At 45.1% G+C, this 61119-nt stretch overlaps 1 protein-coding gene across 1 annotated transcript; it reads right to left on the bottom strand.

Annotated features, from left to right (window-relative positions):
* Positions 1 to 4329: 4329 nt before the first annotated feature.
* DUS3L (dihydrouridine synthase 3 like) lies at positions 4330 to 57143 on the bottom strand (the record flags this gene model as incomplete). Its single annotated transcript, XM_082259277.1, has 13 exons — positions 4330 to 4591; positions 12226 to 12354; positions 21598 to 21786; positions 25665 to 25740; positions 28415 to 28511; positions 31020 to 31130; positions 31798 to 31863; positions 33937 to 34053; positions 36657 to 36809; positions 39983 to 40024; positions 48645 to 49163; positions 53946 to 54237; positions 57052 to 57143. The coding sequence occupies 13 exons, from the start codon at positions 57141 to 57143 to the stop codon at positions 4519 to 4521; spliced, it is 1956 nt and encodes a 651-aa protein (XP_082115403.1). The 3' UTR covers positions 4330 to 4518.
* Between the last annotated feature and the right edge of the window lie 3976 nt (positions 57144 to 61119).

Below are 61119 nucleotides of genomic sequence, written 5' to 3'. Positions count from 1 at the left end.
TGGTGCGCATTCAATCAGACAAGGCCACAGCTGTGGCTTATGCCAATCACCAGGGGGGCACAAGAAGTGTCCTGGCGGCTCTGGAGGTAGCTGGTGTTCTAAGGTGAGCAGAATGGTTCGTTCCAGCCCTCTCTGCCGTTCCTGGGGTGGAAAACTGGCAGGCGGATTACCTCAGTCGGCAGGCGTTGGACCAAGGGGAGTCCCTTCATTCGGAGGCGTTTCATCAGTTGTGTCTCCGGTGGGGCATTCTTGGATGTGTTGATGTACCGGCTCAACAGCAAGGTGCAGAGCTTTGTGGCTCAGTCACGGGATCCTCTGGAGAAAGCCACAGACGAGCTGGTGGCCCTGTGAGGTGAGGATTGTTTGATTTTTGCTTTTTCTCCTCTCAAGCTTCTGCCAAGACTTCTACGCAGGATCAAGGCAGAAGGGATTCCAGTCATCTTGGTAGCCCCGGACTGGCCTCACCAGGCTTGGTAAGCCAATCTGGTGCGGCTGGGCGCCGACGTTCCTTGGAAGCTTCCTCTCAGGGAGGATCTGCTGTCACAAGGACCAATCTTTCATCCTGCTTTACAGTCGCTGGCTTTGGCGGCTAGGCTGTTGAACGCCAGGTGCTACAAGAGGGAGGCTTGTCTGAGTCAGTGATTCCAACGCTGGTAAAAGCTAGGTAATCTACTTCTAGGAAGATCTACCATCATATGTGGAAGACATACATTGCAGGGTGCAAGTCTCTTGGAGTTCATTCTCGTTCTTTCTCGGTCGCTCGGATCTTGACCCTTCCTTCTGTTGCCTTTTGTTCTGTGTACCTGTGCATCCACCCCCATTATTTTAGTAGCATGTACCTATACACATCTAGATCTTTACACAAAAGAGGTAGTTCAATCAGCAATACACATTTATTGAATGGGTTACATAATATATATATATTATATATATATATATATATATATATATATACACACACACACACAAATTACACACTAAACAGTATTTACAACACATTGTTAGTACAGATCTCTTGGCTTTCAATGTTATTTACAAATTACCCACAATAGCCCTATTTACAATACCATGTACGTATTGAACATGGAGTTAAGTTACCTTTTCACTTCAGGCATGGTGCCTGCAGTGTGTATTCAAACACTAAAGAGAAAAAGCATGTATACATTCTAAGTGTGAGAGGTATAGTCTATATTTACCATCCCCAGTATTCATCCTAGTCTGCTTGCCAGAGAGTGATCTCTCTCCTCACCTATATTAATATAGACCCATCTCGCCTTGCTCAGAGCCATTCTGATTGGTGTACCCTATATTTAGCATAACTCAGCCTCTCGATAGCCCTCCTCTCTGGGTGGGGATTAATCATGCTAGGTCATCTCCTGGGCCAAATTGTCCATCCTTGGACAGCCAACCAACTTCATTACATATCTAAAGAGACAGTCTTTGAAGTAGAGGGCTAGATAAAGGAATGACCTGTCATGGAAGATTATCAATTATTTTCTGGCCCCGTAATGTCTGGGGAAAAGGAACATAATTACGGGGCTGTACTACCATTTGTTTATCAGTGTAAATAGCAGACCCCTCCTAGGTAGCCCAGGCATGCATTTCAAACATACTTATCCATTTGAAATCAATACTCAATATCTTGAAAAATAAATATTTACATCCATCTATTTACAATTATTATAGGAGATTTATACATAACTCCTCATCATCACAACACGGTAAGGGAGATTACGCCTAACCTAAGGCAACACTTCAATGGGGGGGTTGAGCAGAAACTAGCCTTGAGCACTATCAAGGGCCAGGTGTCAGGCTTCGCGGTCCTCTTCAACGGCCCTTGACCACACACTCCCTAGTGCGTACTTTTCTTCAGGGAGTTTGGCACTTGGCTCCTCTAGTGCAGTCTCCGTTACCGCCGTGGGACCTCAATTTGGTGCTCTTAGTCCTCCATAAGCCTCCCTTTGAGAATCTTCGGGAGATTCCCCTGCTTACGCTGTCCCAGAAGGTGGCCTTTTTGGTGGCTATCACCTCTGCGCGCAGGGTGTCGGACTTGGTGGCGTTATCCTGTTGTTCACCTTACTTGGTGGTTCACAGAGATAATGCGGTTCTTCGCCCCTGTCCGTCGTTCATTCCAAACGTTGTCTCTGATTTTCATTTGTATCAAGACACTGTGTTGCCTTCCCTGTGTCCCAGACCAAAACATTCAAAGGAAATTGCTTTGCATGCCTTGGATGTGGTCCTGACAATTATGGTGTACCTGGCAGCTACGGAGTCTTTTAGGAAATCAGACTATTTGTGTTCATGGATGGGCCTCGGAAAGGGTTGTCTGCTTCCTCTGCGACCATTTCCAGATGGATCAGACAGATGGTGATTCAGGCCTATTCCTTCAAGGGTCAGGTTCCTCCATTCCCTGTCAAGGTGCATTCTACTCGGGCGCTCAGTGCCTTCTGGGCCTTCCGTCACCAGGCGTCAGTAAAGCAGGTTTGCAAGGCGGCCACCTGGTTGTCGGTGTACACTTTCACAAAGATCTATAAAGTGGATGTGTTGGCATCTGTCGGTGCTTCCTTTGGCGGCAAAGTTTTGCAGGCTGCTGTTTAGAGGACCTGGTCCTCTGAGGTGTAATGTTCTTTTCAGGTGGGCTCCAGTGGTTTTGGTTGAGCTCCTGTTAACCTGGTTGGCTAAAGTTTAGCCTTGGGATATTCTTTTTCGCTTTTCCCACCCCTCATGTTTAACACTGCTTTGGAACGTCCCAATGGTTATGAAGATGAGGAGCTGTGTCCATCAATGAACGAAAGAGAAAAATGATTTACTGTAAAATCCATTTCTCTAATGTTTATTGACGAACACAACACTCACCCTTCTGTGGAGTTGTAGTTCTTCTGACACTGCTTGTAACAAAACTGAGTACCTATTGCAGAGAGAGGGAGTATACCCCCTGGGACTGCCCAAAGGCATAGCCAGACTTTTTTTTTCTGCCTAGTGCCCTACTCCTGTAGGGGACAGTATAACCCAATGATTAAGAAGATCTGGAGCTGTGTCCGTCAATGAACATTAGATAAATGGATTTTACAGTAAGTCAAAAATCCCAATTTTTTATTGGTCTTATGTAATATTCTGATTTTCAGAGATACTGAATTTTGGGTTTTCACTAGCTGTAAGCCGTAATCATCAAAATTAAAAAAGAAATGCTTGAATGTATGCGTTTCCTTTTTTTGAATTGAATTACTGAAATAAATTACATTTTTGATGATATTCTATTCTTTTTGGAATATATATATATATATATATATATATATATATATATATATATATATATAATAATAGTTTGTGGACTCTATAACTTTCCAACAGACTAAATATTATACACAGAGCCACTTGAAGACTGAGTCTGTACATTTTGACTATGTTGGACATTTGTTAACACAGCCAAGAACAGCACAGGCACCAAGATTGTGCCATCTGAGTTAGCATCCTACTCAAGATGCTGACCCCGCGCCCCCCCAGCATGATGCCCAAAGATGGCGCCGTCTATACACAAAAGCAGAGCAATTGTGATCTGTCACAATGTATATACCTGCAAGTGTTATACTTGCATATAACTTAACATGCATTTAAATTCTGATGCCTACTTTAAATTACTAGAAAAATTTATTTCAGTTATGTTGCCCTTTGAAATAGGCAACTATGCTTACTGAAAGCCTTTTAAAAAACAGCACTGTCCTGCACCCTTTTAAAAGAATCTTTCAGGTTCTTACCTGTAAATTACAGAGGCCATAGTTCACTCAGGTGAAATCTGATCTACCTATACGGTCCTAGTTGCTTTGGGAGGGGGTTGTCCCAAACCACAGAAACACAAAAAAGGCCGACTTCAGGAGTCCTGGGGAGAAGTTGACATAATTGGCAGTGGAGCTAAATGTGTTCTATTTAAAGCCACCTAAACAGAGGGCTGAGTCTGGAAAGCAGGCTTATCCGCAAACATTGTATCAGACATTTAACATACCAACCTGCATTGAAAATGCTTGTTTATCACTTAAAAAGAAAAAAAAAAAACCTAGAGATTTTAGAAGGACTTTAATTTTTTTTCTTGGGCTTACATACACTTCAAAGATATTTCCATTCCTAAACATACGGGAGTGAATTTACTAAGATAGAAACTGTGCACTTTGAAAGTGTAGTTGCACTTATTTAACCAGAGCTTAGTGCAAGTGGTAAAGCTTCAATTTGTAAAGAATACCCAATCAAGCGCAAAGAAAATAAACAGCATTTTTTTGCTTGCATGCGATTGAATGATGGAAATCAACAGGGCTTTACCACATTTACTAAGCCCTGTGGAAAACGAGTAACTGCACTAGCAAATTGCACAGTCTATTTGTCATTAATAAATCTACCGAACAGTCTCCAAATTCTGTACCCCAAGCTCGGTTTCAAAAGAACAAATCCAATGTACTTTACATTCAATAAATTTATTTAAAAAATAAAAATATCCATCCATTGGGCAAGTGTTTGAAATAAAAGAAGTCATTTGTAAGAATTTGCTTTGTGTTTTGGGAGGAAGGTGAAGTTTGAAGGAACGGGTCCCAGCAGCATTTCACTGCAGAAAAAAAAAAAAAACAGAAAGACACAATTATAAACTGGAAGACGTAATCTAGATGCACAGCGAGCATTTTTCAGAAATTTTATCCAGTCACCATACACAGTAATAAGGCCTGAGCCCCTCCCAACTTCTGTTCATCATGTACCAACTGCAAGGAAATCTCGAAGGATTTATGGGGGGCTGCCACTTCTCCGCTCTACTGAACATACCAGCTGCCTGGCTCTCTATTTGTGAGATCAGAACTACTCATCTGCTTACCTATTATAGGTGAATGATTCAGAAAGTATGTTAGTTTCTAGGTTACCCATCACACACATATGAGCTTGTTGGACATTCTATTCTGAAACCATGGGCATTATTATGCAATTGCCCCCCCCCCATGCCAGCCTCCAATCTCCTGGGAAAGATTTCTATTAAGATTTTGGAGTGTGTCTTTGGGAATTTATGCCCAATTAGCCAAAATAATATTTGTGAGGCCAGGTACTGATGTTGGATGAGAACATCTGCCTTACAATCAGTGTTCCAAGTTCACCCTAGCTTTGTGCCTTCTATAAATCATTTCAGAATTTTTCCTTCCGGCTATTTTATTAACTACTTAAGGACAAGTTAAAATCAGTATTTTTTGCTAGAAAATTACTTAGAACCCCCAAACATTATATATTTTTTTTAGCAGAGATCCTAGTCCACTGATGGCGAACCTTGGCACCCCAGATGTTTTATAACTACATTTCCCATGATGCTCAACTACACTGCAGAGTGCATGAGCATCATGGGAAATGTAGTTCCACAACATCTGGGGTGCCAAAGTTCTCCATCACTGTGCCTAGGGAATAAAAACGGAGATCGCTGCAATATTTTATGTGACACCTTATTTGCACAGCGGTCTTACAAACGCAATTATTTTGGAAAAAATACACTTTTTTTAAATAAAAAAAAAAACCCAGAAAACACTAAATTTAGCCTAAGTATTCTGTAGAAAGTAAAAGATGATATTACGCTGAGTAACTAGATACCCAACATGTCATGCTTTAAAATTGCGCACGCTCGTGGAATGGCGACAAACTACGGTACTTAAAAATCTCCATAGGCGACGTTTTCAGTTTTTTTACAGGTTACCTGTTTAGAGTTATAGAGGAGGTCTAGTGCTAGAATTGTTGCTCTCGCTCTAACGATCACGGCGATACCTCACATGCGGGGTTTGAACACGTTTTACATATGTGGGCGCAACTTACCTATGCGTTCGCTTCTGCGTGCGAGCTCGGAAGGACAGGGCGCTTTAAATTTTTTTTATTTTTTTCTTATTTATTTCACTTTTTATTTTTACATTGTCTTTTTTTTTTTTTTTTTGGATAATTTTTATTCCTAATACAAGGAATGTAAACATCCCATATAAATAAACAAGACAGGGCCTCTTTTTTTGTGCGAGATCTGGGGTCAAAAAGGCGGAGGCTCTCAATTTTACACGTAACCACTTCTGGACGGGAAAGATTTTCCCCCTTAATGACCAGGCCATTTTTTGTGATTCGGCACTGCGTTATTTTAACTGACAACTGTGCGTCTCTTCGGGATGCAGAACCAGGCATGATCAGGCTCTCACCTAACTACATTTGATGATGCAAGTTTCAGGCAAGGGATGCCCGAGTGTTCCCGTTTTGGTTTATATTTGCTCCCTTGAACACAAAATCTTTATCATTGTATGGCTATGCACCTGTTAATTGTTTGCTGAACCTGTAATGCTTGTTTGTTATTCTTTCTATAAAAAACTAATAAAACTTTTAATGTGTACCTAGGGGATGATTCTTACTGTGTGGGGGCCAGACTTGGTGGAAACAGGGCTCCAGTGTTCCGAAAAATAACAGGAACAAAGGAGCCCTGTATTAATCAGTGACAGATGAGCGGTGTCAGGGACTGACCGCCTTCTGTCAGTCCCTGCAGCCTTCTGTCAGTCCCTGCAGCCATCGCCGGGTTCCCGGCGGCCATCGCGGCCACCAGACCCGTTGCTTAGCTGCAGGGCTAGAAAGCCGGTGCGCACACGCGCCCCGCTCCTGCGAGCTGCCGTACCCATATGGCAGTTTGTGCAGGGGAGCCAGCCTACCGCAGTATATCTGCGGCGGCTGATCTTTAAGTGATTAAAAGCCCAAAAAAAAAAAAGGGATTTTTGACTTACCGTGAAATCCATTTTTCTGATGTTCATTGATGGACACAGCTCCTGTCATTCTTGACCATTGGGTTATGCTGCCCCCTACAGGAGTAGAACACTAGGCAGAAAAAACTTCTGACTACATCCATGTGCAGTCCCAGGGGGTATACTTCCTTTCCCTGCTATAGTCACTCAAACAGTGTTAGGAGAATAATAACTTGACAGAGGGGTGGGTGCTGTGTCCGTTAATAAACATAAGAGAAATTGATTTTACCGTAAGTCAAAAATTGTATTTTCTCTTTCGTTCATTGACAGACACAGCTCCTGTCATTCTTGACCATTGGGATGTCCCATTGCAGTGTCAAGCATGAGGGGTGGGAAACGGTAAATAAATTCCCAAGGCTAAACCTTAGCCAACCAGGCAACAGGGTCTCAACCAAAACAACCCTAGCCCACCTGAAAAAAACAATACACCCTCAAAGAGGACCAGGTCCTCTTAAACAGCAGCCTGCAAAACTTTGTGGCCAAAGTAAGCATCAGCAGATACCCACACATCCACTTTATAAAACTTTGTAAAAGTGTGCACCAACGTCCAAGTGGCTGCCTTGCAAACCTGTGTCACTGACGCTTTATGACGGAAGGCTAAGGAGGCACTAAGCGTCTCAGTAGAGTGCTGCTTGACCGGGAAAGGAAGAACCTGACCCCTGATGGAATAGGCCTGAAACACCCGTCTGTCTGATCCATCTGGAAATGATCGCAGAGGAAGCAGACAACCCTTTGCAAGGTCCATCCGTGAGCACAAATAATGAGTCTTTCTTCCTGAAAGACTCCGTAGCTGCCAGGTACACCCTAACTCCCCGATCCAAGGCATGCAACGCAATTTCCTTAGGATGTTTAGACTAGGGACACAGGGAAGCACCAACTTATCCTTGTGAACCCCCAAATAAGGTGAACGACAGGATAACGCCTGCAGTTTGGACACCCTGCGTGCAGAAGTGCTAGCCACCAAAAAAGGCCACCTTCTGGGACAGCATAAGCAGAGGAATCTCCCGAATATTTTCAAAGGGAGACTTCTGTAGAGCTGAAAGCACCAAAGTAAGATCCCAACGGGGTAACGGAGCCCGGACTGAAGGAACCGTATGCCGGACACCCTGAATAAAAGGTACGCACCAGGGAGTTTGTGGCCAAAGATCGTTGGAAAAAAAGATCCGAGCCACTGAAAATAACAGAAGATGAACCCCAAGCGATTCACACCACGCTATTTACGTCATCCACGGATGATGGCAGATCTTCCTAGAAGTAGATTTCCTAGCCTTCATCAACATAGGAATCATTGACTCAGACAAACCTCTAACTTTTAGCACCTGGTGTTCAACAGCCAAGCTGTCAAAGCCAGTGACTGTAAAGCAGGATGGAAGATTGGCCCTTGGGACAGCAGATCCTCCGTGAGAGGAAGCTTCCAAGGGACGTCGGCAACCAGCCGCACTAGATCAGCGTACCAGAGCCACTAAGATGAATGGAATCCCTTTTGCCTCGATCCTGCGTAGGAGTCTGGGCAGAAGATTGAGAGGAGGGAAGGCGTAGATCAGACGATACTGATCCCACGGGGCCACCAGCATGGCTGTGGCGTCTTCCACAGGATCCATTGACCGGGCCACAAACCTCTGCACTTTTCTGTTGAGCCGAGACGCCAACAGATCCACCTCAGGTGTGCCCCACCAGGAGAAAGCTGATGAAACACCTCCAGATGAAGGGACTAATCCCCTTTGTCCAACGCCTGCCAATTGAGGTAATCCGTCTGCCAATTTTCCACCAATTTTCCCACCTGGGATTGTGCATGCTCGGAGAGGGCTGGAACAAACCGTTCTTCCCACCTTAGAATGCCGGCTACCTCCAGAGCCGCCAGGGCCCTTCTTGTGCCCCCTTGGTGACTGACATAAGCACGGCCCTGGCACTGTCTGATTGAATGCACACTGGGCATTCCTGAAGATGATCCGTCCAATGATCCAGACACAGTCTGATCGCTTAGAGTTCCAGGACATTAATTCGGTAGTCTGGACTCTTCCAGCGCCCAGATCCCCTAAACAGATTGCTTGCAGAGGATGCCTCCCCAGCCGGACAGCCTGCAATGTGTAATTCAAATAGTGCAGCTTTGTGGACAGGACCAGGGCAGACTTCTGAAGATTCAGAATCGAGCCGAACTCCCGCAGAGTTCAAATTGTGATCTCCAGGTTCTCCACCAAAGCTGAATGGAGACTCCGCTCGCAGAAGGAGATCATCCAAGTAGCCCAGTACTGCGATCCCCCATTGGCGTAGCAAAGCTAACACCGGAGCCAACACTTTTGTGAGGACCCGAGGAGCAGAGGTGAGACCAAAGGGTAACGCCAAAAACTCATAATGCTCTTCTCCCTCAATAAAGCGGAGAAAATGCTGGTGACTGGCACATATTGGAATGTGAATATAGCCATCCTTAATATCTATAGAGGCCACCACCGCTAAAATGGACTCCAGTCTGAACTTCTGTACCCCCACAAAGCAGTTCTGCTCCTTGAGGTCCAGGATTGAACGCACCTCACCTTCCTTCCTGGGAACTGTAAACAGGTAAAAACCCTGAAAACAGGTAAAAACCCTGAGAACCGGGGCGATCACCCATTGAAAGAACAGATTTTGTACCGCCCCAAACAGACCCTGCAAGCGGTCCGTGGACAGGCGCAGGTTGGAAGGAAAAAACCTTGCCGGGGGGGGGGGGGGGAGCGAAACTCGATCTTGTAACAGGACCGAATGAATTCCTCGGACCCACTTGTCTTGCACCAGGGAGGTCCACGGGTCCAAAAACCAATGAAGACATCCCCCCACCCCCAATACGGGTGAGAGCACCTTCATGCAGAAGAAGCCTAGTCCGTGGGCCTGGAGAAGCCCGCTCCCGGCTTGCCAGACCAGGGTCATTTGGATCAACCAGAGGAAGCCCTGAAAGGCTTTGAGCCCCTGTCAGTCGACCCTGAGGGACGAAAAAAACTTCCTAAGAGCAGAGAAGGAAGGTCCACATCTATGACGAGGTTCCTTGCCCTTAGTAGCCTGCAGAAGAAATGTATGCTTCTGCCCTGTGAGACCTTGAATGAGGTCATCCAGGGTAGCTCCAAACAGGCGATCTCCTTGAAAGGGAAGCTCAGTTAAGGCCTTTTTAGAAGTCTGGTCCGCAGACCAGCATTTGAGCCAAAAGACATGCCAAAGAACCATTGCCAAAACAGGGAGGGGAGCCGCATCCAAAGAGGCATCACAGATAAACTGCAGCCCCTGGACCAGCTGGTTCACCAGCTCAGCAAAGGCAGGAGGGAGTTTAGTTTAGCGACAATTCTGTCAAAATAGTCAGGAAAAGGGAACACCTTTGCCGCTCTAGATGGCTTGTAAGTGCCAAAAGGTACCTGTGCCTCCATCGCAGCTTCAGCTGTGTCCTCCATCTTCAAGGTCTCACACACAGATACAATCAGTGCATCTACTAGCGCCTTTTCGTGCACGGTCGCAGACGTGGAGGAATCTTCCTCACAATCAGAAGATTTTGCTAGCCCGACGCCCGCAAGCCGCCTTCACCCGGGACACAAGAGAATCCAGGGCCGCCATCAGTGCATAGATGGATGGATGGTTGGGACCTGGAGGGGGTTCAGATGGGGAAACGTGCTCCAAAGACTCCATGAGTCACCAGACCAGTCACCCCACAAAAAGTGTAACACTGCAAAGGGACAACCCCCACTGCGCTGGCAGCACCACTCGGTCGTCAAGCACAAGGCACAGAGTGATCCTTAGCAGAGAGGGAGAGGACCCCACCATGACTCATCACCCGCCAACACAGGCACCTGCAATCACCAGGAGAATCTGCACTACACGCGCTGCGATCAGAAAGCTAAATGATCCAGGAGTCAGCACCAGGGGATAAGGAGAGGCTCCCACTGTGAAATAGCCACCCACGGGACTCCACTGTCATGGCCGCTGCTATTTGCAATGCAAACCACAAGAAAATGGCCACTGGACTACACAAACATGGCCGCCTCCTCTATCCCAAACCCCTCCAGGGGTAGAGGAGGGACAGTTACTCACCATACCAGGAACCAGGTGGGCACCGCTCCAGACAGATCCTCCTCTCCATCAATGGGGGGCTGTTGGCCAGGAGGAAAGTCCAGTGGGGCTATGTTGCAGCCGACCTAGCGCGGAGCTGAGGCCTGTGCACGCTCGCTGGCAAGACTGGGGTGACCACTGGATCGAGAATATCAAGCCTGTCGCCCAGTCCGGCAGTTGATAGCAGATCTCACAGGAAAAATCCAGGGAGGAAAACATTTTCTATCCAAAAAATTTTGCCAGGACCAAAGATCCCAGCAAGGAACTAGGTCTTTACTCCTAACTAGGCAGAAAAAAACTGAGAGACTATAGCAGGGAGAGGGAGAATACCCCCTGGTACTGCCCATGGGTGTAGCCAGAAGTTTTTTCTGCCTAGTGTCCTACTCCTGTAGGGAGCAGCATAACCCAATGGTCAAGAATGACAGGAGCTGTGTCTGTCAATGAACAAAAGAGAACAGGAATTTTACACTTACCCAAAAAAAAAAAAAAAAATTGGCCCTTTAAGACCGGTAGGACGGAAGTGACATCAAACATCTCTCCTTGGTCCTCCAAGGGCATAGAGTAGAGTGGGGGCCATCTTGCCCTCACTCGACTTCCCACCCATCGCTCAAGGGGATCGGATCATTTCCTCTTTTACCAACTGCTCTGGTAAGCGGGGAAACGACTGGAAAGTGGCGGGCACCTCTCCCACCGCATATAAAAGTAATCACGTGGTAATCCTGCCACCGGGACCACTTTTATTGGATGCCAAATTTCCCACTGTATAAAAACATACCAGGGTTATGGTAGCTAGCTGCTACCATAACCCTGGTAATTAATGTCACAGTAATTATATATATATATATATATATATATATATATATATATATATATATATATATATATATATATATATATATATATATACACACATACACACACACATACATATACACATACACAGTGGGCGGTAAGGAGGAAGAATAACATTTTGCATCTTGTGTGCAGCATTCCCAATGATGGGGCACTATTCCTCCCGCTAATACCAATGATGGGGCACTATTCCTCCCGCTAATACCAATGATGGGGCACTATTCCTCCCGCTAATACCAATGATGGGGCACTATTCCTCCCGCTAATACCAATGATGGGGCACTATCCCTCCTCTTACTGACAAGACACTATGTATTTTTTTTTTTTTATACTTTTACTGACCACCAAGCCCTGGGGATGTTCTACTCCCACTGGCCACAGTCTGGGCCCCCAATAGTCTGAAGGACAATAAACTGGCCCTTTGTTTGTAAAGTTTGGAGACCCAGACACCAATTTCACTATGGAAGGTACATTAGACTGTCAGATATGGGAACCAATGAAGCAGCTCAAACGCTCTAAAACTAATCACCTGATCTTTATCCAGTCTCCCACATTCTGGCTCGCCATTAATGTCTCCATGTAGTCTCTTCCCATATAGTAGGGCGGACGCTCATTGATCTTCTGAGGCAGACGTTCCAGTAAGCCAACAGGAATATACCTGTGTCCAAAAAAAAAAAACAGGCTTAAAAAATAACTTTTCAACAAGTACAACCAGTGAACTGCTTGTGCTAAATAACATATTATACAAGGCTGCTTTTCTAAAGCCAGAAATTAGAATAGTCTGAACCCATTCTGTTGGTCATACTCTGATATGGCAGCAGCTTTAGCGCTGGGCTGCTACATGTGTATGTGAAGTTGCCATTGCTGTTCTGTGCTGGAAGCACGCTCAATCGCACTGAGCACTGTGACTGCACTGTCACTCACAGCTACTTTTTGGGATCAGGTGCCAGTAGGACAGGCTGCCAACCACATGACCACTGTGACAGCCAATCACAGGGATCATATTAAAGCAAAATTCTGAGAAAGGCGCTGTCCCCCTAATGTAAACCAATAACTGCTCTCTGCTTCTATCTTCTGGCAAAATCAAGCTATTAACAAACTTATATAGTGAAATATAATAGTTGCGCTCAACCAAATAATAAATAAAATAAATCCTAACCAACTGTGCAATATCATGTGCCAACAGAAAATTATTAATGGGGTATTCCAATAGCCCAAGTGATTGGTGCTAATTAATAATAGAATCCACAAACATACATAATAAACATGAATCAATATAGTGCAAATAATTTGTGATAAATATCAAATCAGTCCCAACAAAAAATGAATAGAATTGAGTAAAACCACTGCAGACAGTCCAAAATGATAAAGGGCTGGAAAATCCTATATTAGTACTTCTTTTGATAGTAGAAACCTCCACCAAAAACCAGGGTCACCCAGTGAAGAAGGCTGCTTACAGATGAGGTGGACCCCTGAATTATAAGGGATCAGTAAAAGCCTTTTTCATAAATGAATGCCAGAATTAATGGTTGGTTTCCGCAATATTCATCCAGCCAAATCTTATATGGACCACCAATTAAGTATATACCATCTTTTTTTACAGCCTGAGAATGCCGCTGATATACACAGAACAGATGCAACAAACTCCACCTGAAAAAAGAGGCCTAACGATACAAATTACTCACTCCTACTTGTACAATGAAAAATCTGGTTTGCATTGGCTTAGACCAGCCATAAACGGGTTGAACCATTAATGGGCAGGCTGAATATGGCAAGTTGATCGATCGATCAACTTGGGTATAACCAGCCAGGTGAATTCTAGCTGCTATAGCCGCTAGTGAAAATCACGGTTTTCTCCAGGTTAGGATGGCTTCCCCGTCCGCCCCCGCGGGGTGAAGACAATTACCGATTCCCCTGTCAACGCTGCCTGGTTTCGGGAAAGAAATTTGCGCTGTGTACAGTTGGCCTTCGACTGTATGACTGATGGAAAATCCTTCCTATTCCGAGAGATGTTGAATTAACAGGCTATAGTTAAAGTTTAACGCAATGCAAATTTACCTTTGACTATTTGTTTAATCACAATATCACTGCTGATCTCAGGGTACAAAATATCCTTTCCGAGAAATGTTGACTTGATACCTTGCAATACTTGTTTTTTAATAGGATGTAGGTTTGCTTATGATAATTAGTTTAATCACAATTGTGTATGTCATTACAAATCACAAACAAGATATCGGGGGGCACACCCTATCACACATTTCTAAGGTTGCTGCTGCTATAAAGAACAATATACAAATTGAACCATAGAGAATAGCGCACGCATACACAAAAAAAAAGTTGCTTTCAAATCTTCCAAGGCTACTTGAAAACACCTGCTCCTAATAAGTAAATATGGGGGATTTAATGGCCATTTTGTGCTTAAGTGGAGTTCCACCCATTTTAATAAGTTTAGATGTACGTAATCCCCTTTGAAAATGCTTTTACCAATGTCAAATATTTTTAATTTTTTTGCAAGGAAATACCTTTTTTTCTTCTTCATTCATCCACATTTCTGGGTCCGGCCGCCTATAGGCGATTACGTCACTAGGAGATTCGCAAAGGCGGAACGGAACGTGGACTCAAAGCAATACATCCCGTAGAGCTCACTGATAGGAGGCGAGGCTGAGCGCGGACTCCAAGCAATCCATCCCTGAGTACAGCTGGTGCCGGTGTAATAATGCGAGATTTTATCACTAGGCGATTCGTAAGGGCTGCTGGGATACATCCTCTGCGAATCGCCTAGTGACGTTATCGCCTATAGGCAGCCGGACGCGGAAGTGCGGAAGAATAAAGAAAAAAAAAAAAAAAAAAAAAAAAAAAGGTATTTCCTTGCAAAAAAAGCATTTTTAAAAATGGATTTTTGTAAAATCTTACCGTAAAATCCTTTTCTCTTAGCTCATTGACAGACGTAGTCCTCGGTGATACAGCACCTTCGGGTTATGTTGCCTCCACAGGAGCAGGACTAGACAGGAAATTAAAATGCTCTGGCCACACCCTAGGGGCAGTCCCAGAGGGTATATCCTCTCTCTCTCTGCCTCAGCAAATCAGTTATGTCAAAAAGCAGTCTTTAGAGATTTTAACCCAACCCAACTCAAAAACAGAGGGGCGGGGACTACGTCTGTCAATGAGCTAAGAGAAAAGGATTTTACGGTAAGATTTTACAAAAATCCATTTTTCTCTATCGCTCATTGACAGACGTAGTCCTCGGTGATACAGCACCTTCGGGACGTCCCAGAGCAGTATCACAAATGAGGGGTGGGAAAATGGAAATCAAAATCCCAATCTAGAAGGCCCAACCGGTGCCAACTAGAAGTTTACAATGCTCATCCTTAATGATGAGACTCAACAAAAAAGAAATTTTTCAAACAGAAAAAAACTCTCGAGGTAGACCACCGGTCTCCTCAAATTGCGGCCTGCAAAACCTTGCGGCCAAATGAGGCATCCGCCAATGCCGTCACATCAATTTTATAGAATTTTGTAAAGGTATGTACCGACGACCAGGTGGCCGCCTTACATACCTGGACCACTGACGCCTGATGGCGAAAGGCCCAGGAAGTACTGAGCGCTCGAGTGGAGTGCGCCCTAACAGGGAACGGAGGACTCTGACCCTTAATAGAATAAGCCTGTACCACCGTCTGTCTAATCCATTTGGCAATGGTCGCGGCAGATGCAGGCAAACCCTTTCTGGGGCCATCCGTGATCACAAAAAGTGAATCCGTCTTACGGAATGATTCCGTAGCTTTCAGGTATACTCTGATTGCCCGAACCACATCCAAGGAATGCAACGCATGTTCCCGATGATGATTGGGCTGAGGACACAAGGAAGGTAGTACAATATCTTCATTCAGATGAAAATCTGAAACCACCTTAGGAAGAAAGGATGGCTTAGGATGAAGTACAACCTTATCCCTATGAATCACTAGGTATGGGGACTGGCATGATAATGCAGCCAGTTCTGACACCCTGCGAGCAGAAGTGATAGCCACCAAGAAGGCCACCTTCTGGGATAAAGTAAGCAAGGGAATCTCCCTGATGTTTTCAAAGGGAGGTTTCTGTAGAACCGTCAAAACTAAATTAAGATCCCAGGGCGGTAAGGGCGCGCGGACTGGAGGAGCCAGGTGCCGCACCCCCTGGATGAAATTCCGCACCAAGGACTTGGTAGCTAAAGGTTTTTGAAAGAAGATTGCTAATGCTGAAACTTGACCCTTGATGGTGCTCAAGGCTAGCTTCTGCTCAACCCCTTGTTGCAAAAAAGCCAATATTCGAGTCACCGAATAGGTACGTGGAGGAAATCCTAAAAATTCGCACCACGCAATATAAGTCTTCCATGTGTGATAATAGACCTTGCTGGAAGTCGCTTTCCTTGCTTTAATAAGGGTAGGAATGACTGAAGCTGACAAACCTCTGTCCTTCAGTACTTGGGTCTCAATGGCCAGGCCATTAAAACCAGCGACTGTAAAGCACGATGGTAAATTGGTCCTTGAGACCACAGACACTCCCTGAGGAACGTCTGCGACTAGCCTGTCCAAGTCGGCCAGGCCGGCTTGACGAGGCCAGCCTAGAATTTCTAGGACCACTGGTGCTGACTGGATCTGAACCAGGCGTCCCTAGAGCTATCTGGCCCCGACCATCCGAGAAAGTCTGGTCGTTTTCTGTTCCCACACATTTATCAGATACCTGATTGCTATCAGGAAGGGTGATCTTTTCTGGTTGAACCTCAGGGACCGAAGTCACCCGGCTAGAGGCTTCTTGGCCTGTCTGGTCAACCAGATCCGATTCCTGTGGGGAATTGAGACTAATCTTAGGAAAAGGTAAAGGAAAAGATCTATTCAGGGAACGGTGACTACCGCTCCCTGTAGTACTTAAATGTTGGAAGGGAAGAATCGCACCGGTAGTAGTAGTTGATGCTCGATCTAATGTCCTGAATACCGGTGAAAACGTCCCCCCACCCTCAAACCGGGTGGGGGCGCACCTTCAGGCTGTGTACTCCTTTGCTTCGGGTTTGGCTGAGTTGGTCCTCTGTTTGTCCGACCAGCCTTTCTTGAACCCTCCTGGAGGAGTCTTGCCTTTCCCGCTTGTTCCAGCCGGGCGTGCGAACCCTTTATGGGCGGTAAAGAAAGGTCCTCGCTTGTTGCGAGGTCCCTTAGCTTTAACAGCCTGTGGCAAAAAAGTGCTCTTGCCCCCAGTGGCATCCTTAATGATTTCATCTAGGGTGGCCCCAAATAGACGATTCCCCTGAAAGGGGAGATTCGTCAAGGTCTTTTTGGAACCTAGGTCAGCTGACCAGCATTTTAACCACAGCACACGTCTGAGGATTACCGCTGACATAGATGCATGCCCTAATAGGGGAGTAGTGTCCAAGGCTGCGTCACAGATAAACTGTAGCCCTTGTATAATCTGTTCCATCAAATCAGATGTTTCCTGGGGAATATCTTTTCCCCTAAGGTCTTGGCGTACCAATCTCGCCCATTCCGTAAGTGTCTGGGAAACTAGACCAATAACAATTACTGGTTCAAATGCTGACCCTATCAGAGAGAAGATAGTGCGGGACTCTGCTTCCATCTTTCGATCCACCGGATCCTTAAAGGACGAAGTGTCCTCCACTGGGATAACCGTGGCTTTATTCAGCCTGGAAATAGGTGGATCCACCACTGGTGGTACCGTCCATTTCTTAATGATGGATTCCTCAAACGGATAGCGTCTAGCAATACACTTGGAAATAGTAAAGGTACGTTTAGAATGCTCCCATTCTCCTTTAATCTTATTACCAAAACACTTGGGTACAGGAAAAACCATCACCGTTTTGATGGGCTTGTTAGTACCAAAAGGAATCTCTGTATCAGTTGCTTCTGCCGGTAAAACCTCAAGTTTTAAGGTTTCCTGCACTGCCACAACTAGTGCGTCCACCAATGCTTCTTCCTGAATTATAGCGGGAGAAGAAACATCCTCCTCACTGTCTGAGGGAGCTTTACCTGAGGTAACAGCCCTTGCAGAGGGACCCGCAACTGCAGTGACCATCTCTGAATCTGAGTCAGAGGTGTCAGATAATATAGGGGTAGGCTTCGCTTCCTTGACCCTCGTCCCTGACAGGCCGCCTCCAGGAGAGAGAGAGAGAGAGAAAGAGAGAGAGAAAGAAAGAGAGAGAGAAAGAAAGAGAGAGAGAAAGAAAGAGAGAGAGAAAGAAAGAGAGAGAGAAAGAAAGAGAGAGAGAAAGAAAGAGAGAGAGAAAGAGAGAAAGAGAGAGAGAGAAAGAAAGAGAGAGAGAAAGAGAGAAAGAGAGAGAGAAAGAGAGAAAGAGAGAGAGAAAGAGAGAAAGAGAGAGAGAGAAAGAGAGAAGAGAGAAAGAGAGAAAGAGAGAAAGAGAGAAAGAGAGAAAGAGAGAAAGAGAGAAAGAGAGAAAGAGAGAAAGAGAGAAAGAGAGAAAGAGAGAAAGAGAGAAAGAGAGAAAGAGAGAGAGAAAGAGAGAAAGAGAGAGAGAAAGAAAGAGAGAAAGAGAGAAAGAGAGAGAGAAAGAGAGAAAGAAAGAGAGAAAGAAAGAGAGAAAGAGAGAAAGAGAGAAAGAGAGAGAGAGAGAGAGAGAGAGAGAGAGAGAGAGAGAGAGAGAGAGAGAGACCCCCAGGCTCACCACTTGATGCTCAGAGTTTAACTGCAACAGGTTACAGCGCTGTCTTGACAAACAGGAAGTCTTTTGGCTGGCTGCCCAGGAAGAAAGGAGGCGGCTCCGCCCCTCTGCACGCCTTCCGGCGCCTCCCCTAGCTCCACGAGGTGTTTGGATCACTTCAAACATGGCCGCCCCCATGCTGGAGACACGAGGCTACGCCAAAATGGCGGCTCGTGCAATCCAGCAAAAAAAATGGCGGCGGCCTGTACCGAATAGCGGTGTGCTGCAGGGCACACAACACTATCTCTGCATGGGGATTTTTGGCGTGGTTGGCGGTACCGGCCCTGGCGGACCTCATGGCCGTTCGGAAGGCCTGCTATAGCTGGAGATTTGACTAGGAAGGCAGTCTACATGTCCGTGGCTTCTGACTGGTAGGTACCTTATTCTTATCACAGTAAGATTCCCAGACTGCCACTGATTACAATCTTTTAAACATGTATACAATTAGATTGTTAGCTCCCAAACCAAGCCTCCTGGCTTTTTGCACATAAAATCACACTCAAAGTAGGGGGATCTGTGCCATGTTATAGGATAGAGGGGGACTCTATCTTACCATACAGAGAGGGGCCCGCGTTCACCACAAGACCCGTCAGGGGAAAAGGGGGAACATACTACTCACCATACCGGAACCAGGCGGGCACCAACTCCTGACAGTACCCCTCTCCACCGGGGCGGGAGGGCTGTCGACCAATACGGACGCCGTGACTCATGGTCTTTGGCGTTTCAGCGAGACGTTTAACTCGCGGGGTCAGTCCCTTAATGGGACTTTGTCGCGGCCGACCCAGCACGGAGCTATGGCCTGCACGCGCTAGTAGGCTGAACTGGGGTGACCACCGGATCTCAACATCCAGCCCGTCGCCCAGTTCAGCTTTCTTGCTTGAAGATCTCACAGGAACACTGGAGAAAAAAGCTGTCTAAAAAATCTTTTTAAGAAAAAAATCTTGCCAGGACTGAAGATCCCAGCAAGGTATCTAGGTCCTTACTCCTAACTAGACAGAAAATAACTGATTTGCTGAGGCAGAGAGAGAGAGGATATACCCTCTGGGACTGCCCCTAGGGTGTGGCCAGAGCATTTTAATTTCCTGTCTAGTCCTGCTCCTGTGGAGGCAACATAACCCGAAGGTGCTGTATCACCGAGGACTACGTCTGTCAATGAGCGATAGAGAAAAGGGGATTACGTACATCTAAACTTATTAAAATGGGTGGAACTGCACTTTATGCCCACCACTGCGTCGAAGTACCTCATTTTCAGTGGGTCCTACACTATTCATAGAAAAGATAAATCCCACTTCTAAGCTAGCAAACTTCTCCCATGTAAGGAGTAAGATAAATCCCACTTCTAAAAACAAATGGTGCATACTTACTCCTTACATGGGAGAAGTTTGCTAGCTGCAGATTCCTATGCTAAAACTGCAATATAAAAAGGGACCTCTCCTATAACCATTTACAGGTGGACAATGATAACGAGGTACTGGTGTGGGACAGTGGGGTTTTCCACCCAGAAGTCTGGTCAGGACTAAACCTGTAACAAACTTCTCCCATGTAAGGAGTGAGTATGCCCCATGATTTTCAGAAGTCGGATTATCTTTTCTATGAATAGTGTAAGACCCACTAAAAAATGGGGTACTTTGACGCAGTGGTGGGCTTAAGCACAATATGGCCATATGGTGTGGCTAAATCCCCATATTTACTTATTAAGAGCAGGTGTTTAAGTAGCCTTGCAAGATTTGAAAGCAACTTTGTGCATGTGTGCGCTATTCTCAATGGTTCAATTACAAATTACAAGACATGATGTGCTTTGTCAAACTGTTTATTCCAAATGTCAACCTTTATATAAACAAAAAAAACAAATATATACAAAATGAAACATGTTAAACTTACCTACTTTGTGCAATGGTATTGCACAAAGTGGCCCCGACCCTCCTCTTCTGGGGTCCCCTGCTGGCACTTTCTGCTTCTCCTCTTCTGTGATTGCCCCAACAGCAAGCCGGCTGCTGTGTGGGCACTTATGCGGGTGCGCTCCCGAGCTGGGCTGTCTGTTTATAGACCAAACAGCATGTCCCCGCCCCCCACTCTCTCCTCAGAGCATTTGATTGAAAGCCAATGGCTCACACTGCTGCCTCAGTCCCCATAGTCGAGGTTCAAGAGAGAGAAGAGATGCAGCCGAGCACAGCACTGGACCAACTGAGGACAGGAATGCATTAAGGTAAGAAATGTTTTAGCTTTAGAACCACTTTAAGCATCTCTTTACTAAAATGATCACACGATACCAGATGCAGGAAGATTATAATTACTGGAGTTGAAAGCTAAACTGTTCTGTTCAGTCATTGTCAAAACAAGATGGTTAGGTATCAAACCTCTTATACAGTTAAAGCAAACATGAAATAAAAAAAATACATAAAGTTGCCCTTGCGGGCCGATTTCCTGACAATGCTTGTTATCCTGACCACTGCGTTTAGCATTTCCTGAATCACCGACAGGGAAGCAGCCAGAACAGGCAGAATTTCTGACTTGCATATTTTGTTTGAGGTCAATGCTGCAAAAACTATTGGACACCAATGAATCAGTATGACAGCCGGGCCTCCAACCCTTTCTTTAGGAATTCAGCAATGGTGGCATTTGGATTTCTAACATGTCAGGTTTCCTCTATATATTACATCTTGGTCACTTAGGCCCCTTTCACATTTGTACGACCTGAAAGTCGCACGACTGACACAGCTTTGACGCAACTTGAAGCAATGCCTGTGTAATCTTGACATCAAAGTCGGACCAAAGTAGTACAGGTACTACTTTGAAGTCTCTGCGACTTGAAGACGCACATATATGAACAGTACTCATTGGGTGCGATTTTGCATTCCCAAGTCGCACAAGTGTGAAAGAGGCCTTACCTGCTCCCGATTGGACAATAAAGAAGCATTCCTCACTCTGCTTTCTCCCTCAGTCATCAGGCACCAAGTAATAAACTGACAGCACAGTGTAATGAAACAGAACCCAAATGGCTGACACATCTAGCCCTCCACTTGTGCTGGGGGTTCCAGAAAGCTAAAGAAGTAATCTAAATAAAAGTAAAAAAAAATCTAAACAAACAGAATGACATCTCTTAAGTAATACATAGGAGAGTTAAAGGAATTATTTTTTTTTTTGCCTTGATCTGATCTTTAACATACCAATGGATGCATAAATTGTACATCTCTTTCTTACCTGCAGAGGAAGGAGAGCCACTCCAGCATAAACCGCCTTGTCTTCTCCACCCCTGGTGTGTCCGAGCCCCAGTGCTCCAGGCCGTGGTTGGTGAATTCTCGGAGAACATCAAATCTCTCAGAGGAGGAAATGTCCCAGTGCCTCTGCTCTTTAATCTCTGTGAATAGCCAAGGCTTTACCAGCGCACCCCTGCAACCAAGACAGAAGATAGTCTGAGAAAAGACCGCACATGGACTGGTCATGTCTCCTCACACATTTATCTATCTGCTCTGAAAAAAATTAAGTTCACCTTTTCTGCACTAAATCCTCTGCAGTTAAAAAAAAAGAAATGTAAATAAAATAAAAACTAAAAATTATGAAGCACCTCCCCCCTAATGCTCATACGCAAATGCGAATGCGTAGGTAGGTCGTGCATGCATATGTAAATGGTGATTGCATCACACGTGAGGTATTGTCACGAATGTCAGAGTGAGAACTGCAAGAATCTATACTGGAAACCTAGAAGGGCTTTTAAAGCGTCGCCTGTGGAGATTTTTAGGTACTGTAGTTTTTACATACCATTGTATGTATAATATATGTACCATTTTACAGGCATGTGAAATTAAAAATCTTGACAAGTTTGGTATCTACTTGGTGCAACATCAGCTTTTATATTTTACCAAAATATTGGATATTGTATTGTGTCTGCGTGCACTATAAATGCATTTAAGTGTATTTTTTTCCTGAAAATTAGAATTTGATGAACGGCTTAGCAGATATCGTAACATAACAAATTGCTGAAACCATAATTTTATTCTCCAGGGCCGCTGCTTTCAGAAAATATATAATGTTTGCTGGTCCCAAGTCATTTTCTAGCAATAAATAGGATTTTTGTATTTGCTGTAAAATCCATTTCTCAGAGTTCATTGACGGACACAGCGTTCTATATTCAGAACCGTAGTAGAACATTTTGCAGAAAAAAAGACTTGGCTACGCCTATAGGCAGTCCTAGCTGGAATTCCTTTTTATACTTTGTTGTATGTGGTGACACTACAGAATTAGCTGCAGATTTCTGGTGCTCCATTGATCTTCTTCTTTTCGCTCCTCATTTCCGTCTCCTTCTCTCTATTTGGTAGCGCATAGGTTTATCCTTATATATAACCTAGCTGGAATATATCCCCCTCTCTATAGGCCTTCAGTTTAATAACAAGCAGTGTCAGAAGTAGTAAAACTCCATAGAAGGGTGGGTGCGGTGTCCGTCAATTTTACGGTAAGTACAAAAATCCTATTTTCCCTTTCATTCATTGACGGACACAGCACTCCATATTCGGAACCATAGGAACATCCCCAAGCAGTACCAAACATAAGGGGTGGGACAATAAAAAATCCCAAGGCTAAAACTCTAGAGCCAACCAGGTAACAGGAGCTCAAAAAAAAAACATCTGGAGCCCAACCTGAATACATCCCCACAGAGGGAACAGACCATCTAAACAGCAGCCTGCAACTGCGGCCAAATGAAGCATCTGCAGATGCCAACACATCCACTTCGTAGAGTTTTGTGAAAGTGTGCACCGATGACCAAGTGATCACGTTGCAAACCTGCACCACTGACGCCTGAGGACAGAAGGCCCAAGAAGCACTAAGCGCCCAAGTAGAGTGCGCCGTTACAAGGAAAGGTGGAACCTGACCCCTGATAGAATAGGCCTGAGTCACTGTCTGATCCATCTGGAAATGGTCGCAGAAGAAGCACATGGCCCTTTTCTCAGCCAGTTTGTGATGACAAAGATTGAGTCTGACCTCCGGAAAGACTCCGTGGCTGCCAGATACACCTGATATTGCACGAACCACATCCAAGGCATGCAAAGCAAATTCCTTGGGATGAGTGGGCCTGGGACACAGGGAAGGCAACACAATGTCTTCACTTAAAATGGAAGTCAGAGACCAACTTAGGTAGGAACGATGGGCTTGGACGAAGAACCACCTTATCTTTGTGGACCACCAGATAGGGCGTACGACAAGATAGCGCCGCCAATTCTAAAACCCTGCGAGCAGAGGTGATGGCAACCAAAAAACTACCTTCTGAGACAGCTGTAGCATTGCCCCCTTGAGGACTGCCAGATTTCACACTAGTGGGTCCCCCTGAGTTACCATTAGCAACCTTGACATGCACAGTCTCTCACTTCTCCTTGGCTCACTCCAATAATCAGTCGAGGGGTAGGTAGTTTTTGTGTTTTATTATAAATTAGGATTGGGAGAAGGGAATAGTGGGATACTCTGAATGACCTATGTAGAATATTGGAGGACTTCTATCTCTCGGTACAGCTAGGCTGTTGCCACTAGGGTGAATTTAGCTTTGTCTCTTTCCTAAGATGACTTGATGAACTAAGGTTATCTTCAGTACACTCTGCTCAGTATCCTCTTTCTTGATTGCCGACACCCATCCACTGACTATCCTACTCTTGGGGTGTCCCCCCTCAGGTCAGGCCCCTTGACACAAGCCCCTGTACTCACGATACTGTTTTTCTAGGGTCTCCAGGGTTCAGCTCCAATCCTCTGGCCCTCAGGACGACCTCCTGAGACCACATGCCACTGCTACAGAGGAGGAGGCAACCGCCACCCTCCCTCCAGGACTCTGTTCTCCAGCCAAAGACCCCGCAGCACATGTGCTCCTGGTTTTTATACAGTATCCCAGAATGCACCGAGGTGACCTGCCCTCTGCCAATCACCAGGACTGTACAAAAGCCTATGCATGCATTTGTCAGGTTTCCTCCCACTGTCCAACATGCCTCCCTATTGGACCAGTGTGAAATACTCTCTAGACATAATGAATCGCATACTGAGCACAATAAGCAGACCTCACTAACTGATTCTGCACCCTGGTAGGCAGAGAACAATATAGATTTACCTGCAGCCCCTCTGGTAAACAGACAAGGCTCAAAAACATTATCACTAGCACCTACCTAGGAGGGTGCTACACAGCGTAAGCAGGGGAATCTCCCGAATGTATTCAAAAGGAGGCTTCTGTAAAACAGAGCACCAAGTTCAAATCCCATGGCGGCAGAGGAGACCGCACCGGCGGAGTCAGGTGTCGTACCCCTTGAATCGATAGTACGCACCGTTGAGCACCCACATGCAAGTTCGGGGGGGGGGGGGGGGGGGCTGCCCTTATTCTATCCAGATTGGATTATTTCGTTCTGACTCCAAATTCAGCTCTGGCCAGAGTGTTTCTTCAAAACGCCAGAAGTTGCATGCTGCGATTCATCTATTGCTTCAGTTATACCAATGTCTTTTCTTTTCCAATAGTTTTTATTGGTAAGTTTTGCAAAATGCATACAAAGAAGAAACTTCTGCAGTGTCTATTCAGTAACATACCAAAAACCAGGGAACATGTAGCAAAAAGGAATTAGACCACATAGAATTCCATAGTGAAGTAGCATAGTGCATGCAGATCACGTTCCTGGCCTTGCACACTCTTGTACTGTCGAGCAATTTGGGGGTTGAAGGTAGCAGCCTCCTCCCTTAGAAAAAGAAGTAAATAGGGTAGACTGTGCGACCATACTGCTCGGATCCAAGGCACACGGACCACGTGTGGGCTCTAGGTGTTTCCTGAAAGATATATGATCCAGGGCTCCCAAGTTTTTTCAAACAGGCGTAATTTATCATTCAAAATGGCTGAGAGTTTCTCATTGACCATTATCGAGGAAAGTTTTATACGAATTTTCTTAAACTCTTGCTGCACACTTAATGCATGGGCTCTGAGCAGCATTAAGAGTGCTTAGAGCACGCTCCCAGTACATTGACTGAGCTGTCAAAGACAGCTCTTAGTCTGTACTAATGTACAGGAGTTGGCGGGACAGTCTCCTAATCAAGTGACCATTGTGACACCCAGTCACAGTGGTAATGGTGATTGTCCGATCCTTCCCCCTGGGAGCACAGATCCAAGTAGGGGACATTTGTATTGTAAATTTCCTGACACTATCCCATACTCAGCCATGAATACATATTAAACCTTTGACATAATCTACTTTGTGAACTGTAGAATTTTGTGATGTACGGAGGTTCTTCAAACCTTTCTTTTGGATACTCACCTTGCCAGCATAATTCCTGAAACCCCAGTCTGCATCGCTCGATTAGCATCCTCAAAGGAGAATATATCCCCATTTCCTGTAAAAGCAAGCACTGATATTAAGAGCTTACAGTGGAATCCCCTCTTCAATCAATGAAAAGCCCAAATTCTGGCTGTTATATACTCCTCCTCCCAATCCGCTACAAGATGTCCTTCATTATCCTGGTTGAAGGACACTCTTCCTCCCAGGATGCAGTGCTTGGGCCCCAGCAGCCAATCGCCAGGCCTAAAGACTATCATGTTTGGGAGGAGAAAAGGTCAATAAACCTGTGTAAATAGTCGATAAATGGCACAAAGCTTACAAATGGATTGGACTCAGAGCTTCAACAAATGAACGGATGGGAGGGGAGAATCATTTGGGCAATGTCTGACAAAACAACACGCCTTATACAGGGTATTAGGAGTTAAAGATTCCCTTTAAAGTCCAACTAAAGTCGAAACAAAGTTATTATTTGCAGTGGGACTGTGCACCCACTGCAAGGAATATTTGCTCGTTTGTGCCTAAGAGAACAATAAAAGGAAATATACTTACCTGATCCTCCGCTCCTCCCCACAGCTAGACCTTTCCCTGGTTCTGCACCCCTGTGTTCTAGCAGTCTAGGGTCCTGCCATCAGGACCAGAGTAGAGTCCATAGCCCGGCTCTGGATGGGGGGGATGCCAAAGGAAGTCCAATGCAGAACTGTGGGGGGAAGTGCCAACTGCCGGGAGAGCTGAGGATCAGGAAATTAAAATGGTTTCTCCTCTTCCCTGAACGAAACAAACTATTAACCCTTGCATTGCAGAGGCACAACCCCACTGCAAGGAATCTTTTTTTTCTGCTCAGAGTTGAGCTTTAAAGTAAAAGTCTATTCAACTGCTAAGCTTAAACCTACTCCCACCCCTATTCTAAGCCCTATGCTAACTACTCTGCAAAGTAATGTGTATATTTTCCTAATTTAAGGGTGCTCCAGTCTGGTCACATAATCTCTGGCCTCAGGGGAGAGGAGAGAGCAGCGACAATGGCTGCAAAGCCAGTGTGATGACATTACCCATAGACTTGCTATGAGGCATCCAATGTCTGCTGTCCTCCTCGACAATGAAGCAGGCGCTGGGACTGGTTCACATGACCAGACTGCCCTCAGAATAGGTAAGTATCGAAATCTTTCCTTTACAGAGTAGTTAGCGCTGGGCTTAAAATGGGGGTGGGAGTAGGTTTAAGCTTAGGTAGCTTTTGAAAAGAAAGAAAGAGGAGGCGCAAACACCTAGTGCATTACCCGTGGTCAATTTGCAAATTGTTTAATAAAAAAATGCCAAATGCATACTCACAGACGTAGAGATAAAAACATGTTATAAGAATCCACCATGTGTGAACTGGGACACGTCCTTCAGTCAGGACCGCTAACGCGTTTCGGGGGTCAGGCCCCCTTCCTCAGAGCTGGTCTTACCACATGCAGATCACAAATATATATGAGACAGCTCTAATTGCATCAGTTCAATCCCCTTCCCTCCCTCCTCCCCTCAGGGGAAAGAGGGCGGGACCATCCAGTGCTTCTAATATAGGCTCTCTCAGCCTAGAAAGAAAATTAAATTAAATTAACCCCTTACTCATCTTTGTCAGAAAGATCATGGTATACCCATCAGGAGCTCTGCACCCTGAGGAGTGCCTAAGTGGGCAGATTAATCAAGAGTGAAAACGTTAGAATGACTGTTGTTACTGGTGTGTGTGTGTTTTCAGAGGGGGCACTTGTCAGCAGCAAGCTGAATGGTTTACAACATTCAAGGGGATTGCATACATTGCGTACATACCCCAATCAACATCAACAATCCCGGAAGTGTGGTGACACGGGTCCCAGGGCACAGAATGGCGGGTGAGCGTCCTGAGACCCGGAACAAACGGCGATCCCGAATAGGAAGCTGTGGACACATGGACACAACAAGGGGAAACAGTTACAATACCGATGCCGCTGCAACATGGAGCAGGAAGACATGGGCCAGCAATCACAGCGGGGTATGTACGCAATGTATGCAATCCCCTTGAATGTTGTAAACCATTCAGCTTACTGCTGACAAGTGCCCCCTCTGAAAACACACACACACCAGTAACAACAGTCATTCTAACGTTTTCACTCTTGATTAATCTGCCCACTTAGGCACTCCTCAGGGTGCAGAGCTCCTGATGGGTATACCATGATCTTTCTGACAAAGATGAGTAAGGGGTTAATTTAATTTAATTTTCTTTCTAGGCTGAGAGAGCCTATATTAGAAGCACTGGATGGTCCCGCCCTCTTTCCCCTGAGGGGAGGAGGGAGGGAAGGGGATTGAACTGATGCAATTAGAGCTGTCTCATATATATTTGTGATCTGCATGTGGTAAGACCAGCTCTGAGGAAGGGGGCCTGACCCCCGAAACGCGTTAGCGGTCCTGACTGAAGGACGTGTCCCAGTTCACACATGGTGGATTCTTATAACATGTTTTTATCTCTACGTCTGTGAGTATGCATTTGGCATTTTTTTATTAAACAATTTGCAAATTGACCACGGGTAATGCACTAGGTGTTTGCGCCTCCTCTTTCTTTCTTTTCTATGTACCCGTATTGGAGTTCCCTGCCTGAGGAGAGCAGCACGCCAGTCTTCCCATTCGGAGTGAGCGCTGGGCTGAATTTTTGTACTTAGGTAGCTTTTGACCAGACTTCTACTTTAAGGGTAGCAAGAACTCTTGTGTTTATCACTTACCAAATAAAGGGAGTGGATCTGCAATCTTAGCACAACGGCTAATATATTCCCAATCTGCAAGCTTTGTATAGCGCTGCTCTCGGGATCTGCCATGAAGCTAAAAGGAAAGAATACAAAAGAATTAAATGTGACATGCACCCCGAGGTTGAACAGGATTTTCAGCGCTTGGATCAGGAAAAACTTATTTGGCATCCCCTCTAGCTGTCAAAAGTTAAAAACCTAACTATTGTTTTATAGATAATTGAATTTCGGGGTTCTTTGTGTACATCTTCCAGATCTGTGCAGTAATCCAGTGTGAATAAGGAGCTTCTTGTAATAAAGACCGGCCACTGCTGCTCTCTAACCTTGTGCAGGGTGACTGGTCTTGTCTCCGCCCCCTCCTGCAGTTTTCTAGCAAAAATGTGCCCACAGGAGCTTTAAACGCCATAATGTGTTACTATCCATACTGAAAATTTACCTTGGAATCCTACTAGTTAGCCATTTTTAAGTTAATGTGTGTAATATGAAATGTAACCACACTAAGTGTTCCACAATCAATGAATCAATAAATAATGGAAAAAAGTTCTCACTAATCATTTGTTATAATAGATTAATCTTCAGTGATATAAAATCAATTAGAAAAATAAATAAAATAAAAAATGTATCAAAAGTTGTGCTAGTAAATGGCACAATGAATTCATAGTTTACCCGCCACTAAAGGTAAAACACCTAATCTCCACTGCACTGTCGGCTCCGGCTGTTTTACTGAGCCGCGAACACACGGGCAGTGTGGGATGATGTCACCTTCCAGTCCACAACTTAGATGGACCTGCACAGCCTGTCTGTTTGCGGCTCCGTGACGCAGCCGGAGTCGACAGTGCGGTATAGATGAAGTGTGTTTACCTTGGTGTCAGGCTGACACTCTGAAATTATAAGTGCAATACTTTTTATGGTTTAATAAATTACAGAAACTGTTTTACACTAGAGGCGTAGGAGAAGAAAAGCAGCGCCACTTCAGTGTAGATTAAAAGGTTATTTATTACATAAAAACAATGTAGTAACTCACACAGAGGAAATAGTTGATCAGCAAATGGGGATGGTTCGTCTGTAGGGATGTTAGGGAAGTACACTGTGGCAGCCGTGGTCCTGGCTGTGCCGGTGGAGTCTGACACTTCCTGTGTTTCTAGCAGAATTCAGAATCCAGGCTTACATCCAATAGTGGCAGGGGGGGGGTGCTTGCGTTCGGAGCATGCGTTCTCCTTCCTCAGGCATCGCTCTGTGTGAGGTACTACATTGTTTTTATGTAATAAATAACCTTTTAATCTACAATGAGGTGGCGCTGCTTTTCATCTCCTACCCCTTTTTTGTCTGTTGCAGAGTCCCTCTAGCTCTGTATGAAGCCTGTACTTGACTCTTTCACTGGCACAGGTCTAATGTTGTGTATATGTACCTTTACACTAGAGGTGCCTTTCTTCTCCCCTCTATGTCTGTGTGAGAGAAAGGGACACGATTGGATGAAGAATTTTTACTCTTTGTGCTGGAAAGGATTTTCCATTTGACTAGAGAATTGTTACATAGAAAGACAGTGTGATTGGTTTTGTATAATTCCGTGAGCAACTACTGTATGTAGAAGGACATTATGTTAATGCTGCTTGCACTGATCACTCCCCTTAAAATGTAAGTGCTGAAATACTATATATATATATATATATATATATATATATATATATATATATATATATATATATATATATAGTAAGTGCTGTGCATTCAATTACTGCTGTGAGAAAACAAATTGTGATAGCTGTGACCAAAAAAAATTAATGTGAAATGAATATATAAATACTACTTTAAACCTCAATGTGTATAAAATCCGTGTTATATGCTGAATTCTAATGATATTCAGTGAACCATTCAATTCTATAAAATTAAAACATAGATTCCCAAATGTACAAAATAGTGAGGTTTAGAAATATAACTGCATAACAGCTTCACTCTGTTCTCATCATAAATAAAATATTTATAGTGTGCTGATATCAAAATACAAAGCAAAAAATATATAGCAAAAAAAATAATTCTGAAGCAAAAAAATCCAATGTGTGCCTGAGTCCGTGATTGTAGTTTTGGTTTTAGACTTTGAGGATTACATTTTCCTGTTGGTGCGTACACCCAGTTTAGGGAGAGGTCATATGGTGGTCACCTAAGAATCTGGACAGCACCTTTTGGATTTTACAACATGAGTGGATTCACCTGCTATAAGGAATGCATGAGCACTTTATACGTATGAACTTTATAAATTTGTTGTAAAATTAGATTATATATATAAATATATTTACACCATTTTTGATTAATTTGAATTGTTTTCTATAATTGATTTTATATCACTCAAGATTAATTACAAACAAATGACTGCTGAGCACTTTTTTCATTTATAATATTGTAGTACACTTTCATATTACACATATACCTTTTGGTCACTAGTAACTGCAGCTTATATTTTTTTCATTCACATTTACCAGTTAGCGCAGATTTCCCCATTTATGTATCATTTCTAAGTTTAATTCCACTTTAAAGGTATGAAACAAAAAAAAAAAACACATCACTGTATTAGAACATCTGAACTCACAGTGACCAGAGAAACTCCCCATTCCCTCAAGTCTGGGATAAGCTTATGAGCCAGATTGACTTTCTCCTGGACTCCAGTTCTGATCTTCACAGTCAGTGGAACGTCTAGAACCTAGAGATATGACAGTGGAAAATATTAGATTGTCAACGATGTTTCATCCTAGCTATAAGAATTAGGTGTTAAGCCCCGTACACACGTACCGATCGTCGGCGAACGATCGGCCGTCTTTTGTCCAGGGCTGTCGGTGTCTGTTGAAAAGTGCAAAAGACAGCACAAGAATTTTGTCCGCCGACTACAGCCAACTGCAGAAGTGATGTCATGTGATGGTTAACTTTCCCTGTGTTTTTCCTTTTCTGAGCATGCCCAGTATTGCAAATCTGCGGTCTGTCGGCCGAAATCTGTACTGACTGGCGAACAATCGGCCGCTCTGGTGTCGGCATACTAAAATTTTAATGCTTGCATGAGAGATTCTTGTCGGCAGAATGTACGCTGACGGCTGTCGGAGGCATCATACTAACAAGCCGACAATCGGCAGATCGGTCGTCGGCCGGCGCTTTTCGGCCGACGATCGGTACGTGTGTACGGGCCTTTACTCTATTGTCTGCGTCACAGTCTGTGATCGCTCAGGTATCCAAGCTTCAGAGCTGCAACGCATATATACTATGTGGCCAAACGTTTGTGGACATCGGACCATTACACCAAATATAAGCTTCTTGGACATCCCATTCCAAAACCATGAGACAGATATTGTGCAGATATTCTTCCTCTGTGAACTTACTGAATTCATTCCTTTCACAATCTGTTCAAATTTATTACTTCTTGTCATTAATCCGCAACCACCACCCTAAAAAAAAAAAAAAAAAGGAATGAATGACATTAGCAGAAAAGCATAATCCACTTACCCCAGTATACAGCACATAGCTATTACACACATAGCACAAGTACACGTTATACCAGCACACAACATATGCAACACACACCACAAAAAAGCACACATATCATCTGCCCGCCTCTCCACCTTGGCCAATCAGAGAAAGCTTTACATTCATTGCTAAAAAATATAAAGCTTCGTCTTAAAGAGGAAGTAAAACCAGTGATTTTTTTTTTGTTACCTGAAAATTGAAGGCATAATGTGCTAGTATGCATCGCATATCAGCACATTTTATGACACTGTTAAATATTTATTCCAAATTCATCATTCGGCACTTATTGGAATGATATTATATTCACAGCAAGCTTGCAAAATATATGTGATTTTATGATTAATCATAGTATTATGTGTGAATGACCTTGATCCGGTGATTAACGATGGAGTTCTTCATCTGAGCTGAGACAGTAAAATGTCAGATAATTCTGGAGTATGTAGCTAGTTGGAAGATGACATATAAGGTATCTGTGGGATAGTATGTCATGGAAGTCAAGAATAGGATTCATGTGTAATACTAGGAATAGCATATATTAGTTTAAATAATGTTAGTTAAGGACTAAAGTAATCCCAGTCATAATTAATCGTATTTGTATGTATTTACTTAAAGTTATACAAGTCGTATAAGTTGGTTATATGTGTTAATTTTGTTATATGGTTTACATGACATCAGCCACATTAGACGTACAAGAATAGGGTGTTACATGTGGGCTTGTCAATAAAAGTAGTTCAAGACTAATCAGCTTTTTGGTCATATACATATTAGGAATTATGACTTTATGGGCTTAGTACCTCCTCTTGTATAGAATAACTGACGTTAGCAGAAGTTATGATGCCATACAAGGCTTGGAGTATTGGAAGTTCATGACGTATACATGTAAGATAAATTGCCACGCGGTTCGCACACTCACACAGACTAGAGCACACAGACACTCAGACTAGCGAAGATCACACACATTACTTCTGCTCCACACAAATCTATTGATAGTCCTTTTTTTTACAACCTAAGCAGGTGTTTTGCTCTCTGAAACCTAGCAAACGTCATTTCCTGCTTCTTCCCAGACGAGAAAAGATTAACACGGAAGAAGGACACACACAGAGGAACACACATGGCTATATTGCCATGAATTCACGCTGAACACATCTTTTCCATGAAATATTGTTTTATTCTTCATATTTTTTGACCTACACTGAACTGAACTGTTATACCTTCTACATTGTATTGTTGATGCCAAGTGTGTTTGAATAAAATCACACTTTGTTTTAAAGTCAGTCTGGCTATCAATGCTAATCAAATCGAAACGCCTAAAGAACTATAGAATATTAGAGATATATTCTATATTTTACAGACACTTACCTCCAAACGAAGCCCTCGTTGTCCCCACTGGAGGCTGCATCCATCTTCACTTGGTTTTCCTTTCGGGTCTGCGGACTCCGGCTGTACTACTGGCCGGAGCCGTGTGATGTCACTCACATGCGGCACAAGGCTCTGAAGAAACGGCATGGGCAGCCATTCCTTCAAAGCGCATCGGCACAGTATACAGTAAATATCTTCTAAACAGTGCAAGTTTAGGAGATATTTACAGTACCTATATGTAAGCCTTACCTATAGGTACAAGTTAGAGAGGGGGGTTTACAACCACTTTAAAGGCTGAGAAGCATTAGAAGGGCTCGGGGTGTCCCAGCAGGCTACATAACCTAGTTATGGTAATAGTTCATTTGGGCCAGCATGGCCCAAACTAATTATTTAGGGTTAGGAAACATGGACTTAGGCTTTACAGGTTCTCACTGGATGAGTGATCTGTAATATGAAATAATATTGCCGATTCTGGTACCATACCTTTTGCAAGGATAATTCAAACTATGCAGCAGAGATTTTATCACATCCCTCCTTTTTTTGCAATACAGTTTACCACCACCAGTTTGGATGATGCATTAAAGTAATAAGCACACCTTGCTAGTATTAATAAAGTTATACCAGAAAAAGTTTACCTTCTTGTACACCAAATCTATCGGACATCCGACATTGATATCCACAAAGTCCACATCGATAGTCCTGTTCAGCAGCTCAGCACATTTGGTCATGGTGTCAGGAAAAGCGCCCTCTAGCTGCAATGATATTGTATGATAAAATAGAAGTTATATTTTAGAAACCTAAAAATAAGAGGACACAAACTCAATACTAGGTCTATGGGTTCATGTCATCGGTCGTTCTAGTCAAAAGCTGCATCTTCTGATTAAATGGAAAATGTAGCACTTTCCAAGAAAGTGCAGCATTTTACCTGCTTTGCCTGCAGTTCATATGCACTTTAACATGGCATGCTACATTTTAAGAAACAGGTCAAACACAGCCTCTGACCTGTCAATGGGATTTTGCTGATCTGCATTTGGCATGTGTTCCAAATGCACGTCAAATGCAGGAAAACAACACCCACTGACATGGACTCTAAAGCCTCGTACACGCAACGATTATCGGCCGACCGATCGGCCGTCTTTTGTCCAGTGTTGTTGTGTTGGTTGAAATGTGCTCTAGACTGCACATGAATTTTCTCGGCCAACAAAAACCAACTTCAGAAGTGATGTCATGTGCTGGTTAACTTTCCGTGTGTTTTTTGTCTGCCGAAATCTGTACTGACTGACGAACAATCGGCCGTTCTGTTGACGACCAACAAAAATTTTATAGTCTGCACACCAGATTTTGTTCGGCCGAAAAGTCGGAGTCGGTTGTCGGAAGCATCATACTAACAAGCCGACAATCGGCCGATCGGACGTTGGCCGAAAATTCACGGCCAACAATCGTTGCGTGTGTACGAGGCTTAAGACTTGCCATAGAATGAAAATGGCATCGGGACACACGTTGTTCCCAGCCACAGAGCAGAAAACCTTTCAAACAGTGCAGAGCTCCAAAAGCTTACAAGATCAGCTTCAGACGTCCCTTTCTTGAAACCATGGCAATGTTGTTTGTGTACAGTACTTCCCAGAATTTTTGTTTCCCTGCTCACGTGATCGTCTCACTCAACCCTAACACTTATGTGCCTTTCACAAATGTCTGCACAGAACTTGAATCCAAACTACAGGCATCCAGTGCAACAGGAGTTTCATCTCTGTAAACTCCTTCAATCAGCTAACATGTAAAGGGATGCTGGGGTGGCGGTTTTCTTATTACACGAAGGCTGATCAGGTCAATATAGTGAGACAGTAGTGTTCATTTCATTGATAAAAATATTTTTATCAAATAAATAACACTATTTTAGTTGACTAAAATAGGAATAAAACTAAAAATGGCATTTTAGTCAAAAGATGGACTCAAACTAAATCAAAATTTGAATTAACACTGTTGTACCACATAAGAATAAGTAGTGGACATCTACTAAGCTGCTAAAAAGAAAAAAAAAAAAAAACTGAGCCTGAGGCAGCCTGGATCCTCCTCTTCACAGGTCTCTCTTCGCTACTCCTGGCCTCTCTCTCCTGTCGAGTGCCCCAACAGCAAGGAGCTTGCTATGGAGGCACCCGAGCCGAGCTGCAGCTCCGTGTGTCCATTCAGCCATTCGGCCTGCCACCGCTCTCCCCTGATTGACTAACTGACTTTGGTTGACCATAGCGGAAGCCAATAGCGCTGCTGCTCTGTCTCAGCCAATAAGGAGGGAGAGTCCTGGACGGCCGAGGAACTTGTGGACATCGCTATATAGATATGGGGCTCAGGAAAGTATTAGGGGGTGCTGGGGAGGCTGCTACACACAGAAGGTGTTTGATCCTATTGAATAGAATGCATTAAGATAAAAAAACATTCTGCCTTTACAACTCCTTTAATTTTGGTAATATGTGCAATGGCATTAAAGCCAATACAGTTTTTTTGGTTCTCTTTATATTCTAAAGCTGCACTTCTTTTTGACGAACAGCAATACTTTTGTTTTTGAAGCTTGCATTTATTTATAAATACTTTATACATCACAATGGCAGTGTCTGTAGAGCATGTTCAAACCTTAAGTGCCGGGTCACACTTGTGCGATGCGGGAAGGCTGCGAATTCGCAGCCTGTTCCCGCATCGCAAACGCACATCTGGCAGTTCACACTGCCATATGCGATACGCAGGGGGTGTCAATTAAAAGTTAACGACACCCCCAGATCAGATCGCATATCGCAGTGCGATCTGAAAGTTTGCATAGAATCGGATCGCACAAGTGTGGAACCACCATGCGATCCGATTCTGCTGCGGACCAAAAAAAAAGGGTCCTGTGCGTGTTTGGTGCGATTGCGGTGCGAATTCAGCCATACAAAGTGTATGGCTGAATTAGCACCGCACAGAGATTGCATGTCATTTTAGGAGCAGTGCGCTTCAAATTACATGCGATCTCTGTCATCGCAGAAATGTGAACCGGCATTAATACCAGAAATAATATCGTTATTCGATTTTTTACTCCAGGAATATATAAGGAGTATGGCAATTCTTGAGAAATGCTTAAATACGCATTACAATTTAACTAAACCCATTCGATTTTAGTCGACTAAAATACGACTAAAACTAAAATAGAATTTTAGTCAAAAGACTACGACTAAAATTAAATCGAAATTTGACGTAAAAATAACATGGGTAGGCAGACCCTTTCACAGAAGTCACTTTTTAATTCTAAAATTAGATGGCCTGCTGATTGGCAGCACTGAATTTTGGAGTATTTGTCTCACGTCAGTATTATTAGTTCACCATAACAGACCTGTATTCCAAAGAGGTCCTCGCTGTGATGCCTCTTCACCAGCGCCCATTCAGAGGAGTGACCCTGGAGGAGGTTTGTACACATGGCCATCTCTCCGCATGTGATGTCTGCTCCAAGCCGCTTGCATATTCTTCTATATGGGAGATTGCCGCACTGTAAGGTGAACACAGGAGACAAGCAGGTCAGTATTACAAGTCAATCTCACTGACACAAATTAAAGGCTCAGGTCAACTCTGTACAACAAAATGATATATTAGCTTACAATGAACTTGTGTTCTTCCCCATGCAGGGCAAAGACACAGGTTTTTCTAATTGTCACCCTACCCCCAAAGCAAATACTTAGCTGCCCTATCCTTTCCCACTGCAGGTGTGAAGAGAGAAGCTCTATGTAAGGGCTTATCCAGACAGATACTGAGGCCCGTCCTCCATGTTTAGCCACTTTTTGCTGTGTCTGCACAGACACAGTCCTGTCAAAATCTGACATGCATGCAGGAGTGGGTGCACAGATCTGCATTGGGATCCATGTACCCACATGTCAAATTTAGACATGCAATTGTATCCCTGCAGCCGCTGAGTCTGCATCCACTTCTAAGGGCTGCCTGCGTCCAGTGAGATGGATGCAAACAAATCAAAAAGGGGCGCAGCATAGTGGACAGGTCTCAGCGCCCGTCTGAATGAGCCTTAAAGCGGTAGTAAACGCATACAAAAAAAAAAAAAAAACCTGCAAGACAAAAGGCATAATGAGCTAGTATGCATTCCATACTAGCTCATTATGAAACACTTACCTTAGAACGAAGCCCCGACACGGACCCCCGAACACCGCTGTGGGAGCTGACATGATCCCTCGGCGTCTCTTCCGGGTTCGGCAGCTCCAGTGCTGTGATTGGCCGGAGCTGCGATGACATCACTCCCGCGCATGTGCACGGGAGTCATTTTCTGGCAGTTCCCGGCAAGGAATTCTGAAAGTCCCCCCCGGACCTTCAGAGCGCATGCGCCACACGAGTCAGCGGCTGCATGCAAAGCAAATATCTCCTAAACCGTGTAGGTTTAGGAGATATTAATTGTACCTACAGGTAAGCCTTATTATAGGCTTACCTGTAGTTAAAAGTCAAAAAAAGCGGTATAATACCACTTAAAGCGTTACGTCTCATGTGGGTAAACGGCAAAAATGTTAAAGCAAGGAACAATCAAATATCTTTGACACTTATTTAAAAGCTTGTTTCCAGGAGATGCAATGGGGCCACACTGGCAGCTTTTTCCAGAGCAGCCCTACTGCACAGACAAGACAAAATGCTTTCTTTCCTATGCCATCAGATCACGCTACATACAGTACTTTTTTCCAGCGTGGGGGGCTGCAATGCTGTACTGAACTGTCACTCATAACATTTCAATAAAGTTCTGTGGGGGAAAAAAAGTAAACAGTGTGATGCACAGGAATCATTCATCAGCACATACCAGCAGCTGTGCGCTCAGTGTGGCTCACATGTGAGCAGGCCCCTAATCATTACCCGGACAAGTTTTAATTTACTATTTTTCCCGCATTTGGCTCTGAATCTCAGTATTTCGAACCTGTACAGTCAGGCCCCTTTCACACATACGGACCGTTCTTCATTTCATCAGCTCAGTTACGTCAAAATAGATTAAGTATTCATCCATTTTTCATAGGTTTTTTTTTGTTTTACATCCACTACCAATGCAAAAACGGATGAAAAAACGGACCGTTTGACAGTTTACATCTGCTTGTTGTCCGATCTGTTTTTTTTTTAACAGAAGAAAAATAGGGCTTTCATCCATTCAAAAAAACAGATATTGACAGAAGCGGATGAAAATGGATGTAATCGGGTGATCATCCGTTTTTCCATAGGAATGCATTGATGTCCCTTTTTCATCCGTCAACAGATGGATGAAACACGGACAAACGGTCCGTATGTGTGAAAGAGGCCTTAGACAGTTTTGTGTGTGGTCAGCTTTCTCCAAAGTCTGTAGGATAAATAGCTCCTATTGCCTGTAGCATTCCTTATTCAATAATGCACTGGGAGAATGGAGTGACAATCTGACAGCTACATTTACAGAATAAACCCACTCTATTTCTCTATTACCATAAATAAAGCATTGTTCACTTCCACTGACACCAATGATGGGGCACTATTCCTTCCACTGACACCAATGATGGGGCACTATTCCTTCCACTGACACCAATGATGGGGCACTATTCCTCCCACTGACACCAATGATGGGGCACTATTCCTCCCACTGACACCAATGATGGGGCACTATTCCTCCCACTGACACCAATGATGGGGCACTATTCCTCCCACTGACACCAATGATGGGGCACTATTCCTCCCACTGACACCAATGATGGGGCACTATTCCTCCCACTGACACCAATGATGGGGCACTATTCCTCCCACTGACACCAATGATGGGGCACTATTCCTTCCACTGACACCAATGATGGGGCACTATTCCTTCCACTGACACCAATGATGGGCCACTATTCCTTCCACTGACACCAATGGTGGGGCACTATTCGTTCAACTAACACCAATGATGGGGCACTATTCCTTCCACTGACACCAATGATGGGGCACTATTCCTTCCACTGACACCAATGATGGGGCACTATTCCTTCCACTGACACCAATGATGGGGCACTATTCCTTCCACTGACACCCAATGATGGGGCACTATTCCTTCCACTAACACCAATGATGGGGCACTATTCGTTCCACTGACACGAATAATGGGGCACTATTCCCCCCACTGACACCAACGATAGGACACGATTTCTTTAATACCAAAAATAGGGCATTGTTCACTCCCACTGATGCCTGGACATTTTCTACTCTCACTGGCCACTCTGACCCCCCTAAAGTCTGAAGGACAGTAAACTGGACATTTGTTTGGGGACCTCAGCTTTATAGCAATCGGATGAACAGTCTGGTACTTTGGACAAGAGGTTGGGCATGGATCTAAGAAATCCATCCATTCACCACTGACAGCACAGCTGATATCAGACTGTAAATTGGAGATCATACATTGTGAGTCAGTCAGGATCCAGATGCAGAATGCGGTCCGTCTAATGTTTTCAGGCACTGGGCGCAAAAGTGGAAGGTGGTCAGGAAGCTGATCGGATTAAAAGAAGTGATGTTTACTGTCTGTCTCATGTGAAACAGAAAGCTGCCCCGGGGTATCCTTTGATTTTTTAAATATTCTTCTGCTCTGTGCCACAGAAATGACAGATGTAAGCTGTGTGATCGCAAGGGTCAGTGAGAAACTATTAGACAACTTTTCAAACCAAAGCCGCATGTTGGCATACTCACTGTGGTTAATGGTGCAAGGTACAGTTTATTTCGGAAATCAATCTGGAGGGAAACAAAAATCACAAACTTATTAAGAGGACAGTAAAACAGAACTGTACCAATAACCAGCACACACAGTATATACCTACAATAACTGGTAGGGTTTAGTTAATGGCAGAGACAGGATTACTCAGGCTCTAAGTTCTTTCTACTAAGGGAGGTACTTATCTAATGCTGGCCATACATGTATAGATTTCGTTTGTAAACTTTCATTTTAAGAAAACTAGTTTGATTTTCTTATCGTTAGCGGGGTCCGTTTTCCGCTGCAGCGATGGGAAAATTCGAAGGAGCAGGAAGGAAAACTTTACTTGATCTAACAAATTTTTGTGCAGTGTATGTGGTTATCGCTCAGAAATTACATTCATTTTAAAATGGAATGTTAAATGCAAAAGACAATTTTCAAACGACATTTGTCCATTAATCAAATGTTTAAAGAATTTTCCTATAAATGTTCCCACAAACAGTCTCATCCAAAAATCTATACGTGTATGGCCAGCATTAGTCTTCATTCACGCTGGAACTCCTGTGTTTAGCTTTTCTAAATGCAAGAGAAAGTGATCTGAGAAGTACCAACGTTTATGCTTCCTGGATCACTTTTTACGGTGTTTATATGTTCCAGCTTTTTACCCGTGTATACATAAGCTTAGAGTATGGATTCTTGTCCTGGACCTACAGAATTCTATTTTATTTAACCACTTGCCGACCGCCGCCCGACTATATACGGCGGCGGTCAGCCCCTCCCAGGCAAAGTGATGTACCGGTACATCACTAGCCTGAGAGCGAATAGCAGGCGAGTACGCGCCGCCGGAGGCGCGCTCCCGCCCCCGCTCGTACCCGACGAAGCCGGCGCGTGTGACCGGCGGACCCGATGTCCGTCAGTCACTCGCAATCGTCGGGCAGAGAGGGAGAAAGGCAGGCGGCTAGTGTAAACAAAGCCGCCTGTCATTCTCTCCTGTGTAAAAGCACTGATCACTTGGTCCTGCTATGTAGGACCGTTGATCTGTGCTATTACACCACTAGCCACAGCCAATGACAGTAAGAAACACGCCCCTAGGGACACACTTAACCCCTCTCTCTCCAATAAAGTTAACCCCTTCCCTCCCAGTGTCATTTTTACAGTAACAGTGCATATGTATAGCACTGATTACTGCAGTAATGTCACTGGTAACCCCAAAAGTGTCAAAAATGTCAGTCAAGGGTCCGTTCTGTCCACTGCAATGTCGCAGTCCCGCAAAAAAAAAAAAAAAAAAAAACCGAAGATCGCCGCCATTACGCGTTAAAAAAAAAAAAAAACAACAAAAATGACAAAAATCTTTCCCTTAGTTAGTAAACGTGATAACTTTTGCGCAAACCAATCAAAATGCGCTTATTGTGATTTTTTTTACCAATAATAGGTAGCAGAAAACAAATTGGCCTAAAATGTTAAAAAATTTTGATTTTTACATTTTTTTTTGGGGGGGGGGGGGAATTTCATATAAAAAAAATGTAAAAAATATTGTTATTTTTGCAAAATTGTCGCTCTTTTTTTGTTTATAGCGCGTGATAAAAAAAAAAAAAAAAAAAAAAAAAAAAAAAAAAAATCGCACAGGTGATCAAATACCACCAAAAGAAAGCTCTGTTTGTGGAAAAAAAAAAGGACGTCAAATTTGTTTAGGTACAGCGTCGCACGACCGCGCAATTGTCCGTTAAAGTCACGCAGTGCCGAATCGCAAAATACCCCCTGGTCAGGAAGGGGGTAAAATCTTCCGGGGCTTAAGTGGTTAACCACTTCAATACCGGGTACTTTCACCCCCGACCTGCCCAGGCCAATTTTCAGCTATTAGTGCTGTTGCACTTTCAATGACAATTATGCAGTCATGCAACGTTGTACCCAAACAAAAATCTTTACCATTTTTTACCAATTTTGGTGGTATTTAATCACCACTGGGGTTTTTTATTTTTTGCTAAACAAATAAAAAAAAAAAAGACCAAAATTTTGAAAAAAAAAAAGTTCTTCGTTTCGGTTAAATCGTTTTGTAAACAAGTAATTTTTCTCCTTCAATGATGTGCGCTCATGAGGCTGCACTGACGGGCACTGATAGACGGTACTGAAAAGCCAAGATTTGCAGCACTGGTGAGCACTGACAGGTATTACAGATGGGGAAGATCTCCCCTGTGAGGAAAGCTGCTTAGCGCTTATCCTCAGGCGCTGTCAGTGTGAGGAGAGGAAAGCCGAGAACCGGCATTTCCTATTTACACAGTGATCAGCTGTGATTGGACACAGCGAATCACATGGTAAAGAGCCTACGTCAGATTCTTTACTGAGAACGGTGATGTGACGCGTCCGGGGAACACACCACACCATGGATCACCGCGCGCCCCATTCTGAAGGACGTCATATGACGTCCAGTCAGAACAATAAAGCCCCCGCCCGGCCGTCATTCTGCTAAAGGCCAGACGGGAAGGTGTTAAATGTAGGTAAACTGACCACACCTAAGCACAGGTAAATGAAACAAACAAGATACACCTGTGCTCAAATCCAGAATTTCTAACCACAGATCAACACAGTGTGAATGGCTCCATTGAAAAATGATAACACACATATAGAAATATAATCTAAATGCAGGTTTGATAGTACCAGTGTGAATGAGGACCAAAAGCAAAGAAAAATTATAGGAGTATTGACATATTTTTAAAACCTATACAAATCATGTCTTAGCAGTGTTCTGCAAAAAATAAAAAATAAAAGTAGTAAGGAAGGCTTAGGAAGAAGGGGGAGATTTATGAATGGACACTCAGCCTAAAGGCCCTCATTGATGGCTCACATTTCATCATAGATACATAGTTGGTAAGGTTGAATAAATATGCCAGTCTACTGCGTTCAGTGTATGCGTACATGTGTGCGCACACGCACGCACCAGCATGAGAAAATCCATAGATTCCTCCAGTGTGGATGGAAGAATCTTCACTATATTTGGGCAGCTATGGCCCTGGCGGCTGCGGGTGCTGCTGAACATTGACTGCACTTGATAGTTTGCAATCATTGTTTAAGCCGGTCATTTTTTGCCTGCCTTGTTGAGCCGGATGGTACTTGTAGGGTGACCCATGGCTTAAGTTTCGTCCAGATCAGCAGGAATTGGCTGAAACTGGAGCCATCTATTGGGACCTTTAGACCAGTGGTTGTCGACCTCATGGAACACTAAACTCACAATTTTGAATCCCACTGGCGATTACCATGAAGTTTACATGCCTTATATACACAGTGCTCCGGCTCTCTGCCCCCCTCCCCCTGGGTCACACTGCTGCCTTATATACATAGTGCTCCGGCTCTCTGCCCCCCTCCCGCTGGGTCACACTGCTGCCTTATATACACAGTGCTCCGGCTCTCTGCCCCCCTCCCCCTGGGTCACACTGCTGCCTTATATACATAGTGCTCCGGCTCTCTGCCCCCCTCCCGCTGGGTCACACTGCTGCCTTATATACACAGTGCTCCGGCTCTCTGCCCCCCTCCCGCTGGGTCACACTGCTGCCTTATATACACAGTGCTCCGGCTCTCTGCCCCCCTCCCGCTGGGTCACACTGCTGCCTTATATACACAGTGCTCCGGCTCTCTGCCCCCCTCCCGCTGGGTCACACTGCTGCCTTATATACACAGTGCTCCGGCTCTCTGCCCCCCTCCCGCTGGGTCACACTGCTGCCTTATATACACAGTGCTCCGGCTCTCTGCCCCCCTCCCCCAGGGTCACACTGCTGCCTTATATACACAGTGCTCCGGCTCTCTGCCCCCCTCCCCCTTGGTCACACTGCTGCCTTATATACACAGTGCTCCGGCTCTCTGCCCCCCTCCCGCTGGGTCACACTGCTGCCTTATATACACAGTGCTCCGGCTCTCTGCCCCCCTCCCGCTGGGTCACACTGCTGCCTTATATACACAGTGCTCCGGCTCTCTGCCCCCCCTCCCGCTGGGTCACACTGCTGCCTTATATACACAGTGCTCCGGCTCTCTGCCCCCCTCCCCCTGGGTCACACTGCTGCCTTATATACACAGTGCTCCGGCTCTCTGCCCCCCTCCCGCTGGGTCACACTGCTGCCTTATATACACAGTGCTCCGGCTCTCTGCCCCCCTCCCGCTGGGTCACACTGCTGCCTTATATACACAGTGCTCCGGCTCTCTGCCCCCCTCCCGCTGGGTCACACTGCTGCCTTATATACACAGTGCTCCGGCTCTCTGCCCCCCTCCCGCTGGGTCACACTGCTGCCTTATATACACAGTGCTCCGGCTCTCTGCCCCCCTCCCGCTGGGTCACACTGCTGCCTTATATACACAGTGCTCCGGCTCTCTGCCCCCCTCCCCCAGGGTCACACTGCTGCCTTATATACACAGTGCTCCGGCTCTCTGCCCCCCTCCCCCTTGGTCACACTGCTGCCTTATATACACAGTGCTCCGGCTCTCTGCCCCCCTCCCGCTGGGTCACACTGCTGCCTTATATACACAGTGCTCCGGCTCTCTGCCCCCCTCCCGCTGGGTCACACTGCTGCCTTATATATACAGTGCTCCGGCTCTCTGCCCCCCTCCCCCTGGGTCACACTGCTGCCTTATATACACAGTGCTCCGGCTCTCTGCCCCCCTCCCGCTGGGTCACACTGCTGCCTTATATACACAGTGCTCCGGCTCTCTGCCCCCCTCCCGCTGGGTCACACTGCTGCCTTATATACACAGTGCTCCGGCTCTCTGCCCCCCTCCCCCTGGGTCACACTGCTGCCTTATATACACAGTGCTCCAGCTCTCTGCCCCCCTCCCCCTGGGTCACACTGCTGCCTTATATACACAGTGCTCCGGCTCTCTGCCCCCCCCCCCCTGGGTCACACTGCTGCCTTATATACACAGTGCTCCGGCTCTCTGCCCCGCTCCCCCTGGGTCACACTGCTGCCTTATATACACAGTGCTCCGGCTCTCTGCCCCCCTCCCCCTGGGTCACACTGCTGCCTTATATACACAGTGCTCCGGCTCTCTGCCCCCCTCCCCCTGGGTCACACTGCTGCCTTATATACACAGTGCTCCGGCTCTCTGCCCCCCTCCCCCTGGGTCACACTGCTGCCTTATATACACAGTGCTCCGGCTCTCTGCCCCCCCCCCCCCCGGGTCACACTGCTGCCTTATATACACAGTGCTCCGGCTCTCTGCCCCGCTCCCCCCGGGTCACACTGCTGCCTTATATACACAGTGCTCCGGCTCTCTGCCCCCCTCCCCCTGGGTCACACTGCTGCCTTATATACACAGTGCTCCGGCTCTCTGCCCCCCTCCCCCTGGGTCACACTGCTGCCTTATATACACAGTGCTCCGGCTCTCTGCCCCGCTCCCCCCGGGTCACACTGCTGCCTTATATACACAGTGCTCCGGCTCTCTGCCCCCCTCCCCCTGGGTCACACTGCTGCCTTATATACACAGTGCTCCGGCTCTCTGCCCCCCTCCCCCTGGGTCACACTGCTGCCTTATATACACAGTGCTCCGGCTCTCTGCCCCCCCCCCCTGGGTCACACTGCTGCCTTATATACACAGTGCTCCGGCTCTCTGCCCCGCTCCCCCTGGGTCACACTGCTGCCTTATATACACAGTGCTCCGGCTCTCTGCCCCCCTCCCCCTGGGTCACACTGCTGCCTTATATACACAGTGCTCCGGCTCTCTGCCCCCCTCCCCCTGGGTCACACTGCTGCCTTATATACACAGTGCTCCGGCTCTCTGCCCCCCTCCCGCTGGGTCACACTGCTGCCTTATATACACAGTGCTCCGGCTCTCTGCCCCCCCCCCCCTGGGTCACACTGCTGCCTTATATACACAGTGCTGCGGCTCTCTGCCCCGCTCCCCCTGGGTCACACTGCTGCCTTATATACACAGTGCTCCGGCTCTCTGCCCCCCCCCCCCCCGGGTCACACTGCTGCCTTATATACACAGTGCTCCGGCTCTCTGCCCCCCTCCCCCTGGGTCACACTGCTGCCTTATATACACAGTGCTCCGGCTCTCTGCCCCCCTCCCCCTGGGTCACACTGCTGCCTTATATACACAGTGCTCCGGCTCTCTGCCCCCCTCCCGCTGGGTCACACTGCTGCCTTATATACACAGTGCTCCGGCTCTCTGCCCCCCCCCCCCCCCTGGGTCACACTGCTGCCTTATATACACAGTGCTCCGGCTCTCTGCCCCCCCCCCCCCTGGGTCACACTGCTGCCTTATATACACAGTGCTCCGGCTCTCTGCCCCGCTCCCCCTGGGTCACACTGCTGCCTTATATACACAGTGCTCCGGCTCTCTGCCCCCCCCCCCCGGGTCACACTGCTGCCTTATATACACAGTGCTCCGGCTCTCTGCCCCCCTCCCCCTGGGTCACACTGCTGCCTTATATACACAGTGCTCCGGCTCTCTGCCCCGCTCCCCCTGGGTCACACTGCTGCCTTATATACACAGTGTTCCGGCTCTCTGCCCCGCTCCCCCTGGGTCACACTGCTGCCTTATATACACAGTGCTCCGGCTCTCTGCCCCCCTCCCCCTGGGTCACACTGCTGCCTTATATACACAGTGCTCCTGCTCTCTGCCCCCCTCCCCCTGGGTCACACTGCTGCCTTATATACACAGTGCTCTGGCTCTCTGCCCCCCTCTGCTCCCCCTACCCCCACACTCTGCATCACACTGCTGCCTTACACAGACTCATCATTGGATCTCACCTCCTTATCCAGGATGTGGATATTATGTGCTCAAGCTCTCTGCTTCCTCACACAGTCTTATCAGCGCTGCCATTTGAAGTGCCCGCCTTCCCTTCTCACTCTCTGCAATACTCCCAGCACCTCCTTCTGAGTTTACAGGAGCCAGAACTACAGAACAGACATTGGATATCTGACTGTCAGCAGGCATTGGGAACCCTGGGAACATTGGGGAGGTAAACATCTGCTACAATGCTTATTTACAGTAGAACTCCTGGGGATCATCAAAATTTTCCCGTGTACAACTAGTTGGTGACCGCTGCTTTAGAGTACCAAATAATGCACTACTAGACTGGCAGCTACTAAGGCCTTCAGCTTTGGGTTGGGGCAGGGTAAGGGGTTGTCAGAATAAGTGTGCACTTTACATATACACCTTCATAACTGGAAGAAACAAGTACAGAATCTCCTTATCCCTTCCTTCTCCATAGCATTAGAAGTATTGCTTTACTTCAGATGCTCTTTAAAGCATAACTCTATATAAAGATCATTATTAAACTCAGGTATCCATTCATTTAAAAAATGATTTTTTTTTTTTTTTTTTTTGGTTGCAATAACTATTCCTAATTGTAATTATTAGTGAACTATATAGAATAGATTACAGCCAAAAAGGTCAAAGAAATAGTAATGAAGATATTATCAACCCATTACATATAGCAGACTTATAGCATATAATCAGAATTGGTCATACATCATATACAGTCACAGTATGCAGATGCCAACTAATTATTATATATTTCCTTCCTGTAATCCCCAGCAAACAGGGACTACGACTGAAGAAAGCAGGCCATCAGTGGGAGCCATTCAGGATCTACTCAACTGTACTGTGCCCCTGATCTAACAGAGACAAAATGGAGCACAGTGGTGATCTCAGCAGTGGAGTGATGATCCTTCATTGTCCAGTCAGCAGACTGAGAGCTGGAGGTGACAAAGCTGTACTGTTTAAAGAGGTTGTAAACCCATACGAAATTTTTTTTTTTTTTTTTCGACCTGAAAGAGAACACATAATGAGCTAGTGTGCATCGCATACTAGCTCATTATGAAATACTTACCTTAGAACGAGCCCCCGCCGTGCCGTCCGCTTAGCTGTATGACGGGCGACATGTCCAGTCGCCCGTCTTCTGGGATCGCGGCATCCGGCCATCTGATTGGCTGGAGCCGCGGTGACGTCACTCCCGCGCACGTGCGCGGGAGCCGACAGTCACGGCACAGAGCTCTGAAGAAACAGCACCAGCGGCCGTTCCTTCAGAGCGCATGCGCCAGTGACGTCAGTGCCTGCATGTAAGGTAAATATCTCCTAAACGGTACATGTTTAGGAGATATTTACAGTACCTATAGGTAAGCCTTATCATAGGCTTACCTATAGGTAAAAGTGTCAGAGGAGGGTTTACTTCCTCTTTAAGTCCGGGCCATAGATGGTGGGAATTTCTTTCCTGCAACCACATGTTGCTGGAAATAAATTCGTACAATTCCCCCATCAACACAGACAGTGCTGACAGGGGAATCCCTGCTGCGGAGCAATTGTCTGGGAGAAGACCGTGATTATTGCTAGTGGCTAAAGCAGGCGCTAGCAATAGCAGGCTGTTTGTACCCAAGCTGACTGATCAATCAACTTGGCACATTTAGCCCGCCCACACATGGTTCGAATCTCGGCCGGTTCAGTCTATGGTCGGTTTAAGATGGGCAAAAGTGAGGTCACTGACCTGGCTCTGCTGTCTGGATCACAGAACTGGCTGCACAGAATAAAAATCTTTTAAGTGGGTAAATTTACATACATGTATTTCAAATGTGTATTTGTCTCTGTTTGGAGATAAGCTTTCCACAGTTACAGGGCTATGTGCACAGATAAACATCAACTTAACATTGCTATATGAAATGTAATATAAATAAGCACCTTTTTCTTCTCACAAGGTCTGAGCTTTATAATATCTTCATCTGTTAGAGCTCCTGAGGTCACCGTTCCAGTTTTGGTTTCACCATCACCTGTAATCTGCTTATCAGTGCTGGGAGGAGCAATCAGTTGCTCCGTTGTCACACTGTCAGCTGTTGGAGGCTCAGGATCACCTTTGACCTTTGTAGATTTTTGGGGTTTGTTCAAAAGTTTTAGGAACTTGTCAGTTTTGTCAAACGGAACCTTCTTTTTCCGCAGCTGTATCTGCAGCGCTTTGTCCAAACCGTTCCTAACCGGGGCTTTGCCTTCCCACTGCTTGACCAGTTCCTGGTTTATGAGGTTCTTGAAATCCTCTCCCAAATGGGATTTGGCGAAGCGGCATGAGATGCCATAGATGCATTTACCGAATGTCTCATAGAGGTGACACTTGGGACCGATATCTTCCTGCTTCTCTGACAGATATTTCTCCACATCATGTAAGAACTTACATTTCTCACCAAAGAAGCACTTGCTGGCGCATTCCTAGTTTCAGAAAGAAAATGGGCAACGTTACGACCCAATCCATTTTATACAGAGAATGATAAAATCACATCAGGTCCATTAATGAGCTTTTACCACCGGAGTAAACTGAACTTGTTTTATTTTCCTAGAGAATTAAAGAGACCCGGTCATCAGATCATTCATTTCAACACCAATTTTACCTAAAAAATTCTATGTGAATTTAGTTTATTTTGTGGATGTGATTTACCTGTAAAAGCCTCCCTTGTGTAGACATCCAAAAGCCTTGGGATAACTACTGGCCGCCGCCACCTTGGATGTGATGTTAGCAGCCCCAGCAGACTCAGAGCTGTCACTTAAAGCGGAGTTCCAGCCATTTCACTCACCTGTCCAACGGTCCAGAGATGCGGCCGCCCGAAGCCTCGATCCTCTCCCTCGGCGCCGGCATCACTGCTGTGGGCACCCGGCTGTGACAGTTTGCGGCTTCACAGCGGGGTACCCACTGCGCATGCGCGAGTCGCGCTGCGCGCCGTGATTGGCCGGCAATCTTCTGGGACCTCTGACATGTCCCAGAAGATTGCAGGGAGGGAGGGGGAGAGGAGAACTTCCGCTCAGGGCGCCGCGGCGCTCCGAGCGGAAGTGGGAGCGGGTACCTGTCAAAACTAGGTACCCGCTCCCCCCCCGCTCCCCCCCCAAAAAATGTGGCATGTCAGGGGGTTAGGACCACCTAAAGCGGAAGTTCCACTTTTGGGTGGAACTCCGCTTTAACTGACACTCTATAGCAGGGATCTTCAAACTACGGCCCTTCAGCTGTTGCGGAACTACGCGTCCCATAAGGCATTGTTAACCACATAACGACCGCTCACATTGCTGCTACTGCGTCAATGTGGCTCGCTCCCGCTGATTTCAGTCACAGCGGGAGTCGGGCCAGGGGAGGAGCGGCGGCGATCGCCGCTGCTCTTCCCCGATCGTCGGGGAATCGAGTTTGGAGATCCGCCCGCTTGTGTAAACAAAGCAGGCGGATCTCCTAAGTGACAGACAGGGTCAGATTGCAGAGTTCAGCATAGCTGAACCTGCGATCTGGCCCTGTGTCACTCAGTCACCTCCCCCCACACACGTCAGTAAGCACCAGGCATACATTAACCCCTCCCTCTCCAATAAAATTAACCCCTTCCCTGCCAGTGTCATTTTTACAGTAACAGTGCATATATATATAGCACTGATTACTGTAGTAATGTCACTGGTCCCCCCAAAAGTGTCAAAAATGTCAGTCAAGGGTCCGATCTGTCCGCCGCAATAAAAAAAAAAAAAAAAAAAAAAAAAAAAACACAACACCAAAAATGACAGAAATCTTTCTCTTAGTAAACGCAATAACTTTTGCGCAAACCAATCAAAATACGCTTATTGCAATTTTTTTTTACCAAAAATAGGTAGCAGAAAAGAAATTGGCCAAAAATGATAAAAAAAATTTGATTTTTAAATTTTTTTGTGGGGAATTTCATATAAAAAAATGTGAAAAATATTGTTTATTTTTTCAAAATTTTCGCTCTTTTTTGGTTTATAGCGCAAAAAGTAAAAATCGCACAGGTGATCAAATACCACCAAAAGAAAGCTCTGTTTGTGGGAAAAAAAATACGTAAATTTCATTTGGGTACGGCACTGCATGACCGCGCAATTGTCAGTTAAAGTCGCACAGTGCCGAATCGCAAAAAGTGGCCTGGACGTAAAATCCTCCGGTGGTAAAGTGGTTAAACGCTGACATTCACAGACATTACTAGGCATTATGGGTATTGTAGTCCCAGAACAATTGGAGGGCCATAGTTTAGAGACCGCTGCTCTATAGTATTTACTTTCCTGACAGCTACATTAAAGGTTATGTAGGGAAGTTAGGGTAGGGGTGGAGGAGCTGGGCCAGCACAGAGTATCTAGAAAGTCCAAGGAGAACAGGGCTAGAATGTGAGAAAAGAGGTGGCTGTGCTTAGGGACGGACTATTCATATTCTTTAGCAAGTTGACAGGCAAATTGCAAATGAATATAAAAATCCAATGGCAGGAACACCTTGACAAAAAAATAGGTCACAGACAAGCATCGAGAAGAAAAAAAAAAAAGAAGAAGCAGCGAGAGGGATGGGGGGGGGGGGGGTTAAAAAATGTTCCTGCTGTACTTGCTGTCTCTCTTTCCACTAGTGAGCTTTCTCATCACTTCCTGTTCCTCTGACTTTAATGCAACAGGAAGTGAGGGTACATCTCCCCACAGGCAGCAATACAAAACTGGAAAAAAAAAAAAAAAGCTTTAGGTGAACTTGGCTTTAGCTAAAGTGTCAGCTTCATGGAGGGCGTGGAAAGAAACATATAACCAGCAGGGTTGCTTAAAAAGTTCAGCTTTTTGTTATGCTGCTTAAACCTTTTTTCCCAAACTGTTGAGTACCTGCTTAAACGTGTTAGCTGAAGGTGGGCTATTATTTGTTTTCCTTTTCTCCATTTAAATCTACATGTCCATCGAACACCTCACTATCTGCAGAGTGACCGTATTGCTGCAGGACTTTGCTATAGAAGGAACAGCGTTGTCACCCTATTATTGGAATTGAGAACACTGTAGATCTGCTGGTAGGATCAACAGGTTCAAGTTACTATGTCAAGCCCTCACATGTGGAAGTTCTCAGGGAAGAACATTCAAATTGCCAAATTAGAGGACAACTGGACTAGAAGATACTCTGCCTTTACACACACATGAACTTTAATGGCATCCCAGTCTTAGGCCCCTTTCACACAGGCGGACCGTTCAGATCCGCCTGTCCGTTTTTTTGGCGGATCTGAACGGTCCCCCCATGCATCTCTATGGGGCATCGGATGTCAGCGGAGACATGTCCGCTGACACCCGATCCGTCAAATCTGGACAGATGGAAACCCTATTTTCCATCTGTCCAGCGGATCGGATGAGAACGGACCGACGGTCCGTTCCCATCCGATTCCCCCATAGGGATCTATGGGGCTGTGACAGCTGTGTCTCCGCATCTATGGGGCGGAGAACAGCTGTCATTCTGCTCAGCGGGGGATCAGCGGATTGATCCCCCGCTGAGAAAAGCGGAGTCCGTTTGACGGACTTACTGTGTGAAAGGAGCCTTAGTCCATAGGGTTCAATATTGAGTTGGCCCACCCTTTGCAGCTATAACAGCTTCAACTCTTCTGGGAAGGCTGTCCACAAGGTTTAGGATTGTCTATGGGAATGTTTGACCATTCTTCCAGAAGCGCATTTGTGAAGTCAGGCACTGATGTGGAAGAGAAGGCCTGGCTCACAGTCTCCGCTCTAATTCGCCAGTGCACAAATCAAGATCTATAAAGACATGGGTAAACAAGTTTGGGGTGAAGGAACTTGACTGGCCTGCACAGAGTCCTAACCTCAACCCGATAGAACACCTGCACTTTAAGCCATAACCATCAAAGATATAAGAAAGAAATGCTTGAGAAATTATATTATATTATATATATATATATATATATATATATATATATATATATATATATATTTCACTATTTTAATTGAATTACTGAAATAAACTGTTTGATGATATTCTAATTTTATGAGATGCACCTGTATGTTTATCCCAAGTATATTTGAATCCACTGACTGTTGATTGACTCACGACCTCAGCTGGAAGCCTTTTGCAAGCATAATCTACCAAACTTTTCATAAAATATTAATGTCTAAGATTAGTTATGCACTTTGCTTGTGCAAGTTTGAGGTCCCCGTGTTCTTGATTTCGGCTTCATGAACATGGGTGCATAACCTCAAACTAGCAGGAAGAAAATTCTAAATAAATCTTATACAGAATTTTTTTATCAAAAAGGGTAGTTGATGATTGGAACAGGCTTCCACCAGAGGTAGTGAGTCAATCAACAGTAAGTGGATTAAATATACTTGGGACAAACAAAGATCTATACTCAAGACAGAAAAGTTTACAAAAAAATCAAACATGTATAAAAAAAGAAAAAAAAGAAGCCGATTTAAAACTTCAAAGTGAATCTCCTACATCCTCCTCTCCCCTGCCTCTATTCTCTGCACTCGCACACTGTCAAAATGACAGCCAGGAATTGCGAAGTATAAAATAGCATGAGCAGCTGTCAAAATGCAGATAGTCTGCAAGCGTCATTGAGTAAGGCCCCTTTCACACTTGTGCGACTTGAAAGTCGCACGATTTTACCGTGATTTTGATGCAATTTTGACTGGGCTTATAATGTCTTTTCCCTCAAAACGCACCAAAATCATGCCAAAAGTAGTGCAGGGACTACTTTGAAGTCGGTGCAACTTCAAGTCGCACAGATATGAATGGGGCTCATTGGAAATAATGGAGAACGACTTGTCATGCAATTTTGCAGTCCCAAATCGCATGACAAGTCGCACAAGTGTGAAAGGGGCCTAATACAGTGTAACAATGTTTTGTTACATTGTATTGACCTAGTGCAATTTTAAGCCTCCATTCACACTGGTGGGACTCTGAAATCGTGCTGATTCATCGCAATTTCAAAGCCGCACATCAATGCGATTTGCACTGCTGATTTCATTGCAGCTTGCCACTTCATACAACAGAAGCTTAGGTAAGTCACAATGAAATCTGCAAAAAGTAGCGACTGAACCTTTTTCCAAGTCGCAACTAATTGAAGGTTCCAGTGTTGACAACGGGGTGCCACTTGTCATGCAATTTGGAACTGTTAAATCGCACCAGTGTGAACGGGGGCTAAGTGTGACACATTAGAGAATAAAATGTATACTTTGTATTCACAGTAAAACTATTTCCTTTTATCTCACCTGTACGATCGAGGGACACAACCGCTGCTGTTCATATTCGTTATATTTCACATGAGGGCGACTCTTGTTCTGGCCTCTGGCTCTTTTCTTCTCTGTCTTGTGCTCTGTAGTCTTATCACTCTGCTCTTCCGACTCCTTTGTGGAATCATCCAGTTTAATCTTTTTTGCAACAGGCTCTGCTGTGCCACTATTACAGTCATCATTCTCCCCGGCCTTGTTACACGGCTCTTCTGTAACTTCTTTACCATCAGCATCAAGGTATCCATGAAACTTCTCCTTGGTAGTTAAATGTCTGTAGATAGAATACACAAAATACTAGTATCACAGAGATGTACATTTAAGGCTCCATGTACACGGGACGCTGGAAATGGTCGTTTAGGAGCAGTTGGGCGTTTTTTTCAGAAGCCCCTGAACCCATCTACATTTTATCTTATCTGTCCATGTACACCAGGTCGTTTACAGTCATTTGCAGGCAGTTGCGTTCAGGGACTTTTTTTAGAACGCAATTATTTGCGTTCGAACGTGTGTTTCCCGGCTTTTCAAACGCACAAACGCGTCTGAACACGTCTGAACGTGATGACCCGCGTTTAGCGTTCGCGTTTTTTCCATTTTAAAGGGGAATAATTTTTTTGACCTCTAGGAACGCTTCTAAACGCAAACGCCCCTAAACGCCCGCTAAACGCTGGTACAAACGCGACCGAACGGACGTTTCAAACGTCCTAAAAATTCCAGCATTCAAAGGGACTTTTAACAATGTCCCGTGTACATGGAGCCTTAGGGATAGGACTACTACAGCGAACCACTATAGATAAAAGAAAACAAACGCTTTTGTATATGGCAACCCTAGAATGACTGTGCTCTGTATTTGTGATAAAATGGAAGAATGACTCTTAGTTACTGCCCTTAGTACTTGCTAATGCTGGCTCGTATTAAATTTCCTTTTTACAAGGAGCAGAATGAACAGAGTTCCCAGTAACAGACTCCTCCTCAATCTGAGGCTTTGCTTAGCAGAAGAGTGAGTTGTTCCCATGTAAATGGTCATTGTAATCTGGGGGTACCAGCATTTCTGCTTGCTTTCTCCTTTGTAGGAGTGCTGGCAAATTGTGCCAGTTTAGATGCGGCATCCTTTTTCCGGGTAGCATAAGAGACAGGAGGGACATTGCCATCTCGGGCAGACTATCTGCTGATTTGGATTCCTTTTTGTTATTGTTTGGTCATCCCAGGGGGGAGCATAATGTATTGTCACTGGTGGGTTACAGCAAAGTTCCAGTACATCTTGGGCAGAGCAGCCATTAGAAATCACTGGGCCCCATACAGCCTACCTAACAGGGCCCAAATTAAAAGTTTTTTTTTTTTTTTTTTTTAATTATTTTTTACTTTTTTTTTTTTTTAAATATCTAAACAGACCCCTGACATTTCACCTTTGAGAAATAGAAAGGAATTGAGGACACAGATTCTTCAGTTCCTTTCTCTGTAGCCTCAGCTGCACTAAAGATGAATGAACAGGAGACAGAGGCTCCTGCTCATTCATAAATTGAAGGATAGTAAACGCAGTTTACTACGATCAGTTATGAATGGAAACAGGGGGGGATTAGTACCGACCACTCACTGTGTCCAATTCAGAAAAGGAAGACATATTTACCGGCCCCTTCCCCCACTCTCTATGCTCTTGTGTACCTGCAGCAGCCAGCGGGAGAGGAAAGCCGGCAGCGCTGCAGAGGGAGGAAGGGGAGACCGGGCACACAGGTGGGAATCAGATGTGTGGCAGCACAGGGAGGGGGAATCAGTGCAGGGGGATGGGAGGACAATTAAAGGACGTTGCACTGTGTCTGTGTCGCTCTCTCTCCAGCAGCTGAAAGCCAGTTTTTCCCCATCTCCCTCCCACCGGCTTTCAGCTGCTGGAGGGAGAGAAACACAGACAGTGCTTCGTTCTGTAATTGTCCTCCCATCCTGCCGCAATGATCTCCCTGTCCTCCTGCCGTCCGGGTCCCCTACAGGAGGTGGGGTGGTACCCCACTATCAGCGACCCTGCCTATAAGAGCCTGTAAACTTGGCGGTGGAGAGTATTCCAGGATTTGCAGTGGGAGGCATTCACTTTCAGCCATGCCCTCCTGGATTGACTATGCTGACCTACATATGGATTCAAGCCACATCACCCCCCCCCCCCCCCCCCTATAAGAGGCTCAAAGTTTCCCCTGTTCTTGCAGAGAAAGGAGTTGCCTCTCCCTTTTTTTCCTTTTATTTTCCCTTTACTTGCTTATTCTTTTCCTTCACTACTCACCTGTCACTCACTCCATATGCAGGTAGTCTCCTGGTTGGGACCCTAGTGCTGAAAAGCTAACCACTAAACCTAACCAACTTAATATTGTTTTAGAGGTAACTTTCTGAAAGCAAACCCAAGCTTTGCCCTTGCATAGCAAATTCTCTTTAAATTAAACATAGAAAGAACTTTCTTTTTCTTTGCACCAAATTTAAAGCGGAGCTCCACTCAAAAGGGGAAGTTCCGCTTTAAGGCCTGTTCCTACGTTCCTCTGACATTTGGCTTTTTGCTGTGGGGGAAGGGGAGGGGGAGCGGGTACCTGGTTTTAACAGGTACTTGCTCCCATTTCCCCTCGGATTGCCCCTAGGTGATCTGAGCGTTAGTTCTCCTTCCCCCCTCCCTACCTGCAGTCTTCTGGGACATGTCACAGGTCTCAGAAGACTGTGGGACCATTCACAATGGGCAGCGCACCTCACGCATGTGCAGTGGGCACCTGGCTGTAAAGCCACAAGCTGTCACAGCTGGGTGCCCACTGTTAAGATGCCGGCACCAAGGACCGAAGACGATACACGGAGCCCCCTCGGATGAGCACAGTGCTGGATCCTGGTACAGGATCTGCTTTTATAAAGTCAGCAACTACAGCTCTCGTAGCTGCTGACTTTTTATTTTCATAAACTGACTGGAGCTCCTCTTTAATAACCCAGCCACACAAAGTGATCGGGAAATTGTCAGTGTTGCCCACACCAACCTTATTTAAATTTTTTATTATTATCTGTCCTGCAACATAAAACAATGACCACATGGACCTTCCCAGCTACTTCTTACATGAACCTCTTCAATACTTACTGAGGTTTAATAGCAGCAACACCTCGGTCAGAATCTTCAGTTACGATGATTGCTTTGCCATTTTCATGGGTTTGTTTATTTTCATCTGCCATCCTGGGAAAACAGTAAAAAAGGGTTTAGCAAAAAAAGACCCCAATAGGACCATTTTATCACCCATAAAAAAGTCATCATATGAGGGCATTTAGGAATTCAAAGCTAACCCTTGATCCTTCGGATTATGTGAAGTGACTCTATGGTCACCATCCCACTCCTTCACCATGGATAGCTTTCTAGATGCTGGTAAAGCAGCCACTTCCAGGCATTTACAAGGCTATACTTCTGCTATATGAATGCCTGTTTTTTGCCAAACAGAGCTTCGGCATTGAGCTAACGCAATGCAACTGCAGTGTGGTCCCAACTACTTCAATGGGCAAGTCTGATAGGAAGCATGTGTGACCCCCTCAGGCTGCCTTGTAGGCTTTTAGTGAGCAGTAAAATGTGGCAGGACAGCCTGTTTTTACTAAAGATGCACCAATACCTGTTTTTAAGGCCGAGTACAAATACCGACACTTTATGTCAAGTACTCGCTGAAACCAATTACCAATAGCCAGACATGGGAGTAAGTCACATATGTGCAAGTCACAAGCAAGTCTCAAGTCTTAACCTTCAAGTCTCAAGCAAGTCCCAAGTTAAGCAAGTCAAGTCGAGTCCCTGCTAAAAGTCAAGCAAGTCATTTATTTTGGTCAAGTCACAAATCAAGTCAAAATACTGATCTACCCCAATTTTCCCCTTTAAATCAGTTAAAAGTCAGTGGTCAGGAAAGGTTTTGTTTTATTTCCAACATTAACAAAACTGCTTAGTGTTTTTTTCTTGGCATATTAAAGAAACACTTTGAATGCCCAAACAGCTCAAAATCCTTCGTCCGGTCACGTTTCAACACCACAGTCACTAAAAACATGTTAAGTATTTCCATTGGTAAACAGCCAGTGTCCTAAAAATCAGAACACACTGAGGTGTTTTAAGTGACTGGGGTGTCAGAAACATAACAGGCACATTAATTTTGCTTTAACTCTTGAGAAAATGCAAATATTTAACCACTTCCCCACTGCTCACTGTGCTGCTACTGCGGCACAGTGGCTCGTTTTCATCTGGCGACGTAGGTCTACGTCACCAGACATTCCCCTCTCTCGGCGGCGCGCGTGCACAGCGGGAGTCGGGCCAGGGGAGGAGCGGCGGCGATCGCCGCTGCTCTTCCCCGATCGTCGGGGAATCTAGTTTGGAGATCCGCCCGCTTGTGTAAACAGAGCGGGCGGATCTCCTAAGTGACAAGGAGTGACAGATTGCAGTGTTCAGCATAGCTGAACATGCGATCTGTCCCTGTGTCACTCAGTCGCCTCCCTCCCCACACGTCAGTAAGCACCAGGCATACATTAACCCCTTCCCTGCCAGTGTCATTTTTACAGTAACAGTGCATATTTATAGCACTAATTACTGTAGAAATGTCACTGGTACCCCCAAAAGATTCAAAAATGTCAGTCAAGGGTCCGATCTGTGTGCCGCAATGTCGCAGTCCCGCAAAAAAAAAAAAAAAAAAAAAAAAAAAAAAAAAAATCTCAGATCGCCGCCATTACGCGTTAAAAAAAAAACACCAAAAATGACAAAAATCTTTCCCTTTGTTAGTAAACGCAATAACTTTTGCGCAAACCAATCAAAATACGCTTATTGTGATTTTTTTTTACCAAACATAAGTAGCAGAAAACAAATTGGCCAAAAATGTAAAAAAAAATTTTTTGGGGGGGAATTTCATATAAAAAAATGTGAAAAATATTGTTATTTTTTCAAAATAAACGCTCTTTTTTTGTTTATAGCGCAAAAAGTAAAAATCGCACAAGTGATCAAAATACCACCAAAAGAAAGCTCTGTTTGTGGGGAAAAAAAGGACATAAATTTCGTTTGGGTACAGCGTTGCACGACCGCGCAAATTGTCAGATAAAGTCGCACAGCGCCGAATCGCAAAAAGTGGCCCAGACGTAAGACAGCAAAATCCTCCGGTGGTAAAGTGGTTAATAACTTAAAAAAGTAAAGTCATTTTGAGTCATATGTCAAGAGACATCAGTTTTCATGTGCGTTTCAGTGAGTTTTTACAGCCTGTTTACATATGAGCTGGTCATTGTGTGATTTGAAAAGAGTCCTGGGCAATTTCTAATCTCATACACTACCATACGCAGTGGAATTTCACCTGAACCGCTGAATGAAATCGCATTGGACCAGGCTTTGAAAACGCACTTCAAACCGGCCCCCACATATGTGAACCATACCCAGGTATCGGTTTCAGTATTGGAGCACCAGCACCGATACCAGTGCAATGCTAGTTTTTACCACCTGTGTGAACGAGCCCTATGGCTTCGCCAGTTGTCAAGAGAGTGACATATGAAAGGCTCGAAGGCCTCATTCACACAGGCTAAAAATGCTCACCTGTGGATACTTGCGGCCAGAACCTCAGGTGTTCTGATCAGCAGGAGTGGCTCAGTCTGTGGAAGGCTCCTTTAACACGGGCAGTGCGCCCGACGGACTCCATTTTGCTCAGCAGGGATAGATCTGCCGATCCCCGCTGAGCAGGCGGATGACAGCTCCGTCTCTGCTCTATGTGTGGAGACGGAGCTGTCAGATCCCCGCTCTCCTCTATGGGAGATCGGATGAAAAAGGACCTCCTGTCCATTTTCATCCGATCTTATCTGATCCTCCAGACAGATGTAAAATAGGGTTTCAATCTGTTCGGATTTCACAGACAGGATTGAATCAGATAGCAGCGGGTGTCAGGGGAGATGTCTCCACTGACATCCACTGCTCCATAGGGCTGCACAGAGCATCCGATCAGTTCCACCTGAAAAACTGACAGGCGGACCGGAGCAGAAAGCCCGTGTGACAGGGGCGTAACTTAATGACGGGTGAAAGGAGCCATGCCTCCACTGTTGTAAGCTTGTATCTGTACATTCAGCATTTACTTGTGGTTAGGGGCACATGATTGGACCTTGATGCATCCTATCTACATCCAGGGGCGGACATCGCCATGTGGTGTCATTTTAAGAAAGGGTCGGGGACTTCTTTCCCTGCACTTCTTGTGAGTGGGCTGCTGCACCTGTGACATAACCATGCAAGCACGACCCGCACAGATGTGAACCTACTCTAAGGGAGAGTGGATAGGAGGGGGCTGTTAAAAACACACAATTGAGCCCTCTAACCACAAGAGACAATAAGGCATTAGAGCCGAACCCATGTGTGCAAGCATGCCAGGAAGTGTTCATCTGAACAGGCCAATCATCTGCATCCAAGGTGTGACCCTGTCAGGGGTGGATTTGATTTAAATCATGATTTTTAAAGAGCAACTGTCATCTCTGTCCTGCAGTGGCTCCTCTTCTGACCTGCTGTTGACTCACTGGCAGTCCCATTCACTTTAATGATGGTGATGCGGCAGTGACACAACAAGGTGAGGGACGTGGCAGCAGGTGAGTGGATGCCCGCTAACAGGCGCTACCATGAATAATTTGAAATGACAGGTGCTCTTTAAATGTAAGTACTCATTCTTGCTGGAAGTTAGGGTGAAATTATCTGAATACATCAATGCAGTGCATGTTATCTCAGCTTGCATTCCTTGAATTTCACCAAAAATGTAAATATTGCAGAATATACAGCCTCATGTTACATAACTAAGCTCCATTTCATGCTGAATAAAGAAAATTATTATATAAATTTTTTTGCGATTCGGCACTGCGTTACTTTAACTGGCAATTGCGCAGTTGTGTTTGACGCTGTACCCAAACAAAATGGATGTCCTTTTGTTCCCCACAAATAGAGCTTTCTTTTGGTAGTATTTTAATGCCTGTGCGGTTTTTATTTTTTGCGCTATAAACAAAATAAAGAGCAACAATTCTGAAACAAAAACAATACCGTATCTTTTACTTTCTGCTATAAAACATTCCCATTTAAATAAAAAAAGAAAAAATTAAAAATCAAAATTTTTTTCATCATTTTAGGCCAATTTGTTTTCTGCTACATATTTTTAGCAAAAATAAAATCCCAATAAGTGTA

This window comes from Pelophylax lessonae, assembly GCF_965119305.1.
Source record: "Pelophylax lessonae genome assembly, chromosome: 5".
NCBI lineage: Eukaryota > Metazoa > Chordata > Amphibia > Anura > Ranidae > Pelophylax > Pelophylax lessonae.
The sequence above is the reverse complement of the archived record's forward strand: the minus strand, read 5'-3'. Positions and strand labels throughout refer to the sequence as shown.